The 72,089-nt window shown below is 38.1% G+C and overlaps 1 protein-coding gene across 11 annotated transcripts; it reads left to right on the top strand.

Annotated features, from left to right (window-relative positions):
- Nucleotides 1–26,687: 26,687 nt before the first annotated feature.
- On the top strand, nucleotides 26,688–65,492 carry LOC105485069 (fragile X messenger ribonucleoprotein 1). 11 transcript variants are annotated; one of them, XM_011747268.2, is made up of 17 exons: nucleotides 26,688–26,815; nucleotides 36,508–36,560; nucleotides 40,094–40,187; nucleotides 42,884–42,955; nucleotides 43,225–43,373; nucleotides 44,596–44,689; nucleotides 44,776–44,892; nucleotides 47,401–47,571; nucleotides 47,666–47,744; nucleotides 51,245–51,354; nucleotides 52,204–52,338; nucleotides 52,831–52,893; nucleotides 55,024–55,110; nucleotides 57,576–57,771; nucleotides 59,386–59,493; nucleotides 59,976–60,058; nucleotides 63,157–65,492. In XM_011747268.2, exons 1-17 carry the CDS (start codon nucleotides 26,765–26,767, stop codon nucleotides 63,265–63,267), a joined length of 1,773 nt encoding a protein of 590 aa, XP_011745570.2. In that variant the 5' UTR covers nucleotides 26,688–26,764; the 3' UTR covers nucleotides 63,268–65,492. The 11 variants fall into 11 exon arrangements, with proteins under 11 accessions (XP_011745570.2, XP_011745566.2, XP_011745568.2 ...); XM_011747264.2 differs by having other exon boundaries at nucleotides 63,106–65,492; XM_011747266.2 differs by having other exon boundaries at nucleotides 59,347–59,493.
- The last annotated feature ends 6,597 nt before the right edge of the window (nucleotides 65,493–72,089 follow it).

Raw genomic sequence — 72,089 nt, 5'->3', positions numbered from 1 at the left:
TTTCCTGGATGGTGTTGATGCTCTTGGATGTTCATCTGTGTCTGGGCATTGAAGAGTTAGGTATTTATTGTAGTCTTCGATGTCTGGGCTTGTTTGTACCAATCTTTCTTCGGAAGGCTTTCCAGGTATTCAAAAGGACTTGAGCGTTGTGATCTAACGCATATCTGCATTAGGGGAAGCCCAAGCCCTGTAACTCCGTGGTTCTTGGAGACTCATAGAGGTACTGCCTTGATGGTCTTGAATAAGATCTGAAAGATTTCTCTGAATTACCAGGCAGAGACTCTTGTTCTCTTCCTTTACATTTCCCCCCAAAAAATGGAGTCTCTCTCTCTGCTCTGAGCTACCAGGAGCTAGGGGTGGAGTGATATGAGCATCCCTGCACCCACCACCACTAGAACTGCACTGGGTCAGACTTGAAGCCAGCACAGCACTAGGTGTAGGTGTTGTCCAAACTTGCTATAACCACTACCTGGCTACCGCCTACATTTGCTCAAGGCCCTGGGACTCTACAATCAGCAGTTGGTAAAGCCAGCTAGCCTCTTGCTCGTCTCTTCAAGGCAGCAAGCTCCCCTGGGCCACAGGCAGGTCCAGAGGTGCTATCCATCCAGGAGCTGGAGACTGGAGTCAAAAACCTTAGAAGTCTACCTGGTGTTCTACTGTACTGTGTTTGAGCTGGCACTCAAACCATGAGATGCAGCCTTTTCCACTGTTTCCTCCCCTTTCCAAAGTCAGAGGAGCCTCACCACATAGCCAGTGCCACCACAGGTCATGGGACCTACTGCCAGAGTACCGCAGATGTTCCCTTAAGGCCCCAAAGGATCATCAGTTAATGTGTGGTGAATGCTGCCTGGCCTAGGACTCAGGTTTTGGGGCAGTGGGCTCCCCACTGGCCCAGGGCAGGTCCAGGAATGCCATCAAAGAGTCAAGTCCTGGAATAAGGAATCCCAAGAGCCTGCTTGGTATTCTGCCCCACTGTGCCCAAGCTGGTTACCTGATTTGGGATTCTTATGAATATGCTTTTTCGTTTTTTGTATGGATGTTAAATTGGTGTCTTTGTGGGTGGGATGGTTGGTGGAGCATTTTATTTGGCCATCTCGCTCTGCCCCTCTCCCATTTTTGGGATTAAAATTTTAACGTGACAAAACAAATTTTAAAATGTAAAACATACCATGGGAATATATCTTTACAAACTCACACTAAGAAAGTATTTCTTAAGACACATAAAGCAATGACAATAAAATAATAACTTTGAATTCATTAAAATTGACTTTTGTTCACAGAAAAAGATAACCCATAATCTGTCATTGGATTAAGAGTGTTTAAAAAAAAAAAAGCAAAAAGCAAAATAAAGACAAATTAAAAAGACAAGTCAAACTAGGAGAGGATATTTGCAACAAATAGGCCTGTCAAAACATTAATATCTAGAATACATAAAGAACTCCTACAAATCAATAAAACAAACAATTGAATAGAAAACTGGGTAAAAGTCGTGAACAAACATTTCGCAGAAGGTGAAAAATGAATGTCATATAACCATGTAAAAAGATCTTCATCTTAATTAATAAATTAATAATCAGAGGAATACAAATATAAATTTATATCCACTAGCTTGTCAAAAATTAAGAAGTCTGATAATATCAAATGCTTTTCAGCATGAATATCATTAGGAAGTACTGGTGGGAGTATGTACACATATAAACACTTTGGAAAACAATTTTTTAGTTCATTTTTCATTAAGAATACCCCAGCTTTATGTGAAGACTCATGAGTTTATCTTCTGTCCTGCCACAGTCATTGTATTCTAACCCCACATTTTTTTTTTTTTTAACTGAGATTGGCAAGCATGACAGCCAGAGCTTCAGCTCCGGCTCTAGCTTACACCAGTGGTTTTCAATTTCATTTGGTTCATCCCCTGGGAATTGCCCTTATTTGCTTTTGAGCTCAGCTAACACTTTTGAGATGTTAGGAATAGTTTATCCAACATTTTTCTGGTGGTTTTTGCTGTGGTACATTGTAAATTATTTTTTCAATCTCTTACATGAAATTGGTCTTTTCCTTTTTCTAACTTCTACTTTGGTCAATTTTTGTTATCATATACTAAAAGGAAATCAGTAAGCCCTCTCTGTTTTCAGATCTGCTGCTAAACACATGTATGTAATTATTTACTTATAATTCTCACTATATATTTTATATGTGTTTACATCTTCTTTCTGCTTGCACATTTTGTTAATTTTTGGTTTCTCTACTTTTTTTCTTAATCTTGCAAAGGGTTTAGCTAATTTACAGGTATTTTCAATGAAAAAGCATTTGCATTTTATGCTATGAACTAACATTTTTGTTTCTTAATTCATTAATTTTAACTTTTACATTTCTGAATTGCTTTTTCACTGTTCTTTTTCTAATATTTCAGATGAATAATTAATTTGTTAATCATATTATTTTATTAAATTGAAGATATTTAAGGCTATGACTTTTCCTCTCAGAATGTATATTGTGGCTTAAATTACTCCCATTGCTTTCTGAACAGTTTTCAATTTTTTTCTTTGATCCAAAGTTTATTTATAAATGTGTTTTTAATATAAGCAGATAAGGGCCACCTTTATATTATTATTTTATTTAAATTGGATCTGTAAATTATATTTACAGATTAAATATAATCTGTAAGGGAACTACTTTTAAAATTCTGTTTCATCTTTCTTTTTGGACCAAATCCTGATTGATATTTTAAATATTCCATTGCTTTCTCCCTTTTCCTCAAAAATAGTATGCTCATCAATCCACACATACCTATTAACTCAAGTTTATTGATTGTGTTATTTAAATCCTCTATGTATCAGACAGGAATTGTTTTCAACTGCTAGAAAGAAAACCAACACAACAGTAATTTCAACAAGAAAGATATTTATTTTCTTTCTTAAGCACACACAAAGCAAATCTGGCAACAGATAGTCCAGGAAAGATATGCCAGCTCTATGATGTCATTAACAATCTGGATTCCTTTCAGCTTTGCAATCTTGAATTCTATCTTGTATCCTCAAAGTTGCTTCATGGTCATGAGATGGCTGTTGCAATTTCAGCCATCATATCCAACATTATGGACAGAAGAAATAAAGGCAAGGGGCAAAAGACATTTTCCAGGTGAGTCAGCCTTCTTTACGTATCTCTCCTAAAACCTCACTCAATAATTTCTGTTTATAAATCAATGACCTCCCTTCACTCTCTTTAGCTGATATGTTGTTTACTGAATGTAGGTTTATGTTTATGTTTATTAGAGTCTTGACTTTTACAATTATATAATGTTCTTATTTGTCCTGTTTAGTGCTTTTAACTTTAAATTCCACTTGCATCTTTTTTTATTTGCACTTGCCTAATATTTTTGGCCAACCTTTTAAGTTAAATACGTATCAATTTATTTAAGTGTATTTTTAATCTCCTGTCTCTGTAGTTTAACAAGAGAGATCAGTCCATTCAAATATAATGTAAAGTATCACGTGTTACTTTGTTTTACAGCTTGCTTTATATTTACTATTTTTTTGTATTGCTGTTTGCTATTTTTCCTTTCTTCTAATACACATATTTCTTTACTATTTACTTAAAATAGCATATCAAATGTGGCCTCCATCAAAATGTTCTATTTCTTCCCCATTTTTTTCCAATGCAAGTAAGATAAAACACTTAGAATACTTTTACCTCACCCTACCTTCATCTCCTTATCCTTTAAAAAGGCCTTTATCTCTCCTTACCTCCCATCTTTCAGCCTAACCTCTATATTTGGTGCAGGAACAATTGGATATCTATTTGAAAAAAATTGAAGCTTGACCCACACCATCAATTTTATAGAAAAGTTAAACTGAAATGGATAAGGCCAAGCATGGTGGCTCACACCTGTAATCCTAGCACTTTGGGAGGCCAAGGTGGGCAGATCATTTGAGCTCAGAAGCTCAATACCAGCCTAGGCAACATGGTAAAACCCTGTCTTTACAAAAAAAAAAAAAAAAACCCACAAAAATTAGCCAGGTGTGGGGACGTGCACCTATAGTCTTAGATATATAGGAGGCTGAGGTGAGAGGATCTCTTGAGCACAGGAGACAGAGCTTTCAGGGAGCCGAGATCGCACCACTGCACTCCAGCCTGGGTGGCAGAGCCAGACCCTGTCTCAAAAAAAAAAAAATTATATATATATATATATATATATATATATATATATATATATATATAATTATATATATATATAAAATAAAAAAGAAAGAAAAGAAAGAAAGAAAAGAAAAAATAGATTTAACATTTTAAAAATTGAAATGAATGATAAACCTATATCTAAAATCAAATCTATAAAACTTCTAGAATATAATATAGGAAAGAGACCTTTACCATCTTGAGGTAAGTAAAGATTCTATTAGGTAGAACACATAAAGCCCAATCTATAAAGAATAAATAAATTGTACTGCATCAAAACAGAATATTAAGAGAAACAAACAACCTTTTGAAAATGGGCAAAAGATTTTTGGGCAGTTTACTGTAGAAGATAAATACACGAATTTAACATGCTACTCATCGGGAAAATACAAATTAAAACCCATATGTGGTATCACTTCACACCTATCGGGCTGGCAATTTTTTTTAAATGACAAGGCCCAGTGCTGGAAAAAATGTTCAGCAACATATATTGCTGGTGGCAATGCAGAATAGCCACTTTCAAAAATCAGCTAGCAATTTCTCGTAATAGTAAGCACACCATTACCATACAACCCAGCAATCCTGCTTCTGTACATTTACCTGAGAGAATGAAAAACTTGTATTTACACACATATTTCTATGCAAATTTTTATGCCAGGCTTATTCATAATCTTCTAAAAGGGAAAACAACCCAGTGTCTTCTAAGCAACGATTAAACTGTGGTACATGTCCATATATGCACATAATGCACTACTACTCAGCAATACAAAGTAACAAATTACTGACACATGAAACAACATGGACAAAGTTCAAAAGCATTTTTCTAAGTACACAAATTCAGACTCCAAAGAAAACATATTGTATATGATTCCATTAATGAGACATTCTGGGAAAGGTAAAACTATAGGGAAAGAAAGCAGGTAAGTCTTTGCCAGGGGCTAGGTACGAGAGGGAGAGACTGTGGTTATACAACTGTGATGATTTATCGAAACTCATAGAACCATATCAAAGCCTGTAAATTGTACTTTATGTAAATTACGCTTCAATGAAAAGGACAAAAAAAATCCAAAATAACTCAATTTTGCACTCTGTGGTTACCTCATGATCAATACAGTGATAAGGCACCAAGTCTGTTCCTTCCAAATAATCTAGTGAATAGAGTTCATAAAATCCTCAAGAATGGTGTATAGTTTTGTCAGAACCATGAGAGGTAAACTAGAAGTTGAAATTCCTACTCAGACTTGGGTGGGGCCAATGCCAATAATATATTCTTCAGGAATTTAACTGCCTCAGATGAACTATTTTCTTCTGGCTGGTAATACTAGCAGTTCTCAGTTTGCATGTCCAATCAGCACCTGTTTTCAGCAGCAATTTAACTTGGGGGCAGGGCTCAGTCAAGCCTGTCTCCCCAGAGTTGCTTTCTGAAAAGGTTTTTTTCTAATTCTATGTTTTCCTTGTGCCTGCAGTCAGACTCTTTGAGCTCTGAAGCTAGGCAGTGCAGCTTTTCTTCCACAGGTCTCTCTGATTTCCTTTGTCTATCTGACTCATGGCATCCTTCATTGTGGTTGGTTCTGGCTGTTCATGCAGGAGGAGCTCATTGTGACCTGACAGTGATAGGGAGGCAGAAGATCTCCTATGCCTTGCTCAGTTTATTCCTGTTCGGTGTGCCTAATGCCAGAACTACCACTGTACTGTTAATACTGTAGATTTCCCTCCTGTCCAATAATACTGTGCACTTAACAACCCCTCCCATCTTTTACAATCTGCACTTTCCCAACTTTTATTAGACAGTCCAAATTTTCCATTTGCCAGCTCAGATACCACAGCCTCAAGCCAAGATTTTAAGTCTAAGAAAAAGAAAATAAAAGAAAAGCAAACAAACTATTCTTTTCCCAAGACTTGTGGCCTTGGGAAAAAGTATTCGGTAACTATCTGGGCTTATTGAAAACATCCTAGCTCCAAATGCTAATGCTGAAAAATTAATTTCTTCTGAATAATTAGTTGGTCAGTTTCCATGAATAATAACAGTGTGTTTAAAATGTAGCTTACCACTTCAGGAGGTTGAGGTAGGAAGATAGCTTGAGGCCAGGAGTTTGAGACCAGCTTGGGCAACATACCAAGACCCCATCTCTACAAATAAATAATAATAATAATAATAATAATAATAATAATAATAAAGACCTTGTCCCAGTGCAATCAATTCCTTGCCTCCTCGGTATGCCAGCTTTATGAATGCTTTTACTGGTTCTTTCATATGGAGAACTCCAGCAGGAGGCCATGGGTTCTGCAGCCAGGATTCATTCTAAAAACCTGGTAATATAAGATATTTAGTATCAGTCCTCCTGTCCATGCAGGCCTCTGTTCTTGAACCACATTTGCTGGATCTTTCTATACATTATTTCTTAATAGGCCTCCCATTCCTTCTATTCCTAAAAAAAAATAGACTTATTGCAGATCATTCTACCAGCAGTTTTGTGGACATGCCAAAATTCCAGCTGTGAAAATACCTTAGGCTCATACTAGTACATTTGGATCTCATTCATTCTAATTACAGTTGCTGTTTTTTCTATGTAAATACTTATTTTGTCATGTAATAATTTTTCCTCCAGCATTCCCTTAATTTTTTTGGTGTTTGTTTGTGTGTTTGTTTGTTTGAGACAGAGTCTGGCTCTGTCACTCAGACTGGAGTGCAGTGGTGGAGAACCTCCGCCTCTCCAGCTCAAGTGATCCTTCTACCTCAGCCGCCTGAGTAGCTGGGATGACAGGCACACACCACACCACCACACCTGGCTAATTTTTGTATTTTGTTGTAGAGATGTGGGTCTTATCATGTTGCCCAGACTGGTCTCAAGCTCCTAGGCTCAAGCAATCCATCTGCCTCACCCTCCCATAGTGCTGGGATTACAGGTGTGAACCATTGTGCTCAGCTCCCCTTAATTTTTTTAATGAGGAAATGTTGGAAGAAAAATTATTTTCCTTTTTATTTTAGAATAATTTTCAATTTACAAAAAAGGTACAAAGCTAATACAGAGTTCTCATATAACCTCCACCCCTCACCCCTCACCCAGTTTCCCCTAATGTTAACACTTTATATTAGCATGTCCGCAATTGGTGGGGTCTTGGTCTCTCTGACTTCAAGAACAAAGCCGCAGACCCTCACGGTGAGTATTACAGTTCTTAAAGATGGTGTGTCCAGAGTTTGTTCCTTCTGATATTCGGACATGTCCCGAGTTTCTTCCTTCTGGTGGGTTTGTGGTCTTGCTGACTTCAGGAGGGAAGCCACAGACCCTCGTGGTGAGTGTTACAGCTCATAAAGGCAGCACAGACCCAAAGAGTGAGCAGCAGCAAGATTTATTGCAAAAAGCAAAAAAACAAAGTTCTGTAGCCTGGAAGAGGACCCAAGGGTTGCCACTGCTGGCTCCGGTGGCCCGCTTTTATTCCCTTATCTTGCCCCACCCACATCCTGCTGATTGGTCCATTTTTACAGAGAGCTGATTGGTCCGTTTTGACAGAGTGCTGATTGGTGCGTTTACAAACCTTTAGCTAGACACAGAGTGCTGGTTGGTGCGTTTACAATCCTTCAGTTAGACACAAAGTTCTCCAAGTCCCCACCTGATTAGCTAGACACAGAGTGCTGATTGGTGCATTTACAATCCTTTAGCTAGACACAGAGTGCTGATTGGTGCATTTACAAACCTTTAGCTAGACAGAAAAGTTATCCAAGTCCCCACCCATCGCAGAAGCCCAGCTGGCTTCACCTCTCACTGGCACTCGCTGCCAGACTTTGCTGGCACCTAGCCCTGGCACTCTGGCAGCCCAGAGGGAGCTCAACCCAGACAACCAAGAGGAAAAGAGGGGAAGCAACAAAGAGAAGGAGACCCGCCATCATGGCCAATGACCCCATGAAGAGAGAAAGGCAGTCCACCCACGGGACCCAGGCTCTGATCAAGCCCAGCAGGCACCAGGGGCCCGCAGAGTCCATGCCCACCTGGAACCCATGCCTGCCCACGATTGCTGTGTGCAACCTGGGCTCCCACCAGTGCTTCTCCCTCCACACCTCTACATGAGCAGAGGGAGCCAGCTCCGGCCTTGGCCAGCCCCAGAGAGGGGCCCCCACAGGGCAGCGGTGGGCTGAAGGGCTCCTGGAGCGTGGCCAGAGCAGACACGGAGGCTGAGGAGGCCCCGGAGGGACAGCGAGCAAGGGCTGCTAGCACGTTGTCACCTCTCATTAGCATGTTACTTTGTCACAACTAAGAAAGCAACATTTGTATGTTACTATTAACTAAACTGCAGATTTTTTCCAGATTTTGCTCATTTTTTCACTACCTTCCTTTTTCTCTTCCAGTATCTAATCCAGGATACCACATTGTGTTTTGTCAGTATGTCTTTTTAGTCTCCTTTGGTCTATTGACATTTTTCAGTCTTGTCACTTTAATTTTTAAATGATTGGATTTTTTTTGTTGTTGTTGTTGTTTTTGGAGACAGGGTCTAGGAGCCCATAGATGATAGGATATTTCATGTAGTGTAGGCATCAGGGTAATCAGAGTAGCGTCGGGGTATTCCGGACAGGCCAAGGAAGTGTTGTGGAAAGAAGGTTAAATTTACGCCTACGAATATGACGATAAAGTGAGCTTTGGCACAAGTTTGGTTCAGTGTATAGCCTGAGAATAAAGGAAATCAATGTATAAAGCCCCCTATAATGGCAAATACGGCCCCTATTGATAAAACATAATGGAAGTGGGCGACAACGTAGTATGTGTCGTGTAGTACGATATCTAGGGATGAGTTTGCCAAGATAATGCCGGTTAAGCCCCCTACAGTAAATAGGAAGATAAAGCCCAGGGCTCAAAGTATTGCTGGGGATCATTTAATATTGCCCCCATGGAGTGTAGCAAGCCAGCTAAAAACTTTCACACCGGTTGGGATTGCAATGATTATAGTGGCGGAAGTGAAATAGGCTCGTGTATCCACATCTATGCCAACTGTAAACATGTGGTGGGCCCATACAATGAAGCCTAAAAATCCAATTGATATCATGGCTCAAACTATACCCATGTATCCAAATGGTTCTTTTTTTCCAGAGTAATAGGTTACAATGTGAGAGACTATTCCAAAACCGGGAAGAATGAGGATGTAGACTTCGGGATGGCCAAAGAATCAGAATAGGTGTTGATATAGGATAGGGTCTCCTCCTCCAACGGGATCAAAAAAAGTAGTATTGAGGTTGCGATCTGTTAGCAATATGGTAATGCCAGCGGCTAAGACTGGTAGGGAGAGGAGTAGAAGGATTGCTGTGATTAAGATTGATCAGACAAATAAAGGGGTTTGGTATTGGGATATTGCGGGGGGTTTTATGTTGACGATAGTGGTAATAAAGTTGATGGCCCCTAGGATAGAGGAAATACCTGCTAGGTGGAGGGAGAAGATGATTAGGTCTACGGAAGCTCCTGGGTGGGAGAAGTTTCCTGCTAAAGGAGGGTATACTGTTCAACCTGTTCCAGCGCCAGCTTCTACTACGGCTGATGCCATTAGTAGCAGGAAAGAAGGAGGGAGGAGCCAGAAGCTTATGTTATTTAGACGGGGAAATGCCATGTCAGGTGCGCCGATTATTAAGGGCACTAATCAGTTCCCGAAGCCTCCAATCATAATAGGCATGACTGTAAAGATTATAATGAATGCATGGGCTGTTACAATAACGTTGTAGATGTGGTCGTTTCCTAGTAGGCTGCTGGGTTGACCTAGTTCAGCTCGGATGAGGAGGCTCAGGGCTGTACCTATGACTCCAGCTCATGCACCAAATAGTAAGTATAGGGTTCCAATATCTTTATGGTTTGTTGAAAAGAGTCAACGGTTAAGGAGCATAGGTGGTAAAATGGCTGAGTAAGTATTAGGCTGTAAACCTAAAGATGGGGGTCTAGTCCTCCTTTTACCAGCCCCGAGGTGATTTTCATGTTGAATTGCAAATTCAAAGGAGTAGTTTTAGAGTTTCTGCCGGGGCTTCTCCCGCCTTTTTTTTTCTGCGGCGGGAGAAGTGGATCAAAGCCAGTCGATTGGGGTGCTTAGCTGTTAACTAAGTTTTTGTGGGTTTGAATCCCATTGATCTAGTAAGGGCTTAGCTTAATTAAAGTAGTTGATTTGCGTTCAATTGATGCAGAGTAGGTGTTTGCAGTCCTTATGTGTTTCAGAAATTAAGTGTTTTTACTTACTAAGGGCTTTGAAGGCTCTTGGTCTTGTTTAACCTAAATTTCTAGTGGGTGGTTAAGATTAGGGGGGAGATTGGTAGTAAAAGGGTAGAGATGATGGTGAGTGGGTTTTGTATTTTCGAGTTGTCATGTTATTTTTGTGTTATTGGATGTGGGGAGTAGTGTTAGGGAGGTGGTGTAGATTAGGCGTATGTAGAAGTATAGGTTAAGTAGGGTTATGATAGTTATAATAGAGGGGATAAGGAAGTTGTTGTTCATTGTGAGTTCTTGGATAATGATTCATTTGGGTAGGAAGCCGGTTAGAGGGGGTAAACCTCCTAGGGATATGAGAATAAGTGCTGTTAGTGGTGCCAGGTGGGTTAATTTGTTTCAGGTGCGGGATAGTATAAGGGTTGTGGTGCTTGTGCTTAGGTTAAGGGTTAGGAATATAGTAGTTGTCAGGATGATGTATGTAGTTAAATAAAGAATTGTAGTAGTTGGGTTGTACACTAGTGTTATTATTATTCAGCCCATGTGAGTGATTGAAGAGTATCCTAGGATTTTGCGTAATTGTGTTTGGTTTAGACCCCCTCAACTGCCCACTGTAATGGATAGGGTGGAGAGGATTAGGAGGATGTGGGTGTTGATTGATGGGTGAATTTGGTATATGATTGAGATGGGGGCTAGTTTTTGTCATGTAAGAAGGAGCAGGCCGGAAATTAAGGATGTTCCCTGGGTGACTTCTGGGACTCAGAAGTGGAATGGGGCTATTCCCAGCTTTATAGCAAGGGCGGTTGTTATTATTAGGGATGGGGGTTGGTTGATGTAGCTTGTTGTTGTTCAGCATCCTGATAGTAGGTTGTTAGAGATGATTGCCATTATGAGAATTATGGATGCGGTAGATTGTATTAGGAAGTATTTGATAGCAGCTTCTGTAGAGCGGAGGTTTGTTTTTTTTATTAGAATTGGGATGAAGGCTAGTATGTTTATTTCTAGGCCTGTTCAGGCGAGAAATCAGTGTGAGCTTAGTATTGTGATGAGTGTGCCTGTGATTATTGTGGTGTAGATAATGAGTTGAGCTAGTGGGTTAATTAGTACGGGAAGGATATGACCAACATTTTCGGGGTATGGGCCCGATAGCTTGATTAGCTGACCTTACTTTAGGATAGAGTGTATAGGGTAGCATGGAGAAGTTTGGATTCTCAGGGGTAGGTTCGATACCTACAGTCCTAGAAATAAGAGGGTTGGGGCCTCTATTATTTACTCTATCAAAGTAACTCTTTTGTCAGACATATTTCTAGGTTTGAGGGGGAATGCTGGAGATTGCGATGGGTATTGAGGTGGATCATATGAGTAGTGCTAGTGTGAGTGGGAGGAAACTTTTTCATAGTAGATGTATAAGTTGGTCGTAACGGAATCGGGGGTGTGTTGCTCGGATTCATAGGAATAGGGAAGTCAGGAATAGTGTTTTAATGGTAAAACATGTTGTGAATAGTTCTGGTGAGTGGGTGGGGTAGAATGTGCCTAGGAAAATTGTGGTTGTTAGGGCGTTTATTATGATGATGTTTGTGTATTCGGCTATGAAGAACAGGGCGAATGGACCTGCAGCGTATTCAATGTTAAAGCCTGATACTAATTCTGATTCGCCTTCTATGAGGTCAAAAGGGGTTCGGTTTGTTTCTGCTAGTGTGGAAGTAAATCATATTATGGCTAGGGGTCATGATGGTAGGAGGAGTCATAGGTGTTCTTGCGTTGTAATGAGTGTATTAAGGTTAAATGAGCCGCTTATTAGTAGGACTGATAGTAGGATAATAGTGAGGGTGACTTCGTATGAAATTGTCTGGGCGACGGCTCGTAGGGCTCCGATTAGGGCGTAGTTTGAGTTTGATGCTCATCCTGACCATAGGATGGAATAGACGATTAGGCTAAGTATGGCTAGGGTGAATAGGAGTTCTGTTGCTCAGGTGGGAGTACGGTGGTGCAGTCTTGGCTCACTGGAACCTCTGCCTCCCGGTCTCAGGTGATCCTTCCACCTCAGCCTCCTGAATAGCTGGGACTACAGCCTCCTGAGTAGCTGGGACTACAGGCACATACCACTATGCCTGGCTAATTTTTTTTTCTTTTTTTTTTTTTTTTTTTGGTACAGACGATGTCTCCCCATGTGGCCCAGGCTATGGTTAGGATATTTTTATGTCAGTTCGACAGGAATGATCTGAGGCCTGCTCTGCCGAGGTACTACAATTTGTGAAAAATGTTATTTCCCACTAATTCTAAAAAGGCATATTTGTCAACAGAGAGGAGCAAGAAAGTTCTAGAATGTTGCTTCATAATATAATCATGGATTATGCTACTGAGGTTGGATTTTCCTTTACTTCTTTAAAACAGGCAACCTTTTCATACAGACTTGGAGCAAACATCTCTGCACTTAAGCCATATCCTCTGCTCCGTCAACTAGTTTGCCATTTTGAGTAACGGGATGAAGGGTGCAGCGCTCACAGCAAGTTGCACGCCCAAGACCATCATCCCCTTCTTCCAAAAGAAATACAGTTCTGTTTAGGACAGAAAGGTGTCTGGCTACAATCCTCAGGCTTCCTTGTAGCTATGTGTGGTCAGGTAACATGGTCCTAGTCAATGAGATGTAAGCAGAAATCTACTGAATGTAGATTTCTGAATGCAGGAAGAGCAAATATTTTCCTGATTATTATTTTTAAAGGAGCAGCTGGCATATGCCTTTTGCACTCTGTTCTTAAACCCTTTTTCCTGCATAAAATGTAAACTCATGGTCTAGAGAAGGAGCAGTCAACTTCCCAGCATGGGAATTTCAAGGAGGATTAGTGGGAAGAAGGCGCCACCAGACTATATCCTCACTGCCTGTCTCCAGACTTCTTGTTACATAAAAAGAATAAATAAAATAAAATAAAATAAAATAACCTCTTTACTTGTTTAAGTCAATATTTTTCAGGTTTAAGTAATATATAGTCAAATGTAACCAGATCAATAAACAGAGCCACACTTGTGACATGTACTGACCCAGTAAGTGCAGTAGACAGTGACAGTCGGTAACTACCTTAAATAATCTCTGAGAAAGATGTCAGGAGATTGGAGATAGACAATTCCACATTTCCACATTTCAAAAGAAACATACAGACCTCCAAACTCAATCAACTCCTGGAAAAATTCTAAACTCTATTCTTTCTAAACAGAGTCACACTTCTGAAAGACTTTGTTTACTGCCCTTCAGGTAAAAGTTCACTTAACTTTGGCAGTTCATTGAGCCCAAATTAATGCTCAAGCCAAGGTCCATTGCAGCTTAGAAATATTTCTCTGCTTCAGTATTAAGCGCTCTCTTAAAGCACTCCTTGATATCAGAACAAACTAGTCATAAGTGCTACTTCTCAGAGGCAAAATTTTGTGTGGGTTTGTGGATGATGAGGGCAATACATGCAGAGGGCTAGGTTCATAATTCAGTTTTAACATCGTTGAAAAGACATTTAATGTGTGCAGACACTGGTTGAGTTATTTACATAGATTATCTCATTTGATGTTCACAACACCTCCAATGAGATGCACGCTTTTATTATCCCCATTTTATGGATAAGGAAACTGAAGCACAGAGAGATCAAGTAACTTGTCCAAGAAGACTGGTTAAAGAAGAGCCTCATTCCTAATTCATAAAAACCTTAGAAATCTATCCTTTGGTTGGATCTGATAATCAAAATGAGTGATTGTGCCATAAGTCTCAAAACATCAAGGTTTATTGAGCCAGCTTCAGGGTGCACCCAGGAAAAATGTGAGTCACAGAAGCATCTGTGGCTGTGTTTTTCCCAAAGAAGTTAACAGGAGGTTTAGTATTTACACATTTTTCTTAAAAAATGAGGAGTGGCAGTGAGACAAATAATTATATATTTGTGAGACTTTAGTGTCCAGTAAATCCACACTTACATAAAACAAGGTTAACATTTGAAGAAAAAGGGCATGGAGAAAGCAAATTTCTTGGGGAGAGGTAAATAAATGATTAATCTCATCTTGTCTTTGTTCTGTACCTGGGACAATAATCTAGTAGTCTTTCGCAAGGGCTGGTTTCTGTTTAGCCCTTAGGAAATAAAACCTATGACTGTTAGTGAGGGAGGGAGTACAATGAGGCGTGTCCAATCTCTCATCCTGTCATGGCCATGAATTCAGCTTTCAAGATTTCTCTGCAGTTCTCCTGGCCAAGAGGGGGTCTGTTCATTCAGATGAAGGCTTAGAATTTTACTTTTATTTCTCAGATCCATCTGTGCAGCTCAGGGAAACTACTAAGGCTCCCACCTCCTTGAAAATTGCCATTTTCTCATGTTACTGGTCACTGATGCCTTGGTTTAATGCTTTTTCTTTTTCTTTTTCCTTTCTTAAACTTTTTTTTAGAGACAGGGTCTTACTTTGTTGCCCAAGCTGGGGTGCAGTGGCCTGATCATAGCTCACTGTAGCCTCAAACTCCCCACCTGGAGTGATCCTCCCACCTCAGCCTCCTAAGTAACTGAGACTATAGGCATGCACCACCATGCCAGGCTAATTTTCTAACTTCTTATAGAGTGGTGGGGGGTGCAGAGGGAAGTCTCACTATGTTGTCTAGGCATGGCTCAAACTCCTGGCCTCAAGCAGTCTTCTTAACTTGGCCTCCCACTGGGATTACAGGAATGAAACTGGCACTTTGAGTTTACAGAGACAACATCCCCTCCACATTTCATGTGACATATGTGCGTAACAAATGGCAACCAGCAAAACTCTAGTACTTGGAATTTCAACAATGTTGAAACTGATCTTTGCTTTAATTCTTTGAATGGGTGGGCCTCAACATGACTCATTGTAGCCAGGTTGACGCCTGCTCTTCATAGTTGTTATCTATTAGTCTGGTTGTTTGCTTTGTACCTCAGATTCCATATAGGTTTGGTGCTCTATCAGAAATGCATATGACTGCAGGTTATTGAAAAGCCACTTTAGCAATACCTAATCAAACAGAGGTTTATTTTTCTCACATAAGTCTGGTGGTGGCTGGACACAATGGCTCATGCCTGTAATCCCAGCACTTTGGGAGGCCAAAGTGGGCAGATCGTTTGAGCTCAGGAGTTCGAGACTATCTTGGGCAACATGGTGAAATCCCGGCTCTACAGAAAAATACAAAATTAGTTGGGTGTGGTGACGAACACCTGTAGTCCCAGCTACTCGAGAGGGTGAGGTGGAAGGATGGCTTGCGATTCTCTTAACCACAGCCTCAAGGTTTCCCTAACTTTAGGTGTCACATCCATAACCAAGGCAGGCATTACAAAAGAAGATACAACATCAGCCAAATTTGTCCCCTTTTCTCAAAAAAGCAAAAGCTTTTCTAGAAACTTCCCTGTAAACTTATGTTTAGATCACAATTGTAAAAAAAGAAAAATAGTCATGTGGCCGCTATGGCTTCAGGGTTGGCTGGAAACTTGCATATTTAGGTTTTCCAGTCTCTAGGTTAGAGGCAGGCAAGAGAAAATAAGGCTGGGCATGGAAGTCAAGTTAGCCAAACCAGTGACTGTGACAGATTGCATGCTATTTGTTCTCAATGGATAAAGAGAAAATAATGTGATTATCTCATAACAAAATCAATACTAAAATGACCTTGAGGGTCAATACTTCTACTTGTACAGGCTTCTTGGTGATGTTTGGGCTCTGAATATCAGTCCTGACACTCGACTCTAAGCCAAGAAAGAAATTCCAACACAAATGTCTAATATTGAGCTCTGACATGTACAGAGCTTGGAAATGGCACTCCTTTCAACAACAACAAAACATTGAACAAACAGAAAAGCAATGATTTATCTTAGACCAAGAGATTTGAGGTCCCAGGGCAACCTGCCAGCACCAAATCTGGAGCAATAGGTGAATACAGAGAATCAGAGCAGAACTTAGATTTCCTGAAGCAGCAGCCACTGGAGCCAATTAGGTAGGAAAACTTAAATTGTGGTTTTGGTGAATTGCTTGCGACTGGGTGTGGGCTAGTTTGAAAGTTGAAAATTCCTGGGGGACAAATGGGTGGCAAAGGCTACACTTTCATGGGTTTTGCCTTCAGGAACCCCACCACTTTCTGACAGTGTAGATCAGAGAATTTCTGCTTCCTGTTTCCTGAAGGAGGAGCAGGAAGCAACCACTTTGAAATAGATTCAGAATATTCTTTATAACAAATGCCTGCCCTACAAGGGAAACTACCTTTCCAGAACCATTCTTGACCTAGGAAGGGACTATTAGCCGGTGCTAGTCCTTTCTAGCCTTCTTATCTCACCTAAAGGGAGAAAAAAAGCTAACAAATAATTCTGAAGATTGCAGCCCAGGAACTCAAATAAAAATCTGAAATTTAATCATCAATTATAGAACATTTCCCTTCCCTAACACCATGCCACTGCATCAACAGTGCTCCAGTATAATAGCAATAGATTACAATGAGAGAGCTGAGAAACCCAGACCATTTAAGAAGTCGATAGGGAAACGCAAAGACAGCAAAGGAGACAAAACCAAAGATACTGAACTAAAGCATCTGGCACCTACAGCTACAGCAAACATTAAACACCCCAACTCCTAACTGATTAACATAAAAACTCAAACTAAAACCTAATTACCTCAGTTCCTATTACCCAATACATTATACCTGACTTTCAACAAAAAATTGCAAGGAATGCAGAAAGGCAAGAAAAAACACAGTCTGTAAAGATAAAGCAAGCATAGGAACCAGACTTAAATATAACAGTGATTTTAGAATTATCAGAAAGTAAATTTAAAATAATTATAATTAATATGTTTAGAGCACTAATGGAAAAAGTAGATAACATGTAAGAACAAATGGGTAATGTAAGCAGAGAGAGAGAAAAAAAATCTCCAAGAAAGAATTTTAAAAATGATAGAAATTTTTTTAAAAAACAACTGTAACAGAAACACAAATACCTTTGATGGGTTCACCAGTAGACTGGAAAGAGCTGTGGGAAGAATCAGGGGAAAGAATCAATGAGATTTAAGATATGTTAATAGAAACTTCTGTTAATCAAGTTTATCCTAAAGCTGCCTCCTTACATATTTAAGTTTGGCCTAAAGGTTTTTCTGTACATCTTGAACTATAACAAGTGGAGGTATAAACTGACCACAGTTTATACCTGTGCCAATGACTGAGTTTTGACCAATCAAATGTAGCCAATTGTTTGAACCCTGTTTAAATAAAGTTAACACCAAGCTGTAACCAATCCAGTTGTTTCTGTACTTGACTTCTGATTTCTGAATGTCATTTCCCCTTTTTGTCTATAAATCTTCCATCACATGGCTGCACTGGAGTCTATGTGAATTTGCTGTGATTCTGGGAGCTGCCCGATTCACCAATCATTCGTTGCTCAATTAAATTCCTTTAAATTTAATTTGGATGAAGTTTTTCTTTTAACACTTCCCAAACTGAAATGCAAAACTTAGAAATAAAAAAAGAAACAAAATATCCAAGAACTATAGAACAATTACTAAAGGTATAATATGCTTATATGAGAATACCAGAAGTAGGAGAGAAAGAAGCAGAAGAAATATATGAAATAATAAAGGCTGATAATTTTCCAAAATCAGTGACAGACACCAAACCACACATCCAGGAAGCTTAGAAGACACCAGGCAGGATAAATTAAAAAAAAAAAAAAGTCCACACCTAGTCATATTATGTTCAAATCACAGAAAACTAAAGACAACCAGAAACATGAAAGAAGCTACAGAAGAGAAATTTACCTAAGGAGGAACAAGGATAAGAATTACATCAGAAATCTCATTGGCAACCATGCAAGAAAGAAGAAGGTAGTGTGAAATATTTAAAGTGTTGAAAGGAAAAAACTAGAATTCTGGATACAGTGAAATTATCCTTCAAAAGCGAAGAAGAAATGCTTTCTCAGACAAAGGCTGAATCTGTCACCAGTAGACCTGCCTTGAAATAAATGTTAAAAGAAATTTTTCGGACAGAAAGGAAATGACATAGGTCAAAAACTGAAATCTACGTAAAGAAAAGAAGAGCTTTCAAGAAGGAGTAAATGAGCATAAAATAAACTCTTTAATGTTCCTTAACCTTCATTGATCTAATAAATATAACTATTTTTTTCAAACTAATGATGTTTTGGGTGATTATAGTATATGGATAAGTGAAGTGAATAATAGCAAAATTATAAGGGACATAAGGGAGGAATTGGGAGTACTCTGTAATAAGGTACCTGTACTACCCATGAAGCACTATAGCGTTATTTGAAAGTGGACTTAATTAGATGTAAATATATACTGCAAATTCTAGGGAAACTACTACATTTTAAAAACTATAATCAATATCTAAGATCTCTTTTCTTGGAGAATAATATAAAATGCTCAATTAAAACCAGAGAAGGCAGAAAAACAGGAAAAGTTAAAAAAGAAACCAAGAACAAGTGAAATAAATGGAAAACAGTTAAAATATGGTATATATGAATCTAACTATATTATTATAATAATCAATTTAAATGTGAATGGTCTAAATACATAAATTTAAAAAATGAATACTGTCAGAATGAATTATTTTAAAAGACCCAATTATGTACTGTCTTCAGGAAGCCCAATTTAAATGTAAAGATATAGCTAGACTAAAAGTAAAAGGATAGAAAAAGATATACCATGATGACACTAATCAAAAGAAAGCTGAAGTAGCTATATTAATTTCAGACAAAGTGGACTTCAGGACAAGGACATTATCGGGTATAAAGAGGGGCATTACATACCGATAAAGGTGTTAATTATCCAAGAAAACATAAAAATCCTTATTGTGTATCCATCTAGCAACAGTGTCAAAATATATGAGGCAAAAGCAGACAGAACTGCAAAGAGAAACAGACAAAAGCACTGTCATATTTGGAGACTTCAACACCACTCTGTCAGTAATTTACAGATATAGCCAAAAAAATCAGTAAGGATATAGTTGAACTGAACATCCTTATCAATCAACTTGATCTAATCAAGATCTATAGACTTTTGTGTGTGTGTGTGTGTGTGTGTGTGTGTGTGTCTCGCTCTGTCGCTCAGGCTTGGAGTGCAGTGGGCAATCTCTGCTCACTGCAAACCTCTGCCTCCCGGTTTCAAGCGATTCTCATCATGCCTCAGCCTCCTGAGTAGCTGGGATTACAGGAACACACCACCACACCCGGCTAATTTTTTGTGTTTTTAGTAAACTCGGCATTTCACTATGTTGGCCAGACTGGCCTCGAACTTCTTGCCTCAAGTGATTCTCCCACCTTAGCCTGGCAAAGTACTGGGATTACAGGCATCAGTCACTGCACCTGGCCTGATATTTATAGACTATTTGATCCAACAGAGACAGAATATACATTTCTCTCATGTTCACATGGAACATTAATCAAGATAGACCACATTCTGTTTCATAAAATTCACCTTAAAAATTAAAAAAAAATAGAAATCAAACAAGATATTTTCACAGATTACAATAAAATCAAACTAGGTATTTTTAGAAACCTAAAAATATAGCTGGGCAATGCCCTCAAATATTTGCAGATTAAACAACACACTTCTAAATAATATACGGATCAAAGAAGACATTTCAAGAGATATTAAAAATATTTTGAACTAAATGAAAAAATAAACTTATTAAAATTTATGGGATGCAGCAAAAGCGGTGATGAGAGGGAAATTTATATATCAGCAATGAACAATTGGAATATGAAATTAAAAACATGCCATTCAAATCAGCACTGAAAAACAAAATATTTAGGTATAAATCTAACAAAATATGTACAGGATCTAGTTCAACACCTTATGAAAGAAATGAAAAATCTAAATAAATTGAGAAATATCCCATGTTCATAAATAGCAAGATTAATGTTGTTAAGCTGTCACTTCTTCCCAACTTGATCTATAGATTCAATGATATCTGAATCAAAATCCTAGCAAGTTATTTAGTGAATATTGACAAACTGACTGTAAAGTCTACATGGAAAAACAGAAGATCCAGAATAGGCAGTATAATATTGAGGAAGAACAAAGTTGGAAGACAGACACTATCTTACTTCAAGGCTTATTATAAAGTTACAGTAATCAAGACAGTAGGGTATTGATGAAAGAAAAGAGAAATAAAGTTGTTCCTCAGTATCTGGGGGGAACTGGTTGCAGGATGTCTGAGGATACCAAAATCCGTGGATTCTCAAGTTTCTTATATAATATGATGTAGTATTTGCATATAACCTATGCATATCCTCCTCCTGTATACTTTAAATCATCTCTAGATTATATATAATACCTAATACAGTGTAAATGCTATGTAACAGTTGTTCCACTTTATTGATTTTTTATTTGTATTATTTTTATTTTTATATTGTTATTTCTAGGGGATTTTCTTTTTGAGACTGAGTCTTGTGCTGTCGTCAGAGCTGGAGTGCAGTGGCGCTGTCTTGGCTCAGTGCAACCTCCGCCTCCCGGGTTCAAGTGATTCTCCTGCCTCACCTTCCCGAGCACTATGGATTACAGGTGCCCACCACCATGCCCAGCTAATTTTTTGTATTTTTAGTAGAGATGGGGCTTCACTATGTTGGCCAGGCTAGTCTCGAACTCCTGACCTCATAATCCCCCTGCCTCGGCCTCCCAAAGTGCCAAAATTACAGGCATGAGCCATCACTCCTGGCCATTTTTAGGGGATTTTTAAAGAATATTTTTGGTCTGTCATTGGTTGAATCTGTTGATGCAGAACCCATGGATACAGAGGGCCAACTGCAGATAAATGGAACAAAATAAAGATGCCAGAATTAGACCCATACAAATACAGTCAACTGATCATTGACAAAGGAGCAAATAATTCAATGGAAAAACAATGGTCTTTTCAACAAACAGTGCTGGAATAACTGGACATTCATATGCAAAAAATAATCTAGACACAGACCTTATATCTTACTCAAAAATTTACTCAAAATGGATCATAGACCTAAATGCAAAACACAAAACTGTGACACTTCTAGAAGATAACATAGGAGAAAATCTAGGTGAACTTGTGTTTGGTGATGCCATTTTGGGTACAATGCTAAAAGCATGATCCATGAAAAAAATTGAACAGTTGAAATATTTTAATTACAAACGTCTGCTCTATGAAAGACATTGTTAAATGAATGAAAAGACAAGCCACAGTCTGTGAGAAAGTATCTGCAAAATACATAATCTGATAAAGGGCTGATATCTAAAATATATAAAGAACACTTAAAAATCATCATTAAAAAAACAACCCAATGGGTAATAGATCTGAGCAGACACCTTATCAAAGAAGATAGATAGATGGCAAATAAGCATAAGATGCCCAATGCCATATGTCATTAGGAAATTGCAAACTAAAACTAAGATTCTACTATGCACCTATTAAAATAGCCAAAATTCAAAATACTGTCAACACCAAATGTTGGCAAGGATGTGGAGTAACAGGAAGTCTCATTCATTGCTGGTGAAAATGCAAACTGTTACAGCCACTTTGGAAGACCATCTGGTAATTTTTGATAAAGCCAAACATAGTCTTACCATATAATCCAGCAATCATGCTCCTTGGTATTTACCTAAATGAGTTGAAAACTCATGTCCATACAAAAACCTGTAAAGAAAGTTTACAGTAAGCTTATTCATAATTTTAAAAGACTGAAAGCAACCAAGATGTCTTTCAATAAATAAATGGATAAACAAACCATGGTATATCCATACAGTAGAATATTGTGCACAATAAAAGAAAACAAACTATCAAGCCATGAAAGACAAAGAGGAATGTTAAATATATATTGCTAAGTAAAAAAAAAAGCAGTATGAAAAGACTACATACTATATGATTCCAACTCGTGACATTATGGAAAAGGCAAAATTCTACAGAAAGTAAAAACATCAGCGATTGCCAGTGGTTGGTTGCAGGTGGACCAGATGAATAGGTGGAACACAAGGAATTTTTTAGTGCAGTGTAACTGTTCTGCTGACCCACTAATGGTGGATATGCTATGCTTTTTTCAAAACCCACAGAGCTGTGCAACACAAAGAGTGAGTCTTAATGTAAACTATAGACTTTAGTTAGTAATAATGCATCAGCTGTAATAAATGTACAATACGAATGCAAGATGTTAATAATTGGACGAACTGTAGGGGAGGAGGGGAGATTAGGGAGTACATAGAAACTCCACTATCACTTAATTTTTCCATCAATCTAAAACTGTTCTAAAAAATAAAGCCAATTAATTATTTTTTTTCTAATGTCTCATTTGAATGAGAGGTTACGGTTAAAGGAAATTGTCAGAGAAAGTGTCAAGAAAGAAGTGTGACTTTAGCTGGGTCCTGAAGGATACATAAGATTTGAGAGTCAGAAAGGGCAGAAGGCATTTCAGCTGGGATTGAGGCATGAAAAAGACTCAGAGGGCTCAAATTGCGAAGGAGCAGGAAATAGCACAGAATAAATCAATGCAAAGACAACAGGCAGCAATTTAATGGAAACCAGGGGCCAAGGCTGGGCTAGAAACACTGAAGCATCATTCCAATATCAGATAAATATAGGCATGAGAGCTGACTCAACCTTGGCCGGGTCCTCAACACATATTCATTCATTCATGTAATATTTAGTAAACATTCACTATGTTCCAGACACTGTGGTAGGCGCTGGGGACAAGCAGTGAATAAAACAAATGGAAATCTTTGTTCTCACTGAGCTTACACTCTAGTGAGAGGAGACAGACAGAACCTATCTGGTATTTTCAAGAAACAACAAAGAAAATATTGACTGGAATGAGAAACAATGGCCTTTTCAATAAATGGTGCTGGAATAACTGGACATTCATATGCAAAAAATAATCTAGATACAGACCTTATATCTTTCAAAAAAAATTACTTAAAATGGATCGTAGAACCCAAATGCAAAACACAAAACTGTAAAACTTCTGAAAGATAACATAGGAGAAAATCTAGGTGAACTAGATAGATTTCATTCACTGGAATGAAGTGAAGGGGGAAAGCAGAAGGTGAGATAGAGGAGATAACAGAAGTCATAGTATATAGGGCACTGAAGCCAGAATAAATAAAGACTCTGGCTTTTACTTGAGAGATGTAGGGAGTCACTGGGGGATTCTGAGTGGCAGAGTGACTTGATTGACACCTGAACAGGGTCATTCTGTCTTCTGTGCTGAGAACTGTCAGAGAGAGGACAACAGTGAACAGTGACTGCAGGGATACCAGCAAAGAAGTTGTTGCCATAATGCAGGTAAGAGAATGGAAGCTTGGACTATGGTTTTAGCTGAGAAAATGATGAGAAACAGATACTGGATTCTACAATGATTTGCTGATGGATTTGATGTGTGAAAGAAGGTCAAAACATCTCAGTTTTAGGCTTGAGCAATGAACTGGAGGGCAGGAGCTGCCTGTAATGAGAGAAAGGAGGGAGAGAGAGAGAGAGAGAGAGAGAGAGAGAGAGAGAGAGAGAGAATGTGTGTGTGTGTGTGTGTGTGTGAGAGAGAGAGAGAGAGAGGATTTTGGAAGAGCAGGCTCATGAGCAGGCCTGAGCTCAGTGTCTGAATTCAGGTAAGCTATCTTGAAAGGAGAAATATCAAAAGCTAGAGATCAGAGTGAGGCTGAGACTGAGAGTCATGTGGGCAAGACTAAGTGGCAGTATGTAGTGGCAGTGAGGATAAGTATTTATTCATTCATTGAACATACCTTGAAATCAACCACTTTTAATGTGCCAGGGACACAAAGATAGAAAAGACATTTGCCCTGTCTGGAAGGTACTAATAATCCAATAAGGAAAACAGAAATATAAATAAATTATTCTGGTACACTAACCATCATAGTAGAGGTATTCAACATTTGTTGAGTCCCTGCTATATGCCAAGCAGTTTAGGTATGCACAAAGTTCTACAAGAGCACAAAATAAGTTCTGGCAAAGGTTTGTAAAGACATTCACAAGGGTTTTCACCACAGTATGACCTCAGGGAGTTGGCAGTAACCTAGATGCCCGATCAGTAGGGATATGTATGAATACAATTTCTGGCATACTCAGTAGCAAACTAGGTGTGCACACAGCAATGTGGGTATAGCTCAAAAACAGAGTGTTGAGTAAAACAGTTGTAAAGAGAGATTTACAGTCCAATACCATCTCTGTAAACGCAAGAAGCATAAACAAAACATTGTCTTAAATTATCAAGAATCTCTATCAAACACATTGCAGTTTGTGTCTAGAAGAATGAGTGGGGATTGAGGAAGATGAGGAAAAAATAATATAAAAAATATAAAATAATATAAACAAGGACCTTGTAGGGACTGATATGACAATGTGCTGAATATTGAAGAGCAAAGTTAACTCTCTGTACCTGAGAGAAGATAACTAGCTAATGGGAATCCAGCTGAAAACCTTAAGGGGTAGGGCCTCTACGGGGCCCAGGAAGGATATGTAGAGACATGAACGGATGAAAGTGCATCACAGGTTCAGGGAACAACACAGGTTGAGTGTGGCTTGTAGTAAAAATGGTTGTGAAGAGTTGACATATTTTTAAGTCCTGGATAAATTGAACAACATCTTACACTTGGAGGGGTATAATCATTCTAATCAATGTGTACCCTTTTACTATAATATATTGGAGTTACAGCTAATGCTCTGCTCCCATTCAGCCTGATGAGATTCTCTTTCAGCCCTCTTGGGGTCTTGGCCTCATGTGACTACTTCAAAGACTCTAGTCCAAAAGGTCTTTCCTGTTTACTATGGTCTTGAGGAATGTGGCCCTAGATCCACTGCTTTAAAGCTGGAGTTCCACCAGCAGCAACATCCTCTCATTCTGGGGCAGCTGCCTGAGGCAGGTCATCCTGCCTCGGCCAACGCAGTGCTACCAGTTAACTCTCACCTGCCATATTCCAGCTGGAATCATTTCCCCTTCTCCACCCCAGACTGGGTCATGTTCCGCCATCATGGAAGCACCTATTCTTCATATCCCTTATCACAGCTGCAACTCCTCATTTACTTGTCTGATAATTTGATTTATGTCCATCTACTTTGCTAGGTTCTAAGTTCAATGCTGGCAGTCTTTTCTTCTTTTTTTTTCTTTTCTGTTTTGCTCACCGACTTCTCGCTAGCACTTAGCACAGTGCCTGGCACATGATAGGTACATAAACTTCTCAGTTGGGTACCAGCATCCCGAAGGGAACATGGATTAAGGCAGCTATAAGCACGGTGCAAAACAGGAATAAGAAAAAGTTGAGGTTTGTTTCACAGTAGAAGGTAAAGGGTTGCAAGTAGGTGCATCGGCCCCTGTAGACAGGACGCATGACTGCTACACACGTGTTCACCCCACCCTCTGGTACAGGGTGCACATAGAGTAGGGGCAGAAATGAACCTCAAGTGCTTAACCCAATTTTTAAAAAATATATGGTCAAGTGAAAAGTATGAAAATTAGTTGAGGAAAGGTGAGTACGTGGGTCAAAGCTGGGTCTGAGAAAAGGCTAACATTTTGAGGTCCTGACTCAATCCATGTCCCTTAAAGGGCACAGGGTGTCTCCACAGGGCCACCCAAAATCTGGTGAGAGAGGGCGTGACTCCTCACCCTCTGCCTCTACAGGTCACAAAAGCCTGGGTCACCCTGGTTGCCACCGTTCCTAGTTCAAAGTCTTCTTCTGTCTAATCCTTCACCCCTATTCTCGCCTTCCACTCCACCTCCCGCTCAGTCGGGCTCTCCGCTACTTTGAAACAAACCAAACCAAACCAGACATCCCCCGGGAATCCTAGCGAGGCCGAACTGGGATAACCGGATGCATTTGATTTCCCACGCCACTGAGTGCACCTCTGCAGAGATGGGCGTTCCGGCCCTCGCGAGGCGGTGCGACCTGTCACCGCCCTTCAGCCTTCCCGCCCTCCGCCGAGCCCGCGCACGCCCGGCCAGCGCCTCTGACGTTCGACCCGAATCCCCGGACGGTTCCCAGAAGCGCGCATGCGCGCGCTCCCAAGCCACTTGAAGAGAGAGGGCAGGGCCGAGGGGCTGAGCCCGCTGGGGGAGGGAACAGCGTTGATCACGTGACGTGGTTTCAGTGTTTACACGCGCAGCGGGCCGAAGGTTCGGCCTCAGTCAGGCGCTCAGCTCCGTTTCGGTTTCACTTCCGGTGAAGGGCCGCCTCTGAGCGGGCGGCGGGCCGACGGCGAGCGCGGGCGGCGGCGGTGACGGAGGCGCCGCTGCCAGGGGGCGTGCGGCAGCGCGGCGGCGGCGGCGGCGGCGGCGGCGGCGGCGGCGGCGGCGGCGGCGGCGGCGGGCGGCGGCGGCGGCGGCGGCGGCGGCGGCGGCGGCGGCGGCGGCGGCGGCGGCGAGCGCCCGCAGCCCACCTCTCGGGGGCGGGCTCCCGGCGCGAGCAGGGCTGAAGAGAAGATGGAGGAGCTGGTGGTGGAAGTGCGGGGCTCCAATGGCGCTTTCTACAAGGTACTTGACTCCAGGGCAGGCCCCATCTTCGCCCTTCCTTCCCTCCCTTTTCTTCTTGGTGTCGGCGGGAGGCAGGCCCGGGGCCCTCTTCCCAAGCGCCGTGCCAGGGCACGCTCGGCGGGATGTTATTTGGGAGGGAAGGACTGGACTTGGGGCCTGTTGGAAGACCCTCGAGCCCCGCTCCGAGTCCGAGAGGCCCTAGCGCCTATCGGAATGAGAGACCAGCGAGGAGAGGGTTCCCTTTCGGCGCCGAGCCCCGCCGGGGTGAGATGGGGATGGGCGAGGGCCGGCGGCAGGTACTAGAGCCGGGCGGGAAGAGCCGAAATCGGCGCTAAGTGACGGCGACGGCTTATTCCTCCTTTCCTAAATATCTTCTCCCAGCGGGATCCGGGCCTGACGTGTGGGTAGTTGTGGAGGAGCGGGGAACGCTTCAGCCGGACCGCCTCCTGCAGCGCCAAGAGGGTTTCAGGTCTCCTTTGGCTTCTCTTTTCCGGTCTAGCATTGGGACTTCGGAGAGCTCCACTGTTCTGGGCGAGGGCTGTGAAGAAAGAGTAGTAAGAAGCGGTAGTCGGCACCAAATCACAATGGCAACTGATTTTTAGTGGCTTCTCTTTGTGGATTTCGGAGGAGATTTTAGAACCAAAAGTTTCAGAACATGGCCCAGCAATGCATTGAAGAAGTTGATCATCGTGAATATTCGCGCCCCCCTTTTTGTTAAACGGGATAAATTCAGGAATGCACATGCTTCAGCGTCTAAAACCATTAGCAACTCTGCTACTTAAAAATTTTGTGTGTATGTTTAAGTTTCCAAAGACCTAAATATATGCCATGAAACTTCAGGAAATTAACTGAGAGTATATTATAAATAGGGCATTTTTTTTTTAACAGAGCGAAAATATTTTTGTGCCCCTAAGAACTTGACCACATTTCCTTTGAATTTGTGGTGTTGCAGTGGACTGAATTGTACTGAGTTGTTGAGGCCTTATATAGGCATTCATGGGTTTACTGTACTTTATAAAGTTACACCATTGCAGATCAACTAACACCTTTCAGTTTTAAAAAGAAGATTTACAAATTTGATGTAGCAGTTGTGCGTTTGTTGGTACGTAGTTGCTGTAGATCTATTAATCTATAGATTCTCATTTCCTTTTGAACGTCTATAACCTCTTGAAATAATATCCCACCTTACTACAGTATTTTGGCAATAGAAGGTGCATGTGGAAGGAAGCCTGGAAAATAGCTATTACCAGTGTCCAGCACAATTCTTAAATGTATTATAGAATGACTTGAATGTTTCAAACAGGACACGTTTGGCTATAGGAAAATAAACAATTGACTTTATTCTGTGTTTACCAATTTTATGAAGACATTTGGAGATCAGTATATTTCATAAATGAGTAGAGTATGTAAACCGTTCCATACTTTGAGCACAGAGTTAAAACCTTTTGCTGTAAAAGGAGGCAAAAGGTAACCCCACCTTTATGTTCTTAACACTCTCATAAATATAAAATTGTTTCAGTTGACTCTGCAAAGTTTTAATTTCATTGATCGATAATTTCTTCTGGTGAGTTTGCGTAGAATCGTTCAGGGTCCTAGATTAGTGGTTTTGGTCACTAGATTTCTGGCACTAATTACTATAATATATATATATATATATATGTGAGTAAGGGTTAATGGTTAAGCAAGATTCTGATTGATCTGTGATATAAACTTAGATTGGATGCCACTAAAGTTTGCTTACCACAGAGGGCAAGTAGCACATTATGGCCTTGAAGTACTTACTGTTCTCTTCCAGCAACTTATGATTTGCTCCAGTGATTTTGCTTGCAAACTGACTGGAATATAAGAAATACCTCCTATTTTGCTATTAATTTCCTCCTTTTTTGTTTCGTTTTGTAACGAAGTTGTTTAACTTGAAGGTGAATGAAGAATAGGTTGGTTGCCCCTTAGTTCCCTGAGGAGAAATGTAATACTTGATCAAGTGTGTGTCAGATAAATTGCTGTTACGTTTATTTAATTAAGTTTGATTTCTAAGAAAATCTCAAATGGTCTGTACTGATGGAAAAATAGTTTCTGTAACAAAAAAGCTTGCAATTTTTATATGACTTATAATTTTGCTGTGAGTTTAAAAAGTAAAGCAAAAGTAAACTGAGTTACTTGTCCAGTGGGATGGACAGGAAAGATGTGAAATATAAACCAATTAAAAATGAACTGCTGTGGATAAGTGTTACATTTATGGAAAAAGAAATAGGAACCTTGTTCATCAAATTGATAGAAAAGCTTTAAAAACTAAACAAACAACTTGAGTATAATTGAATTCAGACTTTGATTCGCCTGACATAACCACCATATTTCCAAGGACATCTCTCTATCTTCTGGTGTTTATTCTTAAAAACTTAAAAGTTAGATTTAGCAATCACCAGAGCCACTACTTTTGTGCTTAGGTATTTGTTTGACTTAGAAATAAGTGGTCACGTGTACCACTTTACAGTGCCCTGCAGGTGTTAAGATATGAAGACACTTTGACTTACACCTCATAAAATCTTTACAAAGTATTTTCTAAGTGAATAATGATGAAATAAAGTCTTTATTCTAGGTGCATCTGCCCCACATAATTTGTTTTCTTTGGACTAGAAGTTTTGATGTGTTGAGAATGGTAATGAATTAACTCCATTTTAAATGTAGAATGCGTATCATTCCAGTATGAATGCCCTAATCCTAAGATTTGTAGGTTTTGTGTACTAGTATGAAAATTACTGAAGATGGATAAATCACATGTTGGAGACATAAGATACAAACCTTTTTTGTTTTCTGAAAATACAGCTTCTGATTTCTGATTCCTTATTGTAATATGGTATAATTATACTTGATTGTAATTTTATTGTTAGATTATACTTTATTTTTTAAGTTCAGTGTTTGAGGACAGACTTTCATTTGGTTAGTAGTATTATGGCAGCTAGCAGCTAAATATGGTGAAGTGTACAATCAAAAGGATATTTTTAATGAAGATATTAGTGGTCTAACATGTCATTTCAGATGCATAGCTGAAATGTAGTAAAATCAGTTTTGCTACAAATAAACTTGCATAAGGTATATAAATTTATGAGTTTATAAATCAACTTGCGTAAAGTAAATAAACTTGCACTCATGGTTTCTCTGAAGTTTTTTGAGATAACTTTGCATAAAGGTGTTATTCTGTACTTCGAGGAAGTGAATTATTGGGGTCAACCACATTTTTTTTTTCCTTCCTAGAGTCTAATTGCCCTTTTTAGTTTTTAGGATCTTCGTGGCTGCATCATTTTTCCCCTTTTGAACTGTGCTTTTTCTAACTCCATATTAAATATTCTGATAACCTCCAAATTATTAATTAGATGCAACGTTCAGTGGTATATTACTGGAGTTTCTGATTTCTGCCCACTGTAGGAATGTGCTTCCTGAGAAGATTGGGATCGTGATTATAATAATAGTTAACAGGGGATGAGTACTTTCTAGGTGCCAGGCACTGTTCTAGGTGCTTTACCTTTGATACTTTATTTTATGTATTGTTGTTATTCTCATTCTTTAAATGATGCACAGAGAGGTTAGGTAAGTGACTTAACTACCAAGTTTCAGGGCCATTAAGGGTCAGGATTCTGAATTCCTGAAATGATGAAATTTAGCTTGAAGAAATTGGTTTGATTTCCTGCTCAGTTTTCAATTTCATTGTGGTCTTTGATTTGTGGTATTTTGTGCTATAACACTGCCTTAGCATCCTATAACTATAGTTACGATGTTATATTATGACTTTTTACTGTTAATACAAAGCCATCATGAAATAATTCAGTTTATGTGCCAGCTTCTCTTGTTATTAGCTCTTGAACCTTGACGCTGTACTTCTTCATATGGATGCCTGTTAAGGAAAGATAAGGTTAGAAATCTTTGACCCTGCTAGGAAATTTGCCTTTGTTATATTGGGAACTCATAAAACTGAAGTATTCAAAAGTTAGAATACATACACACAAGAAAAATTAAAAACTAATTTAATAATTTTTTTTTTTGCACGTGTCTCTGTTGTCTTTTGGTCAGAATGAAGCAGAATGTGTTTTTCTCATAATTTGTAGCAGATGCCTATATGAAGTCCTGGACATGTGGTATGGTTGGAAGGACTGTTGATGAGGTTTATTGTCTCTGTTTATTCTTTTATGTTGTTAGTGTCCCCATACAACGGGGTGGGGGGATGGGGACAAAATGATAACTCGCTTTGTATATGAAGCCTTGGGCTTGCATCATACTTTTATCACATTTCTTATGTCCCTATCCTGTATCCTGCACGTTTTCTTTCTTGGTGTCCTTTCCTTTCCTTTCCTTTTCCTTTTCGCTTTCCCTTTCCCTTTCCCTTTCCTTTCCTTCCTTTCCTTCCTTTCCTCTGTTCCGTTCCTTTCCTTTCCTTTCCTTTCCTTTCCTTTGTTTCTTTAGTTTGTTTCTTTGTTTCTTTAGTTTGTTTCTTTGTTTCTTTAGTTTGTTTCTTTGTTTCTTTTGACAGGGTCTCACTGTTGCCTAGGCTGGAGTGCAGTGGTGGGATCTCAGTTCACTGCAACCTCCACCTCTGGGGTTCAAGCCAGTCTCATGCTTCAGCCCTCCAGGTAGCTGAGATTACAGGCATGTGCCACCATGCCCGGCTATTTTTTGTATTTTTAGTAGAGATGGGATTTCGCCATCTTGGCCAGGCTGATCTCAAGTTATCCACCTGCCTCAACCTCCCAAAGTGCTGGGATTCCAGACATGAGCCACAGGGCCCGGCCTCCGGCAGGTTTTCTTTAGGAGGGATATTTTACAATGCTGTAAGTTTTTCCTAACGAGAATTACCATAGCACTACATGTTCTGTCTTCAGTAAATGATGGAAGCTTACTGATGATGTTGTGGTTGTGTTCATTGCTGGTCGGGTGTACGTTGAAACTTTAATACACAATATCCTCTCCTGTGAGCAGTGGTTCCTGTTTGTAAGATACTTTACTAAGGGAAGGAATGTGAGATGTTGCTGGGGAGAGTTTACCCAAATAGGGATGGACTTTCTGTTTTTGTTTTATCAGTCCTGGTATTAGAATGTGTGAATGGATAGCACTAGGCTTTACATACTTTCGTAAATATGATTGTTGTAATTACCTCTTTGGCCCAGTTGCCAGTAAATTGGGGACCCCTTAATGATTTATTTCCTGTTTATTCACCCTGATGAAGAACCTGTATCTCTTTTAAACTGTACTTTATCACCTTTCTCAAACCCCAAGATTTTCATCACATTTTTATTCTTCCCAAACTCTAAATAACCTTTTAGTATTAAGTATTTTTGTGGAAACATTCTTTTCTTTTTCTATCCCAATTTTTAAAGTTTTTTTTTTAAGTGTGCTTTTGTTGGAATGTACATTTTCCAAATGCAAAAGCATTTATGATTCTGCATCTCTTATAAAATATGACGCTCTCTACTTTAGCTCTCATTTATTTGGTACCCCCCATGTGTGTAATTTCATTACCCACAACAGTCTTAGGGAGACTGGTCGAGTTCCTTATTTGCAGATGAGGAATCTGAGGTCCAGAGATCACTTCTTGGTGAGAGTCTCACAGCTATTACGTGTTAGAGCCAAGATTTCGAACGTAGGTCTGATTCGCAGCAAAACCGTTAACCACTAAGTACACTGACTCCAACAAGAGCCCTAGCCCTCACACAATACACTTTAATTCCCCTGTGTGTTCTTTCAAATTCATTCAATTTGCCGCCTTTGGAAACCTCTCAGGAACCTCCTCAACCTGCCTTCTCTACAGACATCAGCTTTGCCTGATAGGTAGAGATCACAGGAAAATGCAGTTTTCCAAGGTGGTGATAGGTGGAATGATAGTGCTCTGGAGATGGCCAAAGAAGAAAGGTATGAGTGTATCTGTGGGTAGGTAAGTGGTGGATAAGGGGAAAGATAGAGCCCAAAGGGGGCTATTGGAAAAACTATGATGAGAAACAGGAAGATGGAACCTTGTTGGAATGAAGATTTAGTGAAAGACCTTAGAATTAACAGGAGGTATTTGTCTTTCACGCAAGTGTAGACCAAAGGCAACCTATGAGTTTCTTTTATTCCACTTATTAAAGCACCAGCCAAAGGTATTATATACCTTCTGTATTCACTTAAAATGACTGATTTTGAAAAAGTCATGTAAGCATCCATTTACAGATAAGCCTTATTAACTCAAAGGCAGTGGCCGTCTTGGGCTCCGATGATTATTCAAACCATTTCTGACACTACATCTAGAAATGCATTCAGAGCCTGCAAAAGCTTTTTCTTTCTTTCTTTCTTTTTTTTTTTTTGAATGGTCACAGCACTTGCAGATCTTCCTCCTTTGAGAGAATATTTGATTTTAGGAAATAAGCAAATGTGGTGAATAAGTATGATTCAACTGGGCAATAACTTTTAGGCAAAGAGAAAAAAGCAAAATATAACAATGTAGTAATAAGGCTGATATTATAGTGCTTTTATGATGAGTCTGAAAACAGTCTCCAACATTTATAAATGTTTTAAATCGGTTCTGTCTACTGCAGTAGCACTTAAGCCATATGTGGCTATTGAGCGCTTGACATGTGGCAAGAGTGAATTGGAGACTGATTTTAATTTTATTTAATTTTAATGTAAGTAGTCACACATGACCTGTGGCTACTATGGCAGATAGCATAGTTTTAGACAAGGGCAGTAGTCTTGGATAGATACTTGATTTACTTAGAACATTTCTTTACCTAGCTGTAACAGGGTTCTAATAGCTGGTTAAAGGACTTAACATTTTTAGCATGTAGTATACAGTAAGGAACTAATGTTAATTACTGCCAAGATGTATAAACATTATAAAACTTTAGACAAGGATGAACACAGAAGTGTTGGCCCTTTGTAAATAAGGGATCAGTTACTTCCTAATAGGTGTCTTAATTTTAGTTAGTAATCTAATAGCACCCCCAAAAACCAAACTTAATTTGTTATTAGCCATCCTGTAAAGACAAGGGAGAAATGGGGGCCAGGAGAATCCTCTTTGCCATTCTCTATAATTTTTATGACCTATAGAAATAAGAGCCTAAGAGTGACCAGTTCCTGCAACCTAACTCAAAATTAGGCCTCTCTGTTGAAGTAATAGTGCAGCAAACAATCCCTTGAAGCACTGGGGCATGAACCCTTATGAAATCTAATAATTCTAAAGTATCATTGGCAGTATTAAGCTAGAGTTCTCAAAATATGCTGTAGAAAATATTGTTCATTTAAATATAGCTGAGTAAAAATAACCGAGATCAAAATCGTAAGAAAATGTTGATTTCTCCCCTTTTGAACCAGTAACTATAAGGATATATACCCATGCTTAACTTAAAAATAATTATTTAGCCACGTTGGGTATAGCACAACATATGGATGCCATTATAGTCCACCTTGATATTATAAGGAAGCTTTCTTTTAGCGTAGCTTTACTTTTATTTATTTAAGCATTATTGAAGAAGCTTGGTATCTCTGTTAAGTTGCTTAAGTTGCTTCTCTATCAGTGTTTTCCAGGGCCTCGTCTCAGCTTCCATAGTTTTTCTTAAGAGCAGCTAATTAATGCTTCACTCCGTATGCTTTAATTTGATATTTTGGGAAGTTTCATTTTTTAAAAGAATCTTTTTATTTCAGGCCTTTGAAGACAGACATGTTTGTTTAACAAGACATCTGCATTGAACCATTTGTTTTTAAAAACATGTATCGGGCATCTTCCATATACCAGAAACTATGCCATTTCCTGAGGACACAGAAGTTAGAGAATGGTCTTAATCCAAACCAGTTATCGTCTCACTATCCATTATGCGTATCAGACATTCAATGTCATGAGGATTTACTACTGTGTTTTCTCCCAAGAGTTTTATAATTTTGGCTCTTATATTTAGGTCTTTGATGTATATTAATTGATTTTTTTTTTTTTGTATGTAGTGTGAGGTAAAGGTTGAAACGTACTCTTTTTGCATGTGGATATCCACTTGTCCCAGCTTCATTTTTTGAAAACACTATTCTTTCCCCCATTGAATTGTCTTGGCTTCTTTGTTGACAAAGGATTTATTATTTCTGCCACAACCCAGCTGTTTCTCACTGTCTAAACCTTTATGCCTGCTGCCCCTTAGGCTTAGTGGAATGCCTCTCCATCCTCCTCTCTCTTTTGTTTACCTAATACTTCCTTATCCTTTAAGGGGTCAGTAGGAACCTCACCTTCTTCAGTATGTTTTCCTTTGTCTTATTAACCTACCGCCATCACCCGCACACATACCTTTTCCCTAAGGCTGGGATAGGAACCTCTTAGGCAATGATCTATTTGATAACTACTCACTGAGTTCATACTAGGCACTCTGCAGTATGACCATAAATGAAGTAAAACCTGACACCACCCTCAGGAAACTTACTGTTAGTGAGAAAATGGGCTATAATAATAGAGTGGGGTAAGTTTATTGTAGGGATAAGCATAGGATGCTATGAGAATGCAGAGGACAGGAATTTAACCTGGACTTCTCAGTTCTCCCATTGAAGATGACATCTGAACTGAAATCTGGAAGAACAATAAGAGATAGCTATATAAAAAGAGGGGAAGAACTAGTAAAGAAGGAATGGAGAGAGGCCCAGAAACTACAGAGTATGGCACAAGTAGTTTAGCATTGTTGGGTCACAAACTCTAAGGATGTGAAAGATAAAGTTGGAGACGTGGTGGGACTGGGGAGGAAAACTCCTGTAGAGCCTTTTATGGCCGGAGAAGGAGTTTGGCTATGGTCCTGCAGGCAGGGAGAAACCACTGAAGGGGAGAAACACATACAGAATAAATTTGAGTAAGAAGCTTAAATCTCCCCAAGCCCTTTTAAAATGAATTAAGTTAAAAAGCCTTTGGGTTTCTTTATGCTTTGTCCTATTCTTCTAATTGTCCAAAACAAAAGCTCTCCTTTTCTGTACCTATTAAAAGGTTAATTTTGTAAAATTACGGACAGTTTGCTGATTAAAGAATTCTTGATGATTGGCCATTTTGTTCTGTCTTTGTGTAGATTATTAACAATTGTGTCATCAGATTTAAAAGATCTAAACCTCTGGACTTTATATATTTTTTCTATAAGTGCCTGTGAGATTGAGAACTTAATTCAACTCTAGTAACTGGACTTTTTAGTGTTGTTTGCAGCATATGATTGTTAAAGAAAGTTTAGTATATTTGTGTGTGTGTGTGTGTGTGTGTATATATATATATAGACTTGAGGTTATATTTAATCATTGACTATTGGTATTCTTCTAAGATTTTAAGGAGAAAAAGGTAGTTTACAACATGTGGCTGATATATGGTTCTGGAACAATTTTCTTAGTTTTCAGTAATTCTATCCTAAAATGTACGTCCAGCTTTGCACTCACCACCACATTGTAATTTTCAGTATACTTGTCTATTTTTTGAGATGTTGAAGGCTATGCAGCAGTTTTTTTCTTGTTTAGTGTTTTAGCTATCTGTGTCTTTAGGGTGTAGCACATACAAGGTGGCAATATAAATGTGCTTAATGAATAAATGATCTTCAAAAACTGACCTTCATTTGAAGTTCTGTTTTATTCATAAACACATAAAACGTTTGGTATCTCTGTAAAATTTGACTAGAAACAAAAACTATATTTAAGCTCAAGTTAATTTAACATTTTTTCTTACACAGGCATTTGTAAAGGATGTTCATGAAGATTCAATAACAGTTGCATTTGAAAACAAGTAAGTGTCTCGTTACAGAATTTTAATGATGAGGTTCTTTAATATTTTATGCTAATTCTACTCGTCATTTTTTAAAAATTCAAGTCTAGTTTGAGTGCTTGTCAGGAATGGATCTTCATGTTACTGACTTAGAAGTTTCTGAACAACTCAGTATTAAACTAATGGAATGACTGTTTCTGCTAATGACCTGAAGGTCCATTATTGTATGATATTGATCCTTACGTTTTAATTACCTTGAATGTGAGGAAAGAAACCAGAGATTCTTGTGTATTAGTAACTGGAAGTTTGCATAGGAATATTTGTAAATTTTAAAAAGATAGCAATGAAGGGATTCATGGGTATTGCTAAAAAGCTGTATGTGAGTTCTTTAACATTAAATCTAAAACTGATGGTTTTAGTTGTCTAGTATATTTTATGGAAACAGTCCTGTTTAGCCATTATCCGATTTTTTTATGTTTCATGTATTCAGCAATAGCAGTAGCTGATCTTTTCTGCTCTCTTTTGCTAGATGAGGAAATAAAAACAGTCATAGGCCTAGGAATATTAACTGTATGGAAGCATCAGTAGTATAGATGTTAACATTTTATTGGAGAAGACAAGTCTCTTGACTAAATTTTTTGAATGCTAATAAAGGCTATTTTCAGGGTAGCTGTTTAAGATTGTAAAGTACATATAAACTCCTTAGTCAAAGTGTAGATGTGGCTGTGATCTTAGGATTTTTACTAAACTCTGATGGATGGATAACAGTTATCGTTTTTTTTTTTTTAGCTCTTATGTAACAAGAAAATTAATAATATATCAAAAGCAGGCTGCAAATCTATAGAGACAGAAAGTAGATTAGTGATTGCTTAGTGCTGGGGCTGGTAGGGAGGCCATAGCTGAAGAGTACAGGATTTTTGTGTATGTGGCAATGAAAATGTTGTAAAATTGACTGATAATTATTACACATAACTGTAAACCTTCTACAAACCATCGAATTGTACATTTAAATTGATGAATTATATGATATGTGGATTATGTCTGCTAAAATGTAGTATGTGACCCAGGCATACTGAGCAATAGATACACACATCTTGCTTCTAAATAAAAATAATAGTTTAAAACCAGGCCTGTGTTTCAGTGTCTAGAAAACAAATTTTGTAATTGAACTTAGCAGAGTCTTTTGGCTAGCAGTAGGACAAAGTAGTATCCTTAGATGCCTGAAACACATGTAGGGGGACAGAGATAAAAAGATCAAAAGTATCTAACCCTATTTCTGGCTCTGGACTAACAATCACAGACCAAAATACAAGTTTGAATAATAGAATACCTTTCCCTGAACACATAAAGCCAAAAGTTTTAGTATTTGTCTCTTTGCCGTTTCATGTATCCATCGCCATACAATAGACAACAGCATCATACCAACAGAGGAATCTTTGATAACTTGGAGGGTATTTTTTTCTTACAATTATACACTTTATCTGTTTACTTACATCACTAGGTAAATGCTGTTTCCCATAAAGGGAGAGTTGTCTTTATTTGTTACTCTTTTAGTTTTTCGTAGTCTATAATCTGAAGTATTAAGCAAACACTCATTTCCTCTATGCATTTAAGAATTTGTCTAGTTTATACATTGATTTATCAGATCACTTCTTTTTGGTTTTCAGTCAGATTTCTACCATAAACTTAAAATTATTTCCTCTTTGGACCTTCTAATTATTTATCTCCTATACCATATGTGCATGAAAGTTTCTCTTCAAGCTCTTTGTCATCCTGGGAGTTTGAAATAGATCACTGATTTTTAAACTTGTGTTCATGGAGTATGTTTGTGATACAACACTGGGTTTGAGCACATCAATAGGATTTAATAGGTCTCTACCGAAGTAATCTCTTTGCTCTTCCTTGTGTGTTTCCTTTTTGGTTTTCTGTTAGAAACAAAACGAAAACAGTGTTTTGTAGAATGCCAGATTGTATTTATCCTTTCTTTCCTTTCAATCAGGAAGAAGCTCCTGTTACTGATACCATATTGTTTTAGGTGCTTTGTTTTTAGGTGCTTCCTAAACCTTCCATAAAGCATAAAGCTGTTTTCGTATTTCACATTTTTTAATAAGGAATTTGAATTTTTATCTGTATACACTTAAAATAATTATTTATTTGGAACCAAGAAGTTATATTATACATTACTATATGCCTTAAAATCAAATTTAGCAATGAATCCGTAACATCTATTAGGTATGTATAATAACTCAGAGGAGGGTTTAGTTAATTTAGGCCCTAATCAGATTTCCACAAATTCTGACTTAATATTTGCCCTCTTATATAACAGCTCTTCTTTAAACAAAAACGAGTACTTTTCTCAATAGAATTTTACTAAGAAAGCTCTTTGGTAAAACATTGACATTATGCATAGAACATATCTCAGTATCTGCTAATGAAGAACACCAAAAAGAACCCAGATGTGACTGCTCCGGAAGTTGAATCCTCAGCGTTTTTGCAAAGTTTGTCTTTTAATATTTTATATATATAAAAATATATATATATATTTTAAGACAGGGTCTCACTCTGTCATCTAGGCTGGAGTGCAGTGGCATGCTCATGGCTCACTGTAACCTTGAACTCTTGAGCTTGAGCTATCCTCGCACCTCAGCCTCCCAAGTAGGTGGGACTATAGACACATACCACCACACCTAATTTTATTTTTTAAAATAATTTGTTGTAAAGATGAAGTCCTACCTTGTTGCCCAGGCTGCTCTTGAAGTCCTGGCCTGAAGCAGTGCTCCCACCTCAGCCTCCCAAAGCTCTGGGATTATAGGTTTGAGCCACCGTGCCCTAATATTTTGTATTTTTATGGATATAAAAAATAATTTGGTAACTTTCAGAGTTGTTTAATATCATTTTAAATTTAAAAACATAGGCAACTTAAACTCCTATACGCTGTCTCCATCGGGTTTCTGTGGTTTAGGAGACCCCACCATCCCAGTGCATGCTGATAACGTCATACTGATCAGCATCCAGCTACCCACAGCAAGAACTGACCACCTCCTGGGATCTAAAATTTAAAGGGGGAAAAGTGAGTTGTGAATTGCTAATGTGCTGACAGCCCCATTTTGCTTGGGAATTAGAGGGCAGTTTTTGTGGTCCTTGGAATGTGGTTAAAATTCTTCTGCAAGTGGAAGTATGTTTATATTACTAACAATTACTAGTACTAATATTCAAATATTGAAGGAAATTTCTGTTGTGGACTTATGTTTAAAGCTTTTAGAAGTTGAAATTATTGGAAAGAAGACTTGTTTTGAAAATCATAATATTGCTGTATTGTGTTTAGAGAAATATTCCAAACGGGAGTAGGCTGCTGTGCTGCATGCAGACTTTGCTGAAATGTTACTATATTGCCATTATGTCCCACTCAGCAAAAACTGATGATTTTAAAGCTTTTGCTTCTTGAAAGTAGAAAAAGAGGGGTCACGCTTAACCAAAAGTTGATGGCAGAGTGGTCACTGTTTCAGTTAAACATGAAAAGCATGTTAAATAATTGTATGTTTGCTTATTTATAGCTGGCAGCCTGAAAGGCAGATTCCATTCCATGATGTCAGATTCCCACCTCCTGTAGGTTATAATAAAGATATAAATGAAAGTGATGAAGTTGAGGTGAGTTTTCCCTGCCATAAAGTCATTTAGCACTGAAGGAGTGGGGTTATTTAATTTATCTGTGTGTGTGGGGTGTGTTTTGTTTTTTTTTTTTTTTTTGGATACCTTGTCTTTAACACTGTTTAAATTACTTTGAGAATTACAGTTGAAATGGACATGTGCTTTTGACTGACTCATCTTATTAATAATTCAAAATGATACATGATGCTTACATTTGGCTATTTGAGCAGTACTCAGAGCATATATTTGAAAGTCACTGCCTCAAGTTCCTTTGCCCACTAGTAATTCTTTTCTCCTTCCCTTAATTTCTGAATCTTTGAATATGTCGTTTGTTTACAACTGTGTCCCCATTGTAAGCAAAATGGGTTATGAAAGTTAATTTTACACAGGAAAGAAATCATGCTTTATTACAGAGTAGTATACTAGAATTTCTTTAAGTAGCAGTGAATCTTCTTGGTGTATTTTTAAAAACCTACAAGCTTTAGTTAATACATATTAGTAAAATCTCTTTTTCATAGGGCATATCGTGAACTACCTGCTTATCTCCCATTGAGCTCTTTGACCAAAATGTGCGATGGAGATCTAACATGTGAACAGAAATGTTGTGCTTGTGATTTCTTTCTCCATTAGAAATTGGTTTTGTATTTAAGGCACTAACAGTGCCTTACATAGTTTGTGTGGTATCCTGTCTCCTTTGTATCCTTTCACATACTCCATTTTGAACTGCTTCTCTTTTTTTTCCACGATAATAAGCATAATGCCTTACTATTAGTTAATAGTAGTTGCCGTTCCATGAATATTTGTAGTATGAAGGATGTGGCTTAGTAGACATTTGTGCAGGTGAGGCAGAGTGGTTCTAAGTCCTGTCCTTCAGTTCTTTATTTTTATTTTTTTATTTTTATTTTTGAGATGGAGTCTCACTCTTGTTGCCCAGGAGTGCAGTGGCACAATCTTGGCTCACTGCAACCTCTGTCTCCTGGGTTCTAGCGATTCTCCTGCCTCGGCCTCCTGAGTAGCTGGGATTACAGGTGCCCACCACCGCACCCAGGTAATTTTTATATTTTTAGTAGAGGTGGGGTTTCACCATGTTGGTCAGGCTGGTCTCGAACTCCTGACCTCAGGTGATCCACCTGCCTCAGCCTCCCAAAGTTCTGGGATTTACAGGCGTGAGCCACCGTGCCCAGCTGGTGCTTGAATTCTTATTTGCTGCACTAGGTAGTAAAGGTGTAGCAAAAACAAGACAGAATCTTCTGCCTTTGATGAAATCACATTCCAGTGAGGATAGCTAATGTGACAGATGTGAGTCTTAACAAAGAAAAAAAAAAGGGAGAGAATGAAAGGTGATATAGGGCAGGATTGCTGTTTTAGAGAGTAGTCAGGGAAGGTCTGTCAATGTCCAGGCCTGTGTTTTTCCCTCTACAGTTTTAAAGTGGACATAGGATAAAGTGTTATTTATTTTCCAAAAATGTAAGCAATCTCTACTAGGTTTAAGCAGCTGGGCTTGGTTTTGCAAGGGATCTTAATAGGGAACAAAAACACTTTGTATCCTTAGCTGTCCACTTCCCCAGGAGACTGTAAGCTCTCTGAAGGCAAGGCCCAGGTCTTTGGTCTATATTAGGAGTACCCAGAATTTGATGGAGAGATGAAAGGGACTTTTTCTCCCCTGCTTGGTCACTTGACAAATGGGGACCAATGAGATACCATTGCTAGGATGACCTCACCGATTTGCTGAGGTAATTTCTGTGGCTAGAGTAGTTGAGAAAGATGGAAGCAAGAGGGAAAGGTATGTTAAGTTGTATTCAGTCACTGTATTGTGTGATCATTAACTTTGGTTGTAAAAGGGAGGCAAGCTCGAGCTTTTACTCACTTGTCACCCCTAGACTCTGTACCTTTCTTGGCCTCTTGTCCTCATCCCCCTTGTCTTTCCTGTTTCTGTTTTCTGCTTCTGAGTATCTCTGTCTCTCTCTCCATATATACTCTATTGTCTCTTTTCCTGTTAACCTTGATTTGTTAGGGTCTTCATGAAAGATTCCATGCTGTACATCTTAAGTGAACTTTAAAGTGGTCACCAAAGAGATGAGTTAGAAGAACTGATCTGCAGTGTGTGACAGACCAGGAAGGTGATATCCAGAGGATTGCCACCATGAAGTTGTCCGTTTTAGTGAAGAAGAAGCAGGAGACCAGAGAGTGACCAAGGATCTGTCCATTTAGTTCCAGGAGATGTGAATGCCAGAGTGGTGTCCTTAGTGGGCTGAATGTTCAGTGGTCTTACTTATTTAGTGATGAAGCAACAAGACAGTAGGGCATGGTCAGTAACTTTCAGTCAATTTTTGGTTACTAGAATAAAACAAAAATAAGTTTATACATTTTGAGATACATTTTTGTAACTCGCTGAGTACCCAAGGAAAGTGTGGTTGTATTAGCGTCTATTTTCAGAGCACTAACTATTGCTGAATTAGAACAGAAATATAGGAAAACTGATTTTTACGAGGAGCTTCAAAGCAATCTCAGGTAGTTTCTGATTATGTATCTCTGCCTAGGGGTACATAGAGAGGGTTACAATTTGGTTAAAGATACATGACGTGATTTTAAAGACACCTAGGGGCATTTTAAGAAAATTTCCTCGCTGTCTGATAATCTGCAGATTTCAAAATTATGTTAATCATGAAATATTCTGTGTTGTAATTTTTGTGTAGGTGTATTCCAGAGCAAATGAAAAAGAGCCTTGCTGTTGGTGGTTAGCTAAAGTGAGGATGATAAAGGGTGAGGTAGGAAAATGCCTATTTAGTTTTTTTTCTTATACTATTTCCTTTTTTTAAACCCAGGTTGTACATTTCCATATAGATTTCTATTTTGAAGTAATATCTAATTTTGAGTAATTAAAATGTTTTCACTATTTGTTCAGTATGTTTCAGTTGGTTATAAATTTTTTCCCATAGATAATTTATTTTAAAATAACTGAATAGGGAGAACGTCTTACTCTTCTTACTCTTACTTTAAAAATTGTAATTAGGAGTGACTTTTATTTATTTCTCAGTTTTATGTGATAGAATATGCAGCATGTGATGCAACTTACAATGAAATTGTCACAATTGAACGTCTAAGATCAGTTAATCCCAACAAACCTGCCACAAAAGATACTTTCCATAAGATCAAGCTGGATGTGCCAGAAGACTTACGACAAATGTAAGTTGATACACAAGAAATGCTGAGAACTTGGAAGTAATATGCAATTAGTTTAAAAGAATATAAATTTTAAAATACTAGAAATTGATTTTAAATTTGGTGGACTTTGGCAAAAATGGTTTGGTTTGCAAGAGCAGTGGGGGAAAAACTTATTTAGCTTTTCCTACTTATAGAATCAAGGCAACCTTGCACTTGATTAAACTTACTTGGCTACACACATGGCTGATGTACATAATGTACATTTGTTTTCTAAACTAACTTTGTTCATTCTAAGATTTAAAAATGGATCAAACAAATGTGATAATTCTGTCATAAGTCACAAACTAAATTATAGACTAAATAATTTCTCCTGTTTTTTTCTCTTTTACCTAAAATGTTTTCAGATAAATGTGTAGTAAGTAGAGCCAAAGAAGCTTTAAAAAGTCATCTCATCTTACAATCCTTGATCTGGAATAATGATTAAAGACTATAGAAGAGATGCATTTTTTTTTGCAGATTTTATCAAGTGAATACAGTACATTTGATTTGGACATGTTGTTGAACATTAAATTGCAGTTCAGAATACATAGAAATCCTCCCTTTTCTAGAGATTGTGTATGTGTGTAAATTTTTGTGCCTTCTGGTTCATATGTTTCCTTCTCTCCCTCAAGTTGTTTAGCAGTTTCTTACCCCATTCTCCATGATGTGCTTATTTCATATTGCATGCCTGTATCAAAACCTCTCATATGCCCCATAAATATATATACCTACTATGTGTGTGTGTGTGTGTGTGTATATATATATACATATATATACACACACACACACACACACACTATATATACCTACTATGTACCCACAAAAACTAAAAATTAAAAAAAAAAAAAAAGAGAAAAAAAAAAGGCCTGCGACAAGAAAAAAAGAAAGAAATCAGTTACCCTGTAGGTAGCTATCTCCAAAAGTTTTCAATAGTTGACTTAAGAAAACTACTGACTTGTATGTAACTGAAATCAGGAAACCTGTAGTGTAGAGTGGTTCCCCTGAGTATGTCTCCTTTGGTAATCTAAGCTGTACTTCAGAGATGTACAGAAAAAGGAGCTAAGCTTCTAAATGGATATAGCTTATTTTGCGTAAATCAAATTTAATATGAATCCATGATTCTTACACATGTAAATCTATCTGCATTTATTTATGTCAGTAGTTGGTAATTATTCATCTTAATTTTTTTTTTTTTAATTTCTAGGTGTGCCAAAGAGTCGGCACATAAGGACTTTAAAAAGGCAGTTGGTGCCTTTTCTGTAACTTATGATCCAGAAAATTATCAGCTTGTCATTTTGGTGAGCATTTTCGAGTTGTTTATTTTTGGTTTAATTCGTCTGGGGCAATTGCCTTAATAATAATGTTGTTAATTTAAATCATTTAGTCCATCAGTGAAGTCACCTCAAAGCGAGCGCATATGCTGATTGACATGCACTTTCGGAGTCTGCGCACTAAGTTGTCTCTGATACTGAGAAATGAAGAAGCTAGTAAGCAGCTGGAGGTATGTCACTTTCCCTAGCACTGCTTGTAAGGCTACCTAGGAACGATAACTGCATCGTTCTACAACTTGAATATGGGGAGCTTGTTATTTATTTACTGCTTCTTAACAATTCCTTAGGTTCTATAGTTGGAAAATTATACAAAGCATAATCATACTAAAGTTTCCATGCCTGAGGTTTCAAAATTCAGCAGCAGCTTATGTATATTAAGGGACTTCTGGTCCTTTCACTTTTACTAGAAGTTTATCAAAGCTGCTAATAAAATGAAGCAATGCTTCTTCCATATAACATGTTGTCATTAAAAATACTAGAGAATATTTAAATATCTAATCATATTCCTTTCATTATGTATGTTTATCTTTGTTTAAAAGGATATAGAACTTCTTCATTCTAATTGGTTGTCATTCTTTAAAACTCCTGTCTTCAGATTCCCGCCAGAGGCTATTTCCCTAACTTACTATTTCGTCTCTTAAGGTGCATTTTATCTACTTCTATTAATCCTCCAATAATTTTCATCACCATACATTTGTTTTCGTTGATAACTATCTGGTATGTCCATCCATTACTAGAGAAACTTAAGTGGATCTTAGAAGAATGTGCCAGCTCTACTATATTACTGTCAAATTCCAGAGTTCCTCATCATTATTCATTAGAAGGAAAACACCACACATTTGAAATAGTAAAGATAAAAAGGAGTTCCAAACTGCATTTTAAGAGAAAAGGTAGTCAAGACTGTGTTCTTATAAAAACCCTGTGAAATTTGCCACCTGCCAACTTGATGTATGATGCTGAACTCTTAGAAGAAGGGGAATAGTTTAATCTCCTTTTGCCACTTTGTTTTTTCTTAAGGCCATGGAGGGCTGTTTCACTGGTCTTTGCTCTCATTCTTTCTTGATGTCCCTGTGTTCACAATTTTGTGGTTTCTTTAGTGATTCTCTCATAACTTTTAGCCCAGAACTGCCTCCTTACTTTGATTGTGAATATTATGAAAATATACTCATATGCCTCTTCTTAAACATCAAATTATTCTTAAATGATCTATTATACTTTTGGCTAACCATTTATCAGTGAATTATCAATGAAAAAGAATGAACCAGATTAATGAACCAGGACTCCAAAAACATGACTTCTTGAAAAGTCCTAGAATTATTTTATAGATTTTATTACTCTAGTCTAAAAAAAATGGATATTGCACTTTTAAATTATTTATACTAGTTATATTCATTCATTCAAATTATCAGGTCTATTGAACAATGAGAAACTAGTTTGCATGTCTGTCTTTGTTCACTACTAATATTAAAGAGATTTACATGTTCCTATAAGAAATTCCCATTTTTCAACATGAGCCACTAATACGTTTGGTTTTCATTAATGGCATGCTAGAACTAAACACTAAATTTTGGTAATGGTATTTAAAGACAGTGATTATCCACAAGTTTGGGATGTCAGTGTAACTTAGTTTCGTCATCACTGAATATTTACAAGTGCTCATCATACTTGTGGATCCAGATCACAAGGTCTTACAGACTCTGGTCTCATGTTAGCTTTCGGATGCTTACTTACTTAGAGTTTAATTTTTGACATTTTTTGATTATTCAGTTTAACTACTGTACCAACAATTTTTGATTCCTTAGGTTTTGAGGGAGGTATCATTTTAATGTCATTTCACAACAGCGGACTGTTTAGACCACAGTACCTAATGAAAAATAGCACTATTTCCAGAAAATATATACTGATACCTTTTAATAAAAATGAAGAGAATAAAATTTTCTATAAAGATGATATTTAAACATTTTTTTTTACCTAAATAAGTAACATTGAGTTTGTCAGACCGAGTGAGCTGGTTTTTATTGGGGAACATTTGACCTGCTTCTTAGTTATTTTTTTTTTTTTTTTTTTTTTTTTTTTTTTTGAGACGGAGTCTCGCTCTGTCGCCCGGGCTGGAGTGCAGTGGCCGGATCTCAGCTCACTGCAAGCTCCGCCTCCCGGGTTCCCGCCATTCTCCTGCCTCAGCCTCCCGAGTAGCTGGGACTACAGGCGCCCGCCACCTCGCCCGGCTAGTTTTTTGTAGTTTTTAGTAGAGACGGGGTTTCACTGTGTTAGCCAGGATGGTCTCGATCTCCTGACCTCGTGATCCGCCCGTCTCGGCCTCCCAAAGTGCTGGGATTACAGGCTTGAGCCACCGCGCCCGGCCGCTTCTTAGTTATTATATTGTTGATGTCATTGGTTAACTAAGGCAGCCTTGCAGATAAGTTTTCAGCAGTTACCTTGGAAAATGTCAATAAGTTCTTTCCTATTAACAAAAACATAAAATGTCATAGACCTTTAGTAACCTAAAAAGTACTTAGACTGTGAGAGGTATTTTCTAAAACCTGTTAGTTTTTAACTAAAACTATTAAAAATTTATAGACCCCTCATATACAGGGTCAAGATAATTTACATGGCTGGCCTCAATACAGTTGTCATGATAGTTGATAAAGTGTATTTATCAGACGTGCATTTCTCTTCAGAGTTCAAGGCAGCTTGCCTCGAGATTTCATGAACAGTTTATCGTAAGAGAAGATCTGATGGGTCTAGCTATTGGTACTCATGGTGCTAATATTCAGCAAGCTAGAAAAGTACCTGGGGTCACTGCTATTGATCTAGATGAAGATACCTGCACATTTCATATTTATGGAGAGGTAAATATTTTACTGCATAGTTTTTTTCTTTTTCCCCAAAACAAGTATTTCAGCTAGCTAATCTTTTGTCTTAAAACTTTTCCCCTTTTATTAGGATCAGGATGCAGTGAAAAAAGCTAGAAGCTTTCTCGAATTTGCTGAAGATGTCATACAAGTTCCAAGGAACTTAGTAGGTAAGTCAGAAGTATCTGTTGACATATAGTACAAAAACAAAGTTTAGGTATGTTTTAGTTTATTTATGGTGATAGAATTCCACTTTTTCTCACTGGAGGGTATCATTTAATTGAAACATAGTCTTTGAAATATGGTCTGTTCTTCTAGCATACAAAAAATTATTTGGTAAGTATGATGTTTAAAGGTTACATTTTCAGAAGATATTCAAAAGAGATTGCTTTTCTAATTCAAACCTACTAATACCTGAAAGGGTAAATCTTGCCCAGCCTCCTTACTGTATACTTTTTATATCTTAAAATTAAATAATTTTTCAAAGTGAATGATATTTGGGGGCTTTATGATTTGAAGTAGATTTGTGTTTGATCCTTCTCATGGGACTATAAAATGATAGCATTCATTTTAATTATCTCAGGGTTGAAGATCTGAACATAGGTTACTTAAATCTAAAAAGTTCCAAAGCTAGAAGAAACTTCAAATGTCTCTGGGACTTTCTGCAAAGTCAATAGTAATTCTTCATTTTGACTTGAGTACTGTTTTATGACCAGCACCATCGTGAGTATCAGCAAATATTTAGGAGCTCTTCACCAATACTCCTAAATGCTGCAGATATCTTTAGTAGAACATATCAAAACCAGGTGCAGTTTTATCAAGAAAGCTACATATGTTTTTAATTTGTAAAATTGGGACATACTGCCTATATGTGTTTTATCTTTTAAACTTGAGATCATGGCCATTTTATATAAAGTAATACATTTTCTTTGGAAACTTTAAAGAAGAAAGCAAGGACTTCTCATACATTCTGTTTACGTAGTTTCGATGCTAATTTAGCCTGCTTTTTTGTCAGCATAGAATCATAAACATCTTCCTTGTCATTAACAAACACTAGAAATGGTATCTTCCAAAGAAAATTAGCTTGAAGATAAAGTACAAATAGTAGGGATATAATGCAGAAGTGTTAGCTCAACTGTATACTACAGACAACTGGAGAATGTGTTTGTAATGTTACTAAGGTAACTTGCATACCAATTGTATGTGTACAGAATGTATGCATAGCACAAGATAAAGTGGTAATCTCAAGACAGTCGGGTGATGAATAATATTTATTTTCTTCTTTACAGCTTGTCAAGCAGTTGCATACCTTTTGTAGTTAGAAAGGTTATTGTAAATTTAGGAATTCTTATGGAAAAAGAGCCGGTAGGTTTTTTTTTTTTTTTTTTTAATAGCAAATGAGTAGAGAATTGTGTGTCAGATTCATTAAAGTTGGTTTTGAAGGTGGCATGATGGTAGTGGGGAGAGTGCTTGGGCATTGGAGCTGGATCTGGATTTCAGTCCTACTTTATTCTTTGGTGGCAGTGTGACTGTGGGTCACTGTCTTAGCCCCCCTGAGACTTCTTTTTTTTACCTATCAAATGTGATAATAGTATCCACCTCATACAGTTGATGTGATAATTAAATGGGAAGATATAGTAGGGGACAATTCTGGACACAGTAGGGGACTCTGTTCTTCAGCTTATTCAAAACAACTCCATTTCAGTAGAACGGAATCATAGTAAATTGCCCTTTGGGATTTGGAAATAAGTGTGTAATGTAGAATTGGATTATTTGCTATTAAATATTAAAAGTAGATTCTACCTGTGGTTACCTGGAAAGAAGAGGATCTCAGAAATAACCAGAAAGACTGCTAAAGTAAATCAGCCTTGTTTTTGTTTTGTTGTTTCTAGTTAGTAAAATGAGATAATTCTGTTTTAGAGATGGTCCACTGCAACACTGGGAATGTTGGGAATTTTCAGAAAGCATTTTATGTAAGATTTTGGGCAAGGCAGATCTTTAGAGAGGTGTCATAATCAGTTTTGCATGCGTTTTGTTTGAGTCAACCAACATTATTTGTGATCTCTATTTTTCACAAACTCTCTTTAGTATATGCACTAATGTATCTTCTTTTCATGATTCTTCACTCACTCGGAATGAATTGGTATAACCAGTCTGCTATAGTTAACACACAGTACTTAGGATAGTTAAGACATTATCTTAATAAAAACATCCCAAAATCTCATTTTTCATTTTGGTAACTCACTTAGATCTTTATTAAAGTCGACATTAATTCATGAAAATATAAGTGTTGCAGATTAAAATCAAACAGTGTGAAGACTCCAAGTAGCTTCTCTCACCTCACCTTTCCCCTTTTCATTGTAGAAGAGCAGAAATAATTGACAGGACCTAGACCAAGAATCCTGATTTAATGGTGTCAGTTCTGTTCTATGACTAGTCAAAGAGTTTCTAGGGGTGAATGAGGCAGCCACACACGGCAAGAGTGTCAAAGCTATGCTCTGATTACAAGAGCCACAAGAATTTTTTGTGAGAAGGCTTTTCACTGAGTTCTTATCTAGCATTGGCTCAGAGCAAATTTTCGCTTCCATCTTTTCCCCCAACTTTGCCTTGAGCTTTGCCTTTAAAGGCAAAAAGGAAAACATGGAAGATGAGATGGTGAGGGCAAGCATTTGGTGGATGTGGCCAATATAAGGGTACTTAGGTACCTTGGGTGAGCCCTCAGAATCAGATGTAGTTCACATATACATTTCTAGAGTTAGTAATTCTTAAGTTTGTAATGTCTTGCTTTAACACTCATGTGCGATGATGCTTATGAAAGCAGCCATTTTCCAGTAATGTATATGATTGAATTTTACAAAATAAGGAAAATGATCAAGTACCTATTTTTTACTGGTACTTGAAATCTCAAGTTTTAATAGATGTTACTGAAAAATACTTAAACTGGTTTTAAGTTTTTTCATTGTGGTTTTGAGTTATCTTAAAGTGGGTTTTCTTAATCTTTTACTCTGTGACTAATCCCTTCACTTTTTAATACATTGCTAAAGTTTATAAGTAATGCACAGGAGTGATACTCTGTTAACACATTGACCTTGAAGAATTTGTATTCCTTTTGGATGTATGTATAGCTGCTTAAGCCACTTTCGAACTTAGATTATCTTTTATAAATGTGCCTTCCATACAGAATTCTGAAAATACCATGGACAAAGACGCAGATTTAAATCAGGTACAGATAAGAATGGAAAGTATTGAATAAGTGAATATATTTCCCATTATCTCTCCTTTTTTCTTAATTCTTTTTATAGAACTTTGCAGAAAGAATGATACATACCACAGTACCAGCAAGTTTAAAGCGTACCCTTTTGTGCAAAAATGAGAGGCTATCTTTGAACTGCCTTAAAAATTCAAAATTACCCAATCAGTTTGCAAGCATTAATCAACTCTGGTACCTGACCAAAGGAGTTTAAACAATGATGTCCTAATGAAACAGAAAACCAGATTAACCATCTTGTTGAAAAGAGTCTCTACTTTGGTTTTGAAATCTTACAATTCAATACGTACACATACACATAAAAATGTCTATCTATATGAATGTCATAGTTTACAGTAGGGCTGTGCTTACTGCTTTAAGGTATGTGTTTTTAAAACCAAACTTTATTTATTTATTTCTTAGGCAAAGTAATAGGAAAAAACGGAAAGCTGATTCAGGAGATTGTGGATAAGTCAGGAGTTGTGAGGGTGAGGATTGAGGCTGAAAATGAGAAAAATGTTCCACAAGAAGAGGTATGTTCCAGTACAAATACTTTGTGGCTTGTCTAATAGTAAAAGTTTTTTTTATGTGATATGTTGAAGACCTCTAATATGTGCATAAAGTAAATGCAAATATTCTGATTATCAAGCATGCCTGCTGTAATTAATGTCATAGTTGTAGATAATGGCCCCTCTCTGTACTCTAATGCTGTGAGTTTGGATTAGTCACTTTATTGAATTCCTTTTTCCTAATCTTTAAAATGGGTAGTTATAAATTTTTAAATATGAGACATACATCACTGGGTTGAGTGTTAATAACAATTTAGTAAAATAATATATATATATAAATGCTTTTTAAAGCACTTTGTAAATGTTAATGTTGCTGACAAAGGCAAAATTGGAACGTAGGTTTTCTGGCTTTTATCTTTTCACTTTTTTAGTTTGGGGATTGTGTAGTATATGTGTTTATTCTGTGTGCTTTAAATTTATTTCTGTGCTTAATATCTCTTCCCCATCCTCCTTACCTTTAAATTCTATAACCCTTTTATCTTCATAAATATATGCTTTTTGTAGCAGCTTTTAAAGTATTTGCATGGGGTAGAGAGGTGAGGATGCACCTTTCTGTGCAATAGTACTCTTAAGATACTGTCTCCTCAAAGAGCCATAATTTTCACATATTGTCTAGCTTTCTTTTTGAAAGATTCTTTTAGCTAAAGTCAAATCTTTTTTTCTGTATATAATTTGTATTCTGTAATTTTATAAACCAAAACTGTTTATAATAACTTACATCTTTAAAAAATATGATTGATAACATTAATAGAGCTAAATAAAGTTTTAAATTGGCCCTTTTTTTCTTTTTTGTGTTTTCTGTTTTTTACCAAGGAAATTATGCCACCAAATTCCCTTCCTTCCAATAATTCAAGGATTGGACCTAATGCCCCAGAAGAAAAAAAACATTTAGATATAAAGGAAAACAGCACCCATTTTTCTCAACCTAACAGTACAAAAGTCCAGAGGGTAAGAATTACTTGTCACTTTGAATTACAATAAAAGAAATTTGTCTCAGATGTCACAATTGGTATTTTGGGTTTTTTCTCTGGTTAGACTTGTAGGCTACTTATGTTCTATTTTTTTTTTTTCAAATGTGATTGCCAGTTTATGAGATACTACAAATTAATGTGATACATACTTTTCAATTTATTCACAGTGACAAATCTTATGCTGTAAACACAGAATAATGGGGTTGCATTTAGTGGTCACATTTTTCTTTTGACAGTGGGCTTTTTTCCATGCCTTCTTTCTTTAAATTTTCCAGGTATTGTAGCTCAAAATACACCTTCTGTTAGATGCATTAGTTACTACTTAAAACCATATTTTAGAAACTAATTTTCTGAACTAATCTATTTAGAAATCGGTTTAAAAGTCCTGCAGTGAAAGTCCTGCGTTCAGGCTTCTGTGTATCATTTGTTATAGTTAATGACATCCCTTGCATTCCTTATACTGCTTTAGGTGTTAGTGGCTTCATCAGTTGTAGCAGGGGAATCCCAGAAACCTGAACTCAAGGCTTGGCAGGTAGGAGAACATTCCTTGAGAAGTACACTTTCAGTTTATATTTTAATGTTTATTCCCCTTGTTAAGAAAGATTACAAAAGATCATCAGGATTAGGGACTGGAGGGAGGAGTGTTTGTGGGTATGTGGATCCATTGCCCCGGAGTTAAAGCTTAAACACCTTCATGCCGCTTGTAAGGCTTTTCCCAGTTACTTGTCCAGTATCATGTCTAAATTATCTTCTCCCTTGCACTCTAGAGACGCTTAAGCCATACTGAAGTACTTTGAGTTCTCTGAACATTCTCATGCTTATGTTGCTTCTAGACGTATGTAGAGGTTTACTCTGCCTGGAACGCTTTTTCTCCTCCACTTGTCACTTCATTTTGACTTTATTCCTTACAAAGCTTTCCTTGTGTACTTGCCAAAGATCCCCACCGCCATGGCTGGTTCAAGAGCCTTCCCCTTCTGTTTTGCAATGTGCTCACCCCTAGCATAGCACTTAAACATAGATGTTTATTTGTTGATCTCCTCAACCACATTGTAAGTTCCTTGAGGGCAGGGAGAGCTCGTGAGAACTGTTTATGGAAAAAATGTTGTGAACTCATGGATTAAAAGCAAAGGTGCCATTTTACAAAGAGAACTATAACGGCAAGTAGATTGGATATGTCTCATTACCGGGCAGCCCATTATCCCAGAACAAGGAGGAACTTTTTTCTGGTGTCCATATTGAAGGCCATCAGTCCATTCTTGCCTTTCTTCATTTTAATTTACTATTCAGGTCTACTCGTGAAGTGCTTAAATTAGAGTGGCCCTTGGGGTACTCCAACAGTTTAAACGTTGCAAGAAAAGATATTCGTAAATAATTTGCTCCAAAGTCAATCTAACTAAATCTATTACATAGGATTTTAAAGCTTAGTTTGGTGATGTTTGACCCAGAGGGAAGGGTGTAGCATTCATTCCATCACATGGTATTTTGGGAAATAATACAGTTAAAGGCTTTGTAACAAATAAAGCTTGTTGGAGAAACACCCAACATGCAGAAATGAATTGCCAGTTAATAATTTGCACAATTGTGTCTAGGTTTCGCTATAACTTGTGACAAGAAGTAGTTTTTTTTTCCCTCATTTTATATATATATATATATGGGCTAGGAGTACAGACATTTAGCATATGCCTTTTAAAAATCTGTTCTTATATTAAGTAGTGTCCATAGAGAGAAGTTCAAACTTCCCTTGTGATTCAGCCTTTTAAAATTTTCTGAGTACATTATTGAACTGTGTATGGGCTTAATAAAACTTAACTCTTGTCAGTGTACCTATTTTTTTTGTCTCACAGATTATTCAGTGCATTTTTATCCTGATGTTTTTGTTTGTATTTTGTGTGTACTGTTTTACTTGGTTAGCAGAAATGATTTACTTTTTACTTTTGTACCCTTGGTATTTCATTTTGATTTTTTTAAAGAATTTGATCGGCCAGGTGCAGTGACTCATGCCTGTAATCCCAACACTTTGGGAGGCCAAGGCAGGCAGATCGCCTGAGCCCAGGAGTTCGAGACCAACTTGGGCAATGTGGCGATACCCCTTCTCTACAAAAAATACAAAAATTAGCTGGGTATGGTGGCATGCACGTGTAGTCCCAGCTATTCAGGAGGCTGAGGTGGGAGGAACACCTAGGGCCCAAGGAGGTCAAGGCTACAGCAAGCCATTATCATGCCACTGCACTCCAGCCTGGACAACAGAATAAAAAGACCCTGTCTCAAAAACAAACCAAAAAAAAACAAAAAAAATTGATCAGGATAAGGCCTTTTGTAAATGAATTAGAGCATCTTATACTACTAATTTTGTTCATACATCTCATGCTAAAGCTTGTATAATTTTGAATTATACATTTTGTGATTTTGCTAATACTGAATACTAGTCTTTATAATAATCTGATATGTTTAAGAGGTTACTATTGATCTATTCGTATTCATAGTAGATGTATAAAGTAGTATATCAACTACTTTTGTTTTCATATATTGATTTATATTTACAGCAAACATTTGTGTTCCTACTATTCACCAGATCCTGTGCTAGGGAATTAGTCGTTACTTGCATTTTTCAGATTAATCTGTCATTAATTTTATAGGATCATTGTTACAATTTCTTTTTCAGGGTATGGTACCATTTGTTTTTGTGGGAACAAAGGACAGCATCGCTAATGCCACTGTTCTTTTGGATTATCACCTGAACTATTTAAAGGTGAGAACAGAAAGAACTTTAACTTCTAATCCTTTTGTACTAAAATATACAAACTTTATAGTAGATCTTTCAGCAGTTAGGACTCATTCTAGCCTGTGCAAAACACTGTATGACTTGTCAAAGATAATAGAGAAAATACGTTGTTTAGCTTATAATTTTTCTAAAAATGGAAGTCTTTATAAATTTAAGTACCAATATTACCAGTTCTCAATAAAGTTTTATATTTCCCCTTATTCTTCTCTTAAACCCTTACACTCAGTTTAGGCAATCCTGTACATAGCCTGTTAATCCATTTGATCCTTTCTAGCATTTTGCTTTTTTCCAGGCCAAAATTTGTGTCTATAACTCTTGCCTTTATTGCTCCTTTTATGTCATTTATCAAGGAAATCTAAGCATTTCGTGAAGTTCTTTGCTTAAATGTTTACCCTCTCTACTTTTCTCTTTACTGTTATTCAAAATAAAAACTATTTGTGTCTTCTCGTAAATGTTCATTTTAGTTAGTGTGATGCAGTTATGCCTCCTTTAAATTTCAAACTGGAAGATAGGAACCAGGAGGCTACAAGGTGTAGTGGAGAAAGCACTGGATTGACAATCCAGCAATTTACTTATAAGACTTCAGCCAATGAACTAGCTGTGTGACTTTAGGCAAGTCACTTCCCTACGTTAGATGCTTCTTGAAATTCCTTTTGGCCAAAATGTTCTATAATTTAATGAAATGGAAATTGATCTACTTCATTTTCATAATGTTTTATTTGTATCCATACATATCAAAATTATAATGTAGCTGGTATTAAATGTTTTTAAAGAGCATTTCAACTCTTATTTATGGCATTAAGAATTTTTTTTGCTGATTTCTTGAAAGAAAAAGTACATGATTTCTGCTTGTGTGTAAATAAGAATGAAAGGAAGAAAAAGTGTAATACTGGGCATGCCATTCATTCTTATGGTGGCCAGTTAATTAAAAGCGGGAAGGTTTCATCCAGCAAGGTTTACATGGGTAGGATACCTCTTTGATTTTTTTTTAAGTATGTTTATGTGTAATCTTGTGTGTGTGTTTCTTCATATTCTTAGCTTAAATCATTATGAAGGCCTGGAGAGTTAGGATTGCATTGTATCAAATCCCTTGTTCTTTTGACTGATGTTCTTTCTTAGATCCTTTGATTTATTCTCAAGAATATCTTCTTTGGTTATCAGCAGCTGCCCTGTTGCCATTCTTTCCATCACCAGAACTTCCCTTGTTTGGGCCTGGCATCTCACCAAAAGGTGACTGCTTTGCCCCAGTGGGATAACCTGGACTACTGTTCTGTTTTGCAAGATATTCCCATTCTATGAGCTATTACTATACCTTTGGAAGAAGTCACTCAGCTGCAGTCTCTCCTTTGCTCAAATTCTATGTAAAACAGATTCTGGTGTAACTATGTAACTTGCTAATGATGGCAGAGCACAGATGAAACTGACCAAATCCTTACCTGACCTTTCTTTTCCAGAAGCTGCCACAACCAAGATTTTAGAAACTTAGCTGTACAGGGGGTTCTCCAATGACTGTTGATATAGACAGTCTCTATGATAACCTCTGCTTCACTGAGACACCTACTACTACTATAGTTATGAATCTGATTCCCTGTAGCCAGTAAATGAGATGTTTATGAGTGGATTGGGAGGACAGTGGTTAGAAATGAGGTTTCATCTGGTTTTAACAGAACCCAACATACTGGAAGCACTGTTTGTAAGGGTCTGTCAGTGGACCCCAGGTGTATATTTCTATCAACTGAATGTGTACTGTTTCTCATACTTGTTGTAGCAGAGTTGTAGTCTTTAAGAAGTTTTCAAGGCCTGATGTAAGACCTAGCTGTCTGGTCAGGTATTAAATAGTTTTGTTTTCCCCTCATGAGGAATAGTCAGCATTTTCAGTTCATGAAAAAATCATTGTTCCTTAACCATAGTATATGTTCTTTTAAAACAAAAGATGGCCCAAACTCAATGCTTTGTAAATTAAGGTATTAACTGGCAAATCTATTTTAATCAAGATTATTTACAATGTGTGATTTTTAAGGTTAACTGGTTAAACCTTAAATGTCATTTATCTGTATTCATACAGTTTAGCATTGTTTTATTTAATATCCTATCATGAAGAAGTCCCCAAAATAGCATATCTGTGCCTTAGCAGTAGAATAATTGGATAATAGTGCCAAATTAGACAACTTTAAATTGTATTCAGTATAACTTTGATGCTGAGTGTTTTTGTTATATCTCTAATTCTCGACATCGATAATCTATTATCTGTAGTGATTTTCTTTTTAAGGAGATCATTCAGTTTCCTGATAATTCTGTGTAACAGTGGTTACTGTAAATTTAGAGCTGAAATTGAAATATTCCAGTATATTTTTTATCTGATGAAAAGGAGAAAGGTTTTATTAAGTAAAATGTCAAATTATTTTTACTGTTATCTTGTATATTTTAAATAGGAAGTAGACCAGTTGCGTTTGGAGAGATTACAAATTGATGAGCAGTTGCGACAGATTGGAGCTAGTTCTAGACCACCACCAAATCGTACAGATAAGGAAAAAAGCTATGTGACTGATGATGGTCAAGGAATGGGTCGAGGTAGTAGACCTTACAGAAATAGGGGGCACGGCAGACGCGGTCCTGGATATACTTCAGGTACAAACTAAGCATTTTACTCAGTAACTTTATCTGTTCCTAGACTTATAGCTGCTAATCTCTAATATTCATTAGAACCCCATTATAACAATTTGTCACTACATGGTTTCCAGTTCGCAATGGGTTAAATTATGTTACAAGAGACATAGAATAAAAACCTGATAATAAACACGTAGAGTTCACAGGGCAGGTGCAAGTTCTGTTCATGCTCTGATTGGGGGTAAATCTGCAAAGCCCTTGTGTGTTGATGACTTTCTTTAAGGCCTCTCCTGATTTTATAACTGTATAGTCAAAACTTTTTTCATTTGTGTACTGTGGCTCATTTTTTTGTCAGGTATGTGCTGGTCATACTTGCTGGATGGACTGTGTAAATCAGGGGTCTGCCTCTTGTGGCTCATAAGGTGATTTTCAGTGGCATGGCCAAAGTCAGTCCTAGGCACAGTCAAGAAGTAGGCAAAGTTTCTCTTTGCCTTCCCAGCTTTTCTGTCCGTGCTTCTTTCTTCTCTCCCAGTACCTTTCAGTGAACCTGATCCCCACCTGCCAGTGCCTACTGTCTTTCTTGCTCAACTGTGTATCTACTTTGTAACTTGCTAATGGCGGTATAAGATATAATCCATCTCACGCATATTTGCATTTCAAAAAGGAACTCTTTAAGATGGAAAAGCCTTCAAGATCCACAGGAATGAAGCTATAATGGTGAAGCTATAATTGGTCATTAGCTCCAACAGAGGAAGAGAGAGGTAGTAGAGTTGATATTCTGGAGTTGGGGAGAATTACCTACTCCTAAGGCCAACCTTGAACCTAACCCCTAACCCCTCTCCCAACAGTCTATTCTTTTTATTCATGAATTTCTGCCTCACCATGGAGCTCTTTTTCTCCACTCCTGTCCTCTAAGTCATTAACCCCTTCAGGCATAATGAGTTTATTATAGTAATTCTTTATTAATGATCAGTTATTGTAATGGGAGTTGGGGGGGCAGGTTGTGGACCAAACATCAGGCAAGCGTGTATCTGCCTTCAGCTAGATCCAATCCGTGACCCCACAAAAGACCCTTCCCTGAAGCAGTTGCCATGGTGGCCTCCTTTGCCACCCTCTCAGAAATGACCAGATTATATACATTCCCCTCTGTCCTGGGCCAAATCTTGCTAAAAGGAGCTCTCTTTATAGAGGTTTTATCAAGGTATCACACTTAACTGTCGTAGATAATCTTTCCTCCAGAGAGCATAGATGTTTAAAGGAACACAGCTGTTTAATGATATGGCACATTAAGGTTTGAACTTAGGTGGCTAATAAAATACCTTTTTAAAAATGAGAATGAAACATGTTTATAACCGAAATTACCTCAAATATTGCAAAGCCCTTCATTTTGAGTTTAAAATTTTGTTTTATGAAATGGAAGGTGATAATACTCTTTGTGGGCTTATAAATTGGGAAGAGTTTTGGATTACCCCTGAAACGTCTCTGGAAGCTTCTGTTAACCTCTTTTTTTTTTTTTTTTTTTAAGTCAGACAATGGTATATAACTTTTAACTCTCGATAGGAACTAATTCTGAAGCATCAAATGCTTCTGAAACAGAATCTGACCACAGAGACGAACTCAGTGATTGGTCATTAGCTCCAACAGAGGAAGAGAGGGAGAACTTCCTGCGCAGAGGAGACGGACGGCGGCGTGGAGGGGGAGGAAGAGGACAAGGAGGAAGAGGACGTGGAGGAGGCTTCAAAGGTATGGAGATCTTCATTAAGAAATCAAAGTGAATTGTAGCAGCTGTCTTGAAGTTCCATGAAAAATCCTGTTGATGCAATGAACTATTATCAAGATCCCATCTCTCCCATTTTGTGCTGATCACCATAGGAAAGGATCAGCCTTCCACTTGTGTAGAAAGAAAGAATATTAGGCAGCCTTCCTTATGGTTCATATAGATACATGAATAAATGCTGATAACTAATTCAGCATCTTTGTGAGTCTAAACAGCATCACTTCATTAACTCACATTGACCTGTAGATGCAGAATTACAATACCTGTGAAATATTTTCTGTTACTTGACAGCAGGCTAGATTATTGATCATTATGTAACTGGAATCACTGGGGTTGATTACATTTCAGATTCTATGGTTGGTTTAAATAGAGGATGTGGGAATAAAGAACTTCCGGTAAGCATTTCAGAATTCAGTAACTGTTGAACCTTTTGAAAATATTCTCATAGGAAACGACGATCACTCCCGAACAGATAATCGTCCACGTAATCCAAGAGAGGCTAAAGGAAGAACAACGGATGGATCCCTTCAGGTAAACCCTGTCTGCCTCTTTTCATCTTAATTGTTTGAATATGGTAGTTTGAGATTTATGAGTTTATTTTACTTTATTGAAAACATGTTCAAAGATTACAAATCCAGTTTATATGAAATATTTTACCTTCAACATTACAGTTGTAGTCAATCTTAGTTCTTCGTGACAAGTATAAAAATAAGGGGATTTCTCTAGAGAATATGCAGTCTGAGTATTTATAAAGACCTTGACAGACACACTATGATTTTATTATTTATTATTTATTTTTACTTTTTTGAGACAGAGTTTTGCTTTTGTTGCCCAGGCTGGAGTGCAGTGGCGCAATCTCAGCTCACAGTAACCTCTGCCTCCCAGGTTCAAGTGATTCTCCTGCCTCGGCCTCCTGAGTAGCTGGAATTACAGGCACCCGCTACCACGCCCAGCTAATTTTTGTATTTTTAGTATAGACCTGGTTTCACCATGTTGGTCAGGGCCGGTCTTGAACTCCCAACCTCAGGTGATCTGCCCGCCTTGGCTTCCCAATGTGCTGGGATTACAGGCGTGAGCCACCGTGGCCAGCCACACTATGATTTTAATACTGCGTTGGTAGACCTACAATCCCCTAGAGAAGGAACATCCTGGGATGTACTTAGAGACTTCAGTAAGCTCTATGTGTCTTTGCTCCCCCGAGATACAGGGATAGGGTATTGTCTTTGAATAGAAAATAAGGAAAAGAAGATGTCTCTCTCACAACTAATAATCATGATAGACAGAGCTGATGATATTCAGCTAGTCTCCATGCTTGGTCAGTCATCCGCTTATTTACACCCAGGACCTAGTCTGAGGATCCCTTCTCAGTTGGCTGTCACCAGTGCTAAACCAGTTGTTATATAATTTTAAAATTATCTCCTGAGCACATCCAGGCACCTTTGCTAAGTGCTTTGTGTATGTTTTATCTCATTTAATCTTACAGCAACCCACTGAGGTAGTTTTATTATTCCACTTTATAGGTGAGTGCACTGAAGCTTCAGTCCTTTGCCCCCAGTCACATAGCTAGCATATGTCCAAATGATAGTCAAACCTTAATGTTTGATTCTCCGAATCCATGTTGTTGTCTACTTTTTCTGTAACTTTTAATTTTCAAGACAAGTAGTTAGGGTTCCTTCCTGACTATGGATTCATTTGGGACCATCACCCAAGATTAGTGAGAGATACTTTTTAAGACAAAGTTTACGATGGAATATTTCTTGGAATTCATAGCAGCTCAAAGTGAGTGTTAACTATTGATGGGTTCTTAAGGACCAGCACAGAAATCCCTTGGACATAGATAGATTGGCAAATTAGTGTATGTACCTGTCTTTTACAAAGCTATAAGATATTTATGTACCAGTTTTGTAATTCTCCACTTTAACCAACATGTTTGATGAACTTGGCAGTCTAACCAGGATGCACATTTATATTTCTAAATGAAATGGAATACTGAATTAAAAAGGTGATATTATGAAAATAGATACAAATCTGGCCAGGCACGGTGGCTCACGCCTGTAATCCCAGCACTTTGGGAGGCCAAGGCAGACTGATCACCTGAGGTCAAGAGTTTGAGACTAGCCTGGCTAACATGGTGAAACCCTGTTTCTACTAAAAATGCAAAAAATTAGCCAGGCGTGTTAGTGGGCACCTGTAATCTCAGCTACTCGGAAGGCTGAGGCAGGAGAATCGCTTGAACCCAGGTGGCAGAGGTTGTAATGAGCTGAGATCTCGCCATTGCACTCCAGCTTGGGCAACAAGAGCGAAACTCCATCTCAGAAAAAAAAAAAAAAAAAAGCTGGGCACGGTGGCTCACGCCTGTAATCCCAGCACTTTGGGAGGCCAAGGCAGACGGATCACAAGGTCAGGAGATCGAGACCATCCTGCCTAACATGGTGAAGCCCCGTCTCTACTGAAAATACAAAAAATTAGCCGCGTGTGACGGCATGCGCCTGTAGTCCCAGCTACTCGGGAGGCTGAGGCGGGAGGATGGCGTGAACCCGGGAGGCGGAGCTTGCAGTGAGCCGAGATCATGCCACTGCACTCCAGCCTGGGTGACAGAGCGAGACTGTCTCAAAAAAAAGATACAAATCAAAGTACTGAATCCTTGGTAACCAGACATTTAAAACACATGCGCATACCCGCTACTTAAACATACTTTGAAATTACAACTCTTTGGGGATGTTTTTAGCATTTGTGCTTGAAGTAGATCAATATTTGTAGTTGTTTTAGTTCCATTTGTCACTGTTAACTTTCATTTGTACCTCTGGAATTAACAGTGCTGTATTCAGCATTGGCACTTAAAATATTGTATAGCTCTTAGAACACTATTTTTTAAATTATATTAATCTTTATACTCTCCTAGGATTCCAGTCCTTCCACAAATTATTATATTCAATTTTCTTTATACTGTTCCATTCTTCAGACAGAGTTCAGGTTGTAGGATCATCCGAATTTTCTTAGTGAAATACAAGCCAGTAGAAACCAAAGCTTGTGTTTTTCTACTGTATGACTATGGGAGCTCACGGTATAGAGAAACTTGATCATACCTGTGATAGATACAAAGATGTAAACTAAAGTCTAGTTAGTGAGTTATTTTAGGGTAAAGCCAGAATAGGAAAACATTTTGTTTCTCGTTTCCTAGGTTTCACAATCTTTGGAGAATAACTCATTTTATTTTAACTCTAGTGTTAGAGGCATGTATGTCTTCTGGTAATCAGTAATAGTAATTCATTTTACCTGTTTGTTTCTCACTGTATTATTCTACTTAGAAGAAGACATGATAGGATTGTGAGTTTTTCTCTAACTTTGGATGCAGTGAGATGACCAGTGTGTTCCAGTTAAAGAAGAAGAGTGTTTTAAAATCATAAACCAAATAAAGAATCCTACCTTACATTAATTTCTTGCACTTATTCTGTTCTCATCTCCATTTCTCTTTTTAACATGTGGAGTTTACACTTCAGGTTTAAATTTCTTCTCAGGCCAATTACAGATTACAGTAGGATATGGTCTGTGTATATAACAACTATAACTTGTTTTAGATCAGAGTTGACTGCAATAATGAAAGGAGTGTCCACACTAAAACATTACAGAATACCTCCAGTGAAGGTAATCGGCTGCGCACGGGTAAAGATCGTAACCAGAAGAAGGAAAAGCCAGACACCGTGGATGGTCAGCAACCACTCGTGAATGGAGTACCCTAAACTGCATAATTCTGAAGTTATATTTCCTATACCATTTCCGTAATTCGTATTCCATATTAGAAAACTTTGTTAGGCCAAAGACAAATAGTAGGCAAGATGGCACAGGGCATGAAATGAACACAAATTCTGCTAAGAATTTTTTATTTTTTGGTATTGGCCATAAGCAACAATTTTCAGATTTGCACAAAAAGATACCTTAAAATTTGAAACATTGCTTTTAAAACTACCTAGCACTTCAGGGCAGATTTTAGTTTTATTTTCTAAAGTACTGAGCAGTGATATTCTTTGTTAATTTGAACCATTTTCCTGCATTGGGTGATAATTCACCAGTACATTCTCAGTTTTTCGTAATATATAGCATTTATGGTAATCATATTAGACTTCTGTTTTCGATCTCGTATAGAAGTCTTCATGAAATGCTATGTCATTTCATGTCCTGTGTCAGTTTATGTTTTGGTCCACTTTTCCAGTATTTTAGTGGACCCTGAAATGTGTGTGATGTGACATTTGTCATTTTCATTAGCAAAAAAAGTTGTATGATCTGTGCCTTTTTTATATCTTGGCAGGTAGGAATATTATATTTGGATGCAGAGTTCAGGGAAGATAAGTTGGAAACACTAAATGTTAAAGATGTAGCAAACCCTGTCAAACATTAGTACTTTATAGAAGAATGCATGCTTTCCATATTTTTTTCCTTACATAAACATCAGGTTAGGCAGTATAAAGAATAGGACTTGTTTTTGTTTTTGTTTTGTTGCACTGAAGTTTGATAAATAGTGTTATTGAGAGAGATGTGTAATTTTTCTGTATAGACAGGAGAAGAAAACTATCTTTTCATTTGAGAGAGGCTAAAATGTTTTCAGCTAGGAACAAATCTTCCTGGTCGAAAGTTAGTAGGATTTGCCTGCTCTTTGGCCTGATGACCAATTTTAACTTAGAGCTTTTTTTTTTTAATTTTGTCTGCCCCAAGTTTTGTGAAATTTTTCATATTTTAATTTCAAGCTTAGTTTGGAGAGATAGGAAGGTCATTTCCATGTATGCATAACAATCCTGCGAAGTACAGGTACTTTGTCTAAGAAACATTGGAAGCAGGTTAAATGTTTTGTAAACTTTGAAATATATGGTCTAATGTATAAGCAGAATTGGAAAAGACTAAGATCGGTTAACAAATAATACGTTTTTTTCTTTTGTTTTTTGAAGTGTTGGGGTTTGGTTTGGTTTTTCGAGTCTTTTTTTTTTTTTTTTTTTTTTAGTGAAATGTATTGAGGAAAAATATGTGAAGGACCTTCACTCTAAGATGTTATATTTTTCTTAAAAAGTAACTCCTAGTAGGGGTACCACTGAATCTGTACAGAGCCGTAAAAACTGAAGTTCTGCCTCTGATGTATTTTGTGAGTTTGTTTCTTTGAATTTTCATTTTACAGTTACTTTTCCTTGCATACAAGCAAGCATATAAAAATGGCAACAAACTGCACATGATTTCACAAATATTAAAAAGTCTTTTAAAAAGTATTGCCAAACATTAATGTTGATTTCTAGTTATTTATTCTGGGAATGTATAGTATTTGAAAACGGAAATTGGTACCTTGCACACATCATCTGTAAGCTGTTTGGTTTTAAAATACTGTAGATAATTAACCAAGGTAGAATGACCTTGTAATGTAACTGCTCTTGGGCAATATTCTCTGTACATATTAGCGACAACAGATTGGATTTTATGTTGACATTTGTTTGGTTATAGTGCAATATATTTTGTATGCAAGCAGTTTCAATAAAGTTTGATCTTCCTCTGCTAAACTGATGTTGATGCAATCCTTACAAATGATTGCTTTTAAAATTTTAAGCTAGGAAAAGAAATCTATAGAAAGTGTTCTGTTACAAAATGTAACTGTTACCATTGGAAATTTCACGTCATAGGAAGTTAGCCTTTATCTACCAACTTTCAAGAACTTGTTTAATAAAGTGAAAAACTCAACCAAATGGTACAAAACCACAGTGTACCATTACATTATGCACTAAGTCTCTTTTTTACAAAGGCTGAATTCAGCAAGGCGCTAACTTGCTTAAATGTGAATTACTAACTTCTAAAACTGTACTTTGATTCACATGTTTTCAAATGGAGTTGGAGTTGATTCATATTACAATATTTGTGTGCTAAACGTGTATGTTTTTCAGTTCAAAGTCATGATGTTTTTAAAATCTTATTAAAGTTTCAAAAATCTGAAGATTGTTTATCTAGATGTAAATTTTTATTAAAAAGTTGCACTTATGAAAAAGCAAAAAATTAGTCTGACAGATGTTTGCTCCTGGTTTTAAATTTCTACATTTGACAAAAACTAATGATATGTGGGGGGAAAGTTGTGCAAAGTAAATGTATGTCGCAAATAATCTTTTATGAGCCCTTAAAAGGCAAAAACGAAGATACTTGAAAATAATTCTCCATATTCCCAGACATAAAATTTCAACACATTTATTGCATAGGGTGCCACTAAACCATATTAAACATATACTCCTATTTGTGCACACATAAACATACCCTGCCCTTTGGAAAAAAGTATGTCTGTGGAGTAAAACAAAAATGATTTAAACATCTCAGTAATAAAATAAATGACAGGTTTTTAGGTAGAATGTGCCTGGGAATTGACTATGGTAATCACTTCAAGGAACTCTGGCACAGCCTACCTGCTTAAAAGGTACAAATGGAGAGGTGACGGTGTCAGTGTTCTACCCAGTGTTAGAATCCAAAATGATGTTAGACAGCTTCCTCTACCTTGATGAGTCTTTTTTCCCAGAAAAATAACTTTATTTTCTGCTTTTCTAGTTTTTCATTCTGATACTTTTGTGGTTCTTTGCTACCCATTTTGTCTAACTGGGCATCATTAGTGGTGGGTAGGCTGAAACCATACTCAAGTAACTTGTTTGGATTTTCCTTGTTTCACAGTAATTTTCAGCACTACACATGAACAGCCTGTTGGAGGCAACCAGCTTAACACTCAACTTAGCTCTCTCAGAGCCATCTCTCTCATCTGATCATGGTCTTAGAATTCCTGGTGACTCGGAATATCCGTCTTTTAGAGGCAGCAAAATGATTCTGACCCTTTCGAGCCAGTTTCAGTTTCATGGCGATAAACAGCCTTGTGAACCTCTATGCCTCTGATAACCAGTTATTCTGAAATAGTCATTACCATGTGCTACTCTTGATTGCTCATAAGGCTTAATGTACCAGACTTTAAATCTTGAGCATCTTTTTTTTCTCTGTTTACCTGAGGTCATTTAAAAAGTTTTTTCAATTTCTATGTACCATAATGAAACGGAGAAAATCCATTTTATTTTAATTTTTTTATATACTAAGGAGTTTTCTGTTAGTGGGAGAGGCTTGCTCTGTGTTAAACTCACAGGGAAGAAAAATCCTTCCCCTGGAATACAGACCCAGGGTGCAGCCAGCAGTGCTCTAGCCTTTGCATGAGAGAATGGTATCCTTGTGTCTCTTCCTGACCCTTTGCTGACAAGTTTCCCTCATTAAAACCTTTTTCTTCTGTGTGTCTTTGTGCAGTTTGCCGTAACCCATTACCTCAAAAATGGTGCCCAACATGAGGTAAAATCCGCTTATTTCACCTCTGGCTTTTTGGAAACTGCAAAAGGGATCAACTGAGCAATACTAGGGATGGACAGCATCCCTGCTGGGGCTGGTGATGGGAAACCCAGCCAAGCTAACATCGCTGCTATGCATGTTAGTGTGGTGCTTATTGGTGTCCATGTGCCACAAAGATCCTGGGAAGTCTGTGTATGGGAGATTGAGACAATTTAATCATTTGGCACTCCCAGTCTGGCAGACTTTTTGAGACCTAAGGAAAAAAGTTGGGAGAAAACCCTCAGCCCCAGCCCCTAAGTGCCATTAGAATAGTTGATGCAATCTAAACTTTTTTTTTTTTTTAAGAGACAGAGTCTCTGTCACCCAGGCTGGAGTGCAGTGGCATGATCTCAGCTCACCGTAACCTCCGCCTCCCAGGTTCAAGCGATTCTTGTGCCTCAGCCTCCCTAGTAGCTGGGACTACAGGCACGTGTCATCATGCTCAACTAATTTTTCTATTTTTTGTAAAGATGCAGTTTTGCCCATTTGGCCAGGCTGGTCTCGAACTCCTGACCTCAGGTGATCTGCCTGCCTTGGCCTCCCAAAGTGCGGGGATTATAGGCCTGAGCCACCGCACACAGCCACAACTTTTAGATTTGAGACTCGTCATTGTGCAGTGTACCACCCAGGGGCCTTTGGGAGGAATTGAGGTGTATCCTGTGGGGTTTCAAAAACACTAACAGGGAATTGGACTCCCAGCAATGGTCACAAGAGTAACCTGAGGCTTTAATTGCTTATATGATGAAGAGGCTACACCCACAAAGTAGTGAAGCTGAATGGCAAACACTTTGGGTTTATCATGAGATTATCTTTTGCCAGATGAATGTGCTAGGCTGACCAACGGGGAGGGAGCAAATGGACCTGCCTTGTTCTTGAATTGGATGTTCAGGGAAATCAGATTCACCTAACCACCAAGAGGAGACTTCCTGAGAAACAGTACAAAGTGGACCCACTCTACTGAGGTTAAAGCTGTTTTGAGACAACTTGGCATTTTTGCATGCTTGCATGAAAATCCTAGCCATCTGGGATAAGTAGTAACCAAATGACCTTAATTCAGAGAATGTTGGAAAAGTTGATGGTTTCTTATACGGAGACATCCCTAACTTTGCTCCTTCTGCCAGAATGTAAAGGATGAAATAATCCTTTGGAGCTGATATATGCCCCACCCAAAGCGGGGTAATGAGATAAAGGGACCCTGGAAAGAATATGTCTCAGCAAAAATGAAAAGGGAAGAGCATCACTCCAGACTTTTCCTAGGCTCGCACAGGCAGTACATTATGACTCTTGGTCTGGAAGAAAGTGATGACTAGCTAAGGAGACAGATAGGAAAAGTAGAATCACTCTAAGGAGCTTGCAGAGAGAAGGATGCAGGAAACAACGCTGGTATTACAGTAGGCATTAAGGACCCCCCTATGGAGAGCTGATGCAAGGAGGTTCTGGATGGGAGGGTTCCCTTTGGAGATGGAGGCAGTTAGCTTTCCCCACTGCGTGGCCAGGAAAGCTCCAATGCCTCCTGCGTCCTTGTAGAAGGGTTTAGAGGAAGCTAAGCAGTTGACCACATCTTAACACTGCTGAAACAAGACTCTCAGACACTTCCTACCCCCAGAGGCCTCTGTGTCACCTGAGAGTTTGATTTTCTAGGCCGATTGCTGGGGAGCTGTTCAATCCAAGTCCATTTAAACTAAAAGCAAGCTTGGCCCAGGGCCAGTTCCTCTGCCCTTTACAAGGAGATGCTAACTTCATGTCCCAATCCATGTAGCCTGGAACATAGGTAGGGGAAGGACTTAACAGACCTAGACTTAATAAAACACAGGAGCCCAAGAAGCTGTTATTCTTGGACCTGATAAAGTCCACAGTAAATTTCCCTGGCCGGAGTTGGGATTGGTTTTACTTAGAACCAAGAGACTCAGCACAATTACTGCAGATGCTGTTGGCTGCTTTGATAAGACCATGCTCACTCACCACCCCTTTGTCAGACTCCACAATTGATATGGACATGCTGAGTCCCCTCAGCCCAGCAAAGCAAAGCATCTGAATGGATGCAAGCATGGCAGTCTCTCTTAGTGAATACTATAAATCAGTCTTACTGAATTTGCAGAACTCTCTGCACTTCCAAAGCCTGTCGGGATTGTACAGTTAAAGCTGGCACATACCGAAGATGAGAAAGAAAACATTCCCCTTGTACAAGATTTACTGGCATTGCCAGGAGGGAATGGTAGGCTACACTACCTTCCAATTCCACAACCCTGTTAAGCCAGTGAGCAAATCCAGTGTCCTTGGCCCTAGATTACAGATCATTATGGATCATTGTGATTTTAACAGTGGCCGCCATGGCACTCACAGTGCCTGATACACCAACAGATGACTGAACTGATTGCAGCCGTTACTGGCAATGTGGTATGTCCTAGAGCTATGCTGTCCAGTTCTTAAGCCACTAAGCCACATACGGCTGTTGAGTACTTGAAATGTGCTCATCTGAATTAAGACGTGCTGAATATGTAGAATACATAAGAGATTTTGAAGAGTTGGTTTGGAAAGAAGAATGAAAAATGTCTCTATTTTTTATATTTAGCTGTTGAAATATAAATATTTTAAATCTCTTGGGTTAACTAAAATATGCCATGAAAATTCATTATACCTATCTCTTTTTTACTCTTTTTAGTAATGACCACTAGATAAGTTAAAATTACATATGTGGCTTACATTATATTTCAATTGGACAGAATTACTCTAGATATTACTAATGTTCTTCAAATTTCTCCAGAAAGAGAAGAAATATTTTGCTTTCACCTGACAGAACATTAATTTCTGGTTTGTTGTGGGAATTTCACACTCCTCCAGCAAATAAGTGCAATTTATCAGTAATGGGTTGGGCAAGCCCATTCCATTATATTGATGACATTTTGGTAGTCCTCACTTTAATGCATGCTCTCTAATCTAAGCACAAGTGTCCACAAGTGGCCTGGCCCTTGAATGAGTATAGATACCAGAGCCAGGCCACCCAACTACATGTCTTGGGGGCTGTATTAGGAACAGCCCAAAGAGACATCCCATAGCATAATAAGGAAAGTCTATTGGCCTTACAAACACTACCAAAAAAAAAAAAAAAAGGAAAAAGCCTATGATCTGTTTGGCCTCTTTGGGTATTAGAGGCAGCACATCTCACATTTCAAAATGTTATTCAAGCATCTGTACATAGTCACCAGACTGGTAGCCAAATTTAAGTGGAGACCCCTACAGCAGGAAGCCTCAGAAGCAATACAATAAAATATAACCTGATTCCCATGGAGTTTTATGTATCTATGACAGGTCTTACATCTGATACACCTGGCAAAAAGACTGCCAATACTGCGGTGGGAAATATCTCCACTGCTGAATGGTATGTGCCTTTTAAATGACAATTATTTGTCCATTATAAATCCCTGGCAGGGACCGTTGTCTCACTGAAGGGAAGTGATTGTCAGATCTAACATCCCCACTCTACAATGGGTTCACTGAACCAAATTTCATAAGATGAGTGTATCAGTGAGTGTATCCACCTGCCCCAGAGCGGTCAGGAAAACAGAAATCACACCATTAATTTTAACAGAGAGTTTGATGTAGGGATTGGTTAAACAGATATTATAGGGCTGAAAATGCAGAACAAAAACATTAAGGTAATAGAGGTAGGATCTGCAGAAAGCATCTACCATCCTGAGGCCTGGTGGAATGAAGGGATGAAGCTGGTATGATGAGGACCCAAAGCTCAAAGGAGAGGCCCATGGAATTAAAACTCCAGACCTTTAGGAAAGGGACACTGCTTAGTTAGTACTGGTATCTTGAAGGCAGACCCTCATGGGGATTGGACTTAGACCACTGAGGAGAGGGTGTCAGCCAACTGGCTGACGCTGGTGTCTGAGGAGGCATGATGATACTGGCTCAGAGAGTGTGGAGGTGTGGAGGGAAAAATCTGGGAACTGGATTCAAGTGATGCTACTAAACAAACTGTTTCTACCAGAGTGAAGAACCATCATCTTCAAGTCTCCTTCTAGAACCCCTTGTTGTCAGAACCTAATAGGAAGCAGCTGGTGAAGGAAAAATGTGATGTGCGGAGTCTCAGCCCCAGCATCACAGAGAAGATTATGGAAGGATAGTTTGGAACTGAGAGACAATAATTTAATAATTGGCAGAGTGTGACAAGCTAAAGAAATGTGAAATGGAAATAGTACATCCAATTGAGAGTCAAGCCAACTGCAAGGATAAGTGGTTGCCTGTGCAGTAGGTATGGAGAAAGCTTTACTCCAGCTTTGCCTGAGCAACTGGCTCAATGATGGCTTCAATTTCAATGGAATACTAAGCGATTGGTTATAATGATGATAAGTGTTGATGTCCCGTGGTACTGGCTGCTCTGCATAATTAATAGAAGTACTTCAAGTGGTGCTTTTGGGCAATAAAACATTCTGCTCCTTGAATGAAAATGTCTTTACATAGACATGGGCTGCTGCTACTGGCTTTGCTCTTAGGTCAGGATGTTGGACCACCCAGGATGAGACCATTAAAGTCAGACTCATGTGGTGCTCCCTATGGAAACAGATGCAACTCATCCACAGGCTCAATTAATAAGTTACATATGTATTTGTCTCTTAAAAAAGGCCACATCCTGAGAAAAGCAAAACATTTGGAATGAGAAAGTCAATTGAGCCTGTGAGCCATCCTATTTATGGTGACCTACTAAATCCAGATTTAGATCCACCACAGAAACAAAACCATCATGAAGGGCTGTCATACAGAAGTCAGAACTAACTCATACTGGCAGATTTACTTTATAGGCCCCCCCGCCCCTATGTAGGGCCATATAGTGGGTCCTGACTGCTTTAGATACACTCTAGGTATGGGGTTGCTTTCCACCTGTGTCAGTCAGATAGCACACATAAAGTGTGTGACTGACTTTACTACCTTTGTCATGTGTTGACATGTTCTTACATGATACAATATGACAACTCATTTATGGCCAGTGTCAAACAACAATGGGCCAATGAGTCTGTCGGCATGGAATTCACTGGCACTCCTATGCTTCTTTCCACTCTCATTCAGCAGGTGAAATAAAGTGCTAGAATGGCCAGCTTAAGGAACAATCACACTGGCCACTTTAAGAACAAATTCTGTAAGGCTGACTAGCACAATTCTCATTAGCTGTATACACTGCCATATT

The sequence above is a fragment of the Macaca nemestrina genome, chromosome X, assembly GCF_043159975.1.
Source record: "Macaca nemestrina isolate mMacNem1 chromosome X, mMacNem.hap1, whole genome shotgun sequence".
NCBI classification, from domain to species: Eukaryota; Metazoa; Chordata; class Mammalia; order Primates; family Cercopithecidae; genus Macaca; species Macaca nemestrina.
The sequence above is the reverse complement of the archived record's forward strand: the minus strand, read 5'-3'. Positions and strand labels throughout refer to the sequence as shown.

Excerpts from the sequence above, each read along its gene's own strand:
- LOC105485069 (XM_011747260.2), top strand. The coding sequence starts at position 26,765 with ATGGAGGAGCTGGTGGTGGAAGTGCGGGGCTCCAATGGCGCTTTCTAC. Across the intron at positions 26,816-36,507 it reads CCAATGGCGCTTTCTACAAG|GCATTTGTAAAGGATGTTCA; the intron begins GTACTTGACTCC and ends TTTCTTACACAG. Across the intron at positions 52,894-55,023 it reads CTGAACTCAAGGCTTGGCAG|GGTATGGTACCATTTGTTTT; the intron begins GTAGGAGAACAT and ends TTTCTTTTTCAG.